This window comes from Equus quagga, unplaced genomic scaffold (genome assembly GCF_021613505.1).
Source record: "Equus quagga isolate Etosha38 unplaced genomic scaffold, UCLA_HA_Equagga_1.0 73442_RagTag, whole genome shotgun sequence".
NCBI classification, from domain to species: Eukaryota; Metazoa; Chordata; class Mammalia; order Perissodactyla; family Equidae; genus Equus; species Equus quagga.
In genome coordinates, this window is record NW_025802777.1 from 4,056,250 (window position 1) to 4,128,338 (window position 72,089).

The 72,089-nt window shown below is 45.5% G+C and overlaps 1 protein-coding gene across 1 annotated transcript; it reads right to left on the reverse strand.

Moving 5' to 3' along the window:
- Positions 1 to 6,047: 6,047 nt before the first annotated feature.
- On the reverse strand, positions 6,048 to 47,417 carry LOC124234241 (immunoglobulin superfamily member 5-like). The gene is made up of 9 exons (XM_046651482.1): positions 47,193 to 47,417; positions 43,636 to 43,714; positions 36,156 to 36,473; positions 31,053 to 31,352; positions 22,776 to 22,916; positions 18,026 to 18,050; positions 14,698 to 14,798; positions 13,369 to 13,442; positions 6,048 to 6,844 (listed from the first exon to the last, which is right to left on the reverse strand). The coding sequence occupies exons 2-9, from the start codon at positions 43,691 to 43,693 to the stop codon at positions 6,749 to 6,751; spliced, it is 1,113 nt and encodes a 370-aa protein (XP_046507438.1). The 5' UTR covers positions 43,694 to 43,714; positions 47,193 to 47,417; the 3' UTR covers positions 6,048 to 6,748.
- Positions 47,418 to 72,089: the final 24,672 nt, after the last annotated feature.

A 72,089-nucleotide genomic window follows, 5' to 3' on the forward strand; every position in this document is an offset into this window, starting at 1 on the left:
GGAAAGTGGCGCTAATGTGCATTAATCAATGGCCCTTGACAGCCTGGAGATTCTGAAAACAATGTGAATGAATGCCTAAAAGCAACATCAATTTTCACGTCCCCTGGCTGCTTTTGGAATAAATCATTCACCCTACGAGTATTTATTGACCACACGGGACGTGCCTGCCCTGGTCAAAGTAGAATGAGGGCCACAGGGCAAACAAGGTGAACACAGAGCCCACCCACCTTCACAGAATTTAATGAGAAAGTAGGCATTCAGTAATTAATCATACAAGCAATTGAGTCATTGGTTTTAAGCACATTGAAGGGCAAGCATAAGATAGCATATTAATATAGTCAAGGCACTAACCCAACAGGGAGGATGTCAGAGTCCCATCCAGGAAGAAGCATGTTCCAAGCAATACAGAAAAAGGGACTCATTGTAGGAATTCACCTCACACAGTCATAGGAGATGCTGGGAAGAAAAGGCCCGGAAGGGGAGCAGGAGAGGATCAGAAGAGTCACCAACCAGGGCCAGTAAAGGGAAGCTGACGAGAAGTCCACGGCGAGCTGCTGCCTCTGCATCTGGGATTGGCCTGCAGCCCCTGCCGTCAGCCAGAAGGGTTAGACATGACGTGCGAGTCAGCAGAGACACAAACCTGACATGGGAGGAAAAACTGAGCACCCTGCCTTTCTCTCAGCTCACCTAACCCAATGACTCAGGCAGCCTGCAGAAGCTGGCACCCTTCCCCAAGAGCTGCTCACGCCGCCGCTCAGGAGCCACGGAAGCAGAGGGAGAAGGTCCTGGGCGAGCTGGAGGAGCTGCAGCCCCCACGGCTGCCCAGGATAGTGAGGTGAGCAGGCAGATCAGCCTCAGCATGTGCGAGCTTCAAGGGCATCTGGTCCACCACACCCATCCTTCTGAGCCTAAAGTCACCGGCCTTCACATCTACCTTCCAAATCTTGGACATATTTCTCTGTGGCCAGCTCCCACCCAGAACCACAGAAGGAAGAGAACTTAATTGACATAGTACAAAACCATCCAGATGGCTTCATCAAGGAGGATCTGAAGGATCAGCTGTAGCTGGACAAAGTGAAGAGGGAGGAGGTGAGTGTTCCAAGCAGAAAGACCAGCATGTGCAAAGGGCCTGAGGTGGACAGGACCACTGATCCCAGCAGAACTTCCTGCACTGTGGTGACTGGAGCATGATTTGTGGAGAGCAGTGAATGGCGAGGAAAGGCTAAGGGTAGACCCTGCAGGGCCTCACAGGCCACGATAGGATTTTAGATTTTATCCTAAGAGTGGTAGAGACCCAGGAGAAGATGTCACCCAGCACAGAGAGTAAACAGAGTACCAGCTTCAGAGTCAGAAAGACCTGAGGTCAGAAGACACGCATGTCACTCTGTGACTGTAGGTTTGAACCACTTTGCTCATGGTTCAATGGAGACAAAAGAGCACCACGGGATGAAGTGAGGATTAAGAGAAATAATCCAAGAAAGAGCCTGTGTGCTGGAGACCGGGGTTGGCACACTTTTTCCACAAAAGGCCAGACAGTAAAGATTTTAGGCTTTGTGGGCCATACACTCTCTGTCCCAACTGCCCGACTCTGCCATTGTGGTGCGGAAGCAGCCACAGACAATCCGTAAATGTAAATAAGTACTGGCTTGGTTCCAACCAACCTTTACCTGTGGACACTGAAATTTGAATTTCATATGATTTCACATGTCATGAAATAGCATTCCATTTTTATTTTCAGCCATTTAAAAAAGTAAAAACCTTCTTAGTTCATGGGCCACGTAAAAATAAGCAGCAGGCTGGATGTGGCTCATGGGCTGTGTTTACTGACCCCTGTGATAGACACGAAACAATTGTCTCTCCCCTTCGCTTGTTCTTTATACACACACACACACACACACACACAGAAGCACACACACAAATATGCACACATATGTACATCCCATCCACGCACACACAAACACACACAAACACAAACACACACACACACATCCCACACACACACACACACACACACATATGTGCCACACAGTTGTGAGGGCAGAAGGCACAACTGCGTTTTTCAGTCACCTGCTTCTGCCATATGACAAGCCTTCGGGCTGACTGCAACTCACCTAATCCAGTCCAATTTGCACTTTCTGAGGAAAAAAAAAAAAAAAGAAAACAAGATCAACTGTAATTTTTAAAATTAGTTTTTTATTTAGACAATAATTTCCTATTATTTGAACTACCTCAGACTTTATTAGCCATGATATTGAAACATAATATTACCAATTGCTTCCAAATTAAGTTATGCTATGAAATATCATCCATTCTTAAGCTTTCTGAAGAGCAATATAATCAATACATTCTGTGCTACATTTTCCCCATAGACTTTACTGGAATCTTATAAATTTTCTGCTTTGTCAACCCAATATGATCATAAGGCCAGGCGTGAATCTCTCAGTCCGAAGCCGTTGACTGGGCAATAAATCTCACAAGTCTTTTCAACAGTCCCCAGGTTCAGCATCTCATTGTATTTTTAGAAAGAACGTGGCTCACTCAGCAGAAAAGGGAAGACAACTATGGGGTCGCTTGCAGCTCAGCACCCAGCCTGCGGCCTCAGACCCAGCGTTTCATCCAGATCCAGGCTGTCAGGCTGGAGCGCCAGCTTCATAAATGCTGGAGACGAGTCTCAGCAGAGGCCGTAGCCCATGGCATGATTTACAGGCTGTGCTAGGTGAGAATTAAATATTTACCATCTGCAGAGAGGCGAACGCAGCTCCCTCCCAGGGCTGTGGGGATGAGACGCCTGCACGCATTCGGATGGAGCAGCCTCGGTTCTAACAGCTGGGCCGTGTCGGATGAGGATGGGACAGGTGCGTGCGTGTGCGTGAACATCTCTACATAGCTAGGCACCAGAAGGGACTTAGGGGTCCACCATCCAATCCCTTTGTTCTACTGATGTGGCACCGAAGATGCGACCTATTCAAGTTCAATACAGCCAAATGCCTTTCTTTCCACTGGCATCCTCTTTGGGTAAATGGATTCATCCTTAAAGAAAGGAAAAGCAGAACACAACGAGGCAAAGCATCTTTCCCCATGACTTTATAAACACACTCCCATTCCTTGAGTTCTGTTTCCTAAATGTTGCCTGGTCCTCCTGGCTGGTAGCTTCTGCCTGCCCCTCCACATCCATGACTTCAGTGGGCTCCCTGGACCTCTGGCTCCGGTCGGGCTTGGTCAACAGGAGACATGAGCAGGAGAGTGAGAGGATGGAGGGTTTCTCACCTGACTCTCTCCCCGTGGGGTTTCCATGGCTTGGCTGTGTCCCTCTACCTAAGGCCCAGCACTGTTGGGGGCCCTCTGCCTACAGATCTAGCCACTCTCCCTTCCCCATCATCCCTATGGATGGTAACAGCTCCTCAGGCCCACTAGTCCTGCCCCAGGCCTGCTAGGCCACCCATCTATTCCATTCTCCTTCCCCCTGAACCCTTCCTTACTGTCTTGCCTCTCGCCTACTTCTCTCCTCTCTGAAGTCCAAGTTCTCAGCTGTTCCTCAGAGAGGAACATCCGCCCTCTTTACACAGGATGGAGTGTTCTTCCCCAGTGACACCAAAAGCCCTTAAACGGCGGGTCCAGATGTTGACACAGCGCCTCCTGTATGCTCGGCAGCACTCATTCACCTCTTAGGTCATCAAACTCCTAGGAACTGGCAGCCCAAATGTAAGCCTTCTCACTGTTTTCCAAGGTCAAGACAGCACAGCGCAGAGGAAGTGCTTCTGTCGGAGCTCTCCAACTATCTTCAGTGTATTGACATTACCACTTCAGTGCTGCTCTAAGTGAACCATGGAAGATCGTTGACTTCATGGGCTTGGAACCTGACAGAGTAACCAAGGTGAAAGCTCCCTGCGACGATGGGCAGATGTGGTTTCCCTGGCTAGGATTTTATGACACAAAGCTTTGAGAGAGATTTGTTTAGAGAAATCTGTGGCCTCATAGCCGTTCATTAGCAGAGAGCCGCATCTATCGTTCTGAGAAACACCCTTGGCCATGATGTTTTGCTGTGATGGACTCCTCTCCCTTCATCCCCCCGAGCCTGCTTCAGCTCTCTGCATTGCAGAAGAGAGAGGTGAATTTACCACATCAGCAAAACGCCATTTTCAGTTGAAAGCTGCCTTGGGGTTTGCAGGATTCCTAAATAGAAATTGGCGAGTGCACAGACCTAACGCTGAGAGAAAACACGGGTTGCGCGATTGTGTAAAAGAGACCTCGTGGACACGTCAAGGTCATTTCCGATTAGCTAACTCCAGGTCAGCACTGTCCAAGAGAACTTTCTGCAACAGTGAAAGCTGTCATCTGCACTGTCCAACACAGCAGCCACTAGCCACACGTGGCTGGTGAGTACTTGACAAGAGGCTAGTGGGAGTGAGGAAATGAGTCTTACATTTTATTGAATTTCCAATAGTATACATGGAAATAGCCACATGTGGCCGTGGTATTGGACAGTGCAGCTCCAGACAGTTCTCTTCAAATAACTTAACTACTTCTTGTGAAATAAAACCTGGCCACGGATCCCTTGGAGAAAAGTTACTCCTAGAATAAGCTACTGTAAGAACCTGTTCCTTAATGACACAGGGAAATTCGCCAGAGTCTGATAAATAAAAAATATTTTAAGGGTGATTCAACAAGCACATAGTAAGTTGGCGAAATTTCTATGACGATCATTTCGCATTGTTCTCCAGAGTTCAAAACTTAAAGTTCAAGTATATTCTTCATGAGACCCCCCCCCCGGCTCCTAAAATAATCACATAAATATGATTCTTACAGCAGGCAGATGGCAAATATGATACTTCAACATACAGTCTTTCTCAATATTGACCTGTCTGGTATCAAAATTTACCAAACGCCTACAGAATGCTAGGTTCTGTAAAGTTTGCATCAATGACATGACATTTGCCTTGTTTCTAGATCTGGGGTCTGCGGTAGTTTAAGGAGAGCAAACTATTAAGTGAGGAGAATGGAGTTTACTCATTGAACAGCTCTGCCCAAAGGGTCTCACGTACCTTCTTGCTTTTCTCCTTGACTTGTACTCATGCAAGGACGGTGGCAGGAGAGAGAATCACACTGGCAGGGAGTAAAGAAGTTATTGTACTAAACAAGAGTCTCATTTTTAAATAGTCAAATTGGCAATTTTTTACATATAAAGGACTCTTTGGAAAGCAATATTCACGGGTTTTTGAAATTCTGCATTTTTAGTCCTTCTCCAAAGGAAAGAGGCAGCCAACTCCCTCATAATAGGAACACAGCCCTAGAAGACATGACTTTTTTTTTTTCAGAGTCCTCTAAGCAGTGGTGATATTCAAAGAATATGACAAGCTGTAAGGCACGAACACCACCCAATCAGAGTAGACATTGGATGGCATCGACCAATCAGAATAGAAATGCTATATGGGCGTCAGCCAATCAGAACAGAAACCTGCCCCGGCCCCATGCTCTGCCAGCAAATACCCCTTGTTAGTTGCTGATTCATAGGAGGGGGTTCAGGGTAAGAACTGAACGTGATTTAAGATCATAAAAATATTTTATAAATCATGGTAGTCTATAGACTTATCTCCCATTTATTGGATTAGCAAGCAGGAGTGCTGAGTGATGAGAAACATCGTCACAATGAATTTGCATCTTCTACCTAGCAACTTTAAGGAATTCACTAAATTCTTAACATTTTGAAAGTCAAATTCTACTTTGGCAATAGCATGGTTGGGCATGGGGAGCTCAGAGCAGTTGCTAATTACTAACCATCGTATAAATCTATTCTAACCAGCTCAGAGCTCAGCCAAAGAATAGTCATGCCTCTAGGTTAATATGGAGCGATGGGGTGGGCAGTGAAACACACTGAGAATATCTCCATGAGAAAAAACTTTTTTTTTTTGCGGAAGTCTCCTGTTTTGCTTCTTGGACAATGTTTGATTTCTAAACACTGTGATTCTTTAAACTACCGTCTGAACAGTAAAGAGTTAAAAAAAAAAGGCAATACAAGTGTCTTGGTGTTTTCTCTTTTATTTATTAAAGAACACATTACCCATCTCCAGGTTTTTCATGGCGTTTGTGGCGTGTGAGGGCGGTCCCCTCCAAAGCGTGATCCACATCTAACTCATTTGAGGACATGAGAGCAAGACGGACAAGGGAACAGAAAAAAAGGAATAACTTCATGTGAATATCCAATAATGAGATATTTTGCAAGGTATACATCAACTTTGGGATTTAATCGTATTTTTAACCTATGAGTTCTGATTTTCCAGGCAATTTTAGACGTCTGATTGATCCTAATTTTTATCCTCTTTTTCCACTGACAATACGCAATAATGCCCACATATTAAACATACATAAATATCATCTTCATATGATTTAAGATAATAAAGACATTTTAAAAGTCCTGGTTGGTTACAGACTTATCTACCATTTATTGGATTAGAAGCCGGAGTGTTGAATGATGAGGAACATTATCATGACGAATGGGCAGCTTTTACTGAGCCGCTTTGGGGAATTCACTGAAATCTTGAAACATTTTAAAAGTCAAATTCTCCTCTGGAAGCTGGGAAAATAGATTCCTTCTCTCACTATAAAAAATCCGTTCTGAGGATTCCAATATCACTTCTTCCAGGTGGTGCTGGTGAAGCTGGAGCACGGCATCGGGACAGAGAAGAAGGATGACTTGGTCGTGATGGAGGTTGTCAGCCAAGGGCGACATGGAGCCCAAGGGGCATCTGTCCTATACCAAAGTCACATTCCTGACCTTCCGAGGGCTGGCCATGATAAAGGAAACCTGTGGACGACTTGTTGGGCCCTGTTGACGGTCATCAGGTCCCTGGTAACAAAGGGAAAGAGATCGATTTAGTGGGTTGAGATCCATATAAAAGACTCACTTGAGAAGGAAGCTCCACTCCTCAGATAAGATAAAGGGAGGGTGCAGAAAAGAATAAAAGTGTTAATGCAGGCCCTGCCTTTATTTCACTATTTTCACTAACACACACTCTGGAAGTTTGCAAGTTCTGGGCCTAAAGAACCATCTACTTCAAAGAATCCAATGGTTGTTTGCATGAAGGCAAATTACTGCAAGGATTCACTGGTTTGTTTTTCAATTATCTTACGGAATTCTAGCTTTTGTATGAAAGTAGAAAATATTTCTAACCCTCTTTAAATAACACACATTCCTGCTAAAAGAAAGGGGCAAAATTTAGAACTGACTCCATGTAGATCGCCTTTTGGTATCCTCGGACCATGCATGTTGCTGGCTCCCATCAGGGAGGCAAGGAGTCTTTGCCACTCTCGTTCTGAAATGTCCTCCCAAGCAAACCGCTTACTCCTCCAGACAGGCCAATGCCTGTGTCAGAGTATTGCCCTACTTAAATATATACAACATGCTTTCCTGCCAGTCCTGAGAATGCCAGCTCAGGTTCCAGGGCATGGTAGCTGCATTTAACATCTTAAATAATGCAACCAGGCACCATAAATTATTTACATTGCAATGGAATGGCAGTGAGTCTTAAGGATAGAAACTCTCTGGCTCGTGGTCTCGGCTTGTTGACTCCCCATCACACCAGGAGAACTGGAGAGCTGATGGGGCTACCTCAGCAACGTGCTTTACGAATTGTGCTTCCGCTGGGGCTATACCTGACATTTTGGGTCTTGTTTTTGCTTTTTGTTGTCATTGTTGGGTTGCACAAAGGCATTGCTATTTTCTAAATTTATCAGGAGTTTATTTCTGTTGATCTCAATAGGGGAGCAATTAGTGGGGAGGTCTTGATCCAGGTTTTGAGTTGTTCATCTGCTCACCCCCCAAAACTGACAGACTCAGGAGGAAAGAGAGAGTTGCCTAAAATAACCAGAAAAATTGACTGACAGTGAGTCCAGGCCCGGAAAGAGGAGAGGAAAAGGAGGGATCTTTGTTTTAAATATTCATCAAGATGCAAAATATTTGTAAACCCTGCGGCTTTGTGTAAAAATAAAAGACACTTGCCTGTCTCATTAACTGATTGCAATTTTTACTAAAAATCTCCAATTTTACTTATTGGTTTTGTCCTAATGTGTTTCACAGACAGTTACACCCGAGTTAACCGTACTTCATCAACAGAAACCCTTGTCTGGAAAATAACGTCAGCATGATATATCCTAACTGTTGATTCATCCAGAATAGAAATAACGAGAGAAGAAAAGTGTCATGTTTTGGTATATGTCAGACTTGAAAATCAGTCTCTATTTCCTCCTTCTGATCCTTCCTACAATTCAATACATGATCTGGGGTCTCCACAGCCTGACATACCATTTCTTTCCTTCATATCGAATGCGGTGTGCCTTAAGACCCATCTAAAACTCCAGAGGTGTAAAAAAGTCTTCCTCAACTATGGTGCCACTTGCATTGTGGCGCATCTCAGTCTCAAGACTCTTCCATTTGACATTCATCACTGCCCCCCACAAGAATCTCAAAGTCTTCTCAGTGTTGTGGGGCCACGCAATACAAGCCATTCTAAATGCACGGTTTTAAGAAAGCCCCTAAACTTTCTGTCAGAGATGATTTTCCCTTGGAAACAACACTATTCACATCTGTGATGTTTTCACACTGGGCCACAAAAACGTTTTCTTCAAAGCAGATCATCTGCGGAACATAGCAAAAATATCCATTCTTTGGCCCTATCTCCCAGAGATTATGATCCAGAAAGTCTAGAAGAGGCTCAAGAGTTTGCATTTTAACAAGCACCTGGAGAGCTTCTGGTCTACCGCTATAACGAGAAGGACTGCTAAACCAGCAGGGTCCCAAGATATTCACATTTGTAGGTGATAGATGCATCTCCACGTGCATCAGGCTTTCTTTGGGAGCCAGGATACAGGAAACACATCCCCATTTCTGCCAGCTGGTGGCGGGAACAAGGATTGCCCCATCTCTCAGCCTCTAGTGAAGAGTTCCAAGTTCAGGTAAGACCCCAGCAGAGAGTGGGCTGAGAGGTGGGGATGAGCAAGGGAGCGGGCTCCAGGCAGCCACTAGGCGCCTCTTCTCATGGTATCTAACCTAGCATCACCCAACGGACCTGACCTGCATCAGCCATCGGCCCCCTTGTAGCTTCTGCCCACGGTGGCTGGCCTTCTGTGGGGCAAACCTCCAGCACACAGCCTGTCCCTGATGACACCATCCCTGAGACGAGCCCTCACGCCTTCTGAAGTTTTCTAAGAACTGTCAGCACTGAAAGCATCAGGAGATAATTAGAGATTTGAAAAAAGAGCTTCCCCATGACATCTCATCTTGATCTTCCCCATGGCAGTGGGGGCCTCTGGCATTCTGGACCTTAACTGAAAGGATGTGGAAGGAGCAAGAGTTATGGGGGGCTGCTGCAGAGGCAAAGGCCATTTTCTATTCCTTCCTAAAAGTATCAAAATTCCAGCTTCCTGTGTTAGTAACTATTGAGTGTGGGATGTAATTAAATTCATGCTTGGTGATGCACGATGAAGACATGGCGTATAGAGCTCACTACAGCCTGGAGGTGTAGACACAGATGTGTAGAACCCTGAGTGGGACTGGAAGTCGTGGCATTGAAGGTGAGGGTGAGAGGAACCCAGAAACGCTGCCTGCTCCTCAGAGCCTGTGCTCAGCCCTGAGCTGGCTGTGGTCACATGCTCCAAGGCTCGGTGTCTGCAGCACTCTCCTCTACTTGTAGGGGAGGCCACATAATTCCAGCAAGAGCCCAGGCACCATCACCCCCTGGGAGGAGCTCCCTCTCCTCCCCAGTGTAGTTAGCACAGGTATCATGAATGGCTTTGGACTCTGAGCAAATCATAATTATTGGGTGGTGTGAAATTTCAAAGTAGGCAAGGTGATCTTTGGCAATGTCCCACTCGCCCTTCCAGCAACCCCCTTTTCTGTCTTGCTATGAGACAGCCAATAACCCTTGAACCCAGTTGTGTGTCAGAACCACCTCCAGTTGTCTAAAACACCGAGGTGCTCAGGCTGCCTCCTGAGCCAGGAGGTCAATAGGTGGAGACCAGGAATCTTGGCATCGCAAGGCCACCTCGATGATTCCCGTGTGCAGCCTCTGGCCCTTCAGACCTCCCCTGTCTTGGATCAAGGAGACCCTTGAAGGAAACCAAAGTGCCCAAGACCATAAAGGAGGGAAACGGCAACTTGACATGGAATTATTTACCTTTTTTCAAGAACCCAAAAGAAACTGTTATTTTTATGTTGCAGACTCACGTATACCAGTTTGATAATATTTCTTGTCATGATTGGATTGTGATTATCAGCAAAGGAACTGTGTCTACATGCATACAGGCTCCTTGTATCGCCTTGCTGTGACAACGTAACACTGAGCGTTTAATGAGCGCCTAGGAATGCTGTGCTAGACTGTGCATAGTCAATGGTCATCCATTGGATCTTCTGAAAATGCTGAGGGCAAATAAGGCCACCAGGTTGAGCGGATGAGAAGGTCAGCATGGGGAAAGTACAAACACAGGGACTCGACAGTTGCTGCCCTGTTGACAAAACCAAGATGGCCCTGCTCTGAGACCTATTAACACAGAGCAGAAGCTTCCATTGCTGCCATACAGGCTGTGTCTCCACAGACAGGACATGCTTCTGACCCACCCGGTCCCACAGCGATGGGGATTGGGAAGTGCTGTTGCTGGAGGCTGCCTCACAGCTTGAGCTCTCTCAGCTTAATCTACAGGCTTTTCAGGACCGAAGCCCAGTGCAGATTCTCTGCAAAATAGTGTAATCTGTAGTCAACAACCCTGAACTCTAACAAGCCAGCTTTCCGGGAGGAGTCCCACTGGGCCAGTGGTGGAAACACCTCACAGCAGCACAGGTGGCTCTGTGACAAATTGGAGTCACAGTGAGGCACGTGGAGAGGAGGCCAGGATGAAAGGACAAATGAAGGGGTTCTGAATAGCTCTCAGCTGCCTCTCCTGGGCCCTTTAGGGAGCAAGGCTCAACGCAGAATGGAGAAAGTTTATGAAAAAAGAAAGCACAGATTGCGTTGCCCTTGCACCGTGGCCTAATGAGTTCTGAGGAAGGTCCTCACGGCCTGCACAGCAGGAACACGGCCACATAGGCCAGGCAAGGCTGCAGGCCTGGCCTTGGGGAGTTCTAAAAGGAAGCTGTGTGCTAAGAGTTGCCTTGACCTGATTCCACAAGCTCTGGCTCAGCCACCTGGCAGCTCTCAAGTGGCCAGTTGACCACATGCAGGACTGCATCCTCTTTGGGCCAAGGACACAGAAGGGAGCCATCATGCTCCTAGGCCTGGCCCTTTCCGCTCCAGCCCATCTTGCTCCCTCCTTCCTTTGCCTCATGGGAAGCACAGCTTGTGTCCAGGTTCTCCAAAAGGGCATCCTGGAAACAGTGCCTTGGCTGGTACCTGCAAAGGCACCCTTCGGTTAATGATCAAAGATGGACCTCTTCAGAACTGTGCTTGTTCTAAGTTCCTCCACTCTAAGTAGAAAAATCCTGCTATTGAATAAACCCTCACCAGTTTTTAGCCCAGGCAAAAGCATCTTTCCTGGCATCCTGATTTGTTTCTTAAGGACCCTGATGCACTGCTCTCCTGGGAGCCTTACAAACACTTTAGGAAACACAGGTGTGTGTGACCAGCCCCAGGACTCAGCACCGCGATGGCCAATTTCCACCAATAGATTATTTAGCTGGTTGCATGTTTAAGTAGCAGACAGTTCTTAAATTTCTCTCCCTATGTACTTTCAAAACAACACTTGAAGCTTTCAGAAGCATCCACTCCCAGCTCTGAAATGTCATTCTCCATTCCTGTGTCCAAACGCACTGAGAGTTCCCCTTTTCCCTCGTTGATTCTTCCAGGGCAATCATCTGACATGACCCTCTTCTGAATCTCGTCCCCACCTGCTCCATCACCCCACCCCAGACCTGATCATTGTGGCTTGTCTAATGGAAAGACACGCGACAGAAAAAGGTAACCACAGAAAGGCCACAGAAATAATGGTTGGCTTGAATGTGTTCTTGGGGTGACCATGTTTGGCGCTGAGTGGGCAAGGACCCTTCATTAGCCTGTGGCCCCCACTCAGGTCTAGTCATGGGGGTTCCAGACAAGAAACATCCTTCCCAGCCCAGCAATTACTCCCTTTCACCCCCACCTCTTAGTTAAGAGGCCAGACTTTCAAAAGGGAACCTATTGCATCTCTACAGCCATCCCTCCCAGTGCCAAATTAAATGCATTAAAAGATACGCATAGCAAAAGAGCAGCGTTGATGGGTAGACGTTTACCTCTCCATTTTCCTGACATCCAGCCTGAGGAAAGCAGCTTGAACTGGTAGCAGGAGCTCACCATTTGTCACTCAGGCCCATCTTCTTTTGTGCCGCAGACCCTTATCTGTCTGCCTGCCTGGCTACCTGGGTTGCACTAACAGCATCACTTAGGTCCTCTCAATGATACACGGTTGAGCATCCATCAAAGCTCCCCATTCCCCAAAGACCTGGGAGGCACACATCACCAGGAAGAGGTATGTGTTGAGCTGAATCCCAACTGCATGGGGGAATATTACAGCCTGGAGCTGCCTGGAAACTCAAGTGAATATCTATGCCAACAAGAGTGATGGGGCTGCGAAGGCACGCTCTCCAGAGCAGCACGTCCATCATGCTAATAGCGACTCCCAGGCAGAACAAAGCCAAGACCGTCTGACCCAGCGTGGTGTCAGAAATGCAATCTGTGAGCTTGGCGTTTCCAAAGGCTACCAGTGGAGACCATCCGTACTTATCGCAGACACTATTGCAGAATCGCATCGAAGTACTTCTCCTTTGAAATTGCAATTATACAGGTCAGAAAACGGTGCCCGTTATATATTTTTTGCATAATATGACTTTGCATCTAAAGAATCGTGTTTTCTGCATGTAAACTCTAATTCATTTATGTATGAAAACCAACGCTGATTCTGTATCAGAAAATTAACATACTGTGTCCTCATGGCTCCTAATCGGCTCTTTTCTTTGAGTTAATGCCCCTTGGAAGGACAGTGCCCATCAAAATTTGGCCAAGAACTGACAACATCTACAACTCATGCCTCTCCTTGGACTCCAGACTTGTACATCCAGCTGCACACTCAACATCTCTATGTAGACGTCTAACCGATGAATCAAGATCTACAAGGCCCCAGGTAAACGTCTCATCTTTCCCCCCAAAACTAGCTACAAAGGGCAAGAGATACCACATGTCCCTGCCCCGTTCCCCCCAAGCTGAGCGGTTGACGTGGAGGTGAGCAAAGGTCACGTGCTTCCATCATGAACATTAAAAAAAAAAGCACTGTTTTATAAGCACTGATGACAATGCAAGAGTTTCTAAATGGCAGAAAAAGTCCAAAAAGAGGAAAAATGGTCTAAATCACCTGATAAGGTTGCCTACTGCTGCGGTGTTCTGGAACACTGGGTTCAGAGGACCTCGGAGGGACAGAAGCACTCTCTGCAACAGAAGAATGATTTTAGAGCAAGAAGTGTCAAAACCCAAACTTGAACAATTCTGTTTATAAAGAAATCCATTTGCTTTTGTGTGGTACCCCTGGTATGAAATAATCCTTAACCATAAACAGACATTTTTTAAAGTTCCCTTGAAGTTGCATATCTTTAGAACTTTCTGATGAAATAAAAATATGCAAACAAACTCAAAATCAATTCCTTGCCTGACACAATAGTCTCATCCAGAGACAAGGATGAATTCCTAGCTTTCATGGCTGATCTGGGAAAACAAACACAGGGCCAGTGGGGGAAAAACAAGGCAGCAAGGTTTGGCTTGGGCCATGATTTTGGTCAAGGTATGGGATTAATTGCTCAAAATCCTAATGAATAAAATATTCACTCACAGGAAATTTTGCAAGAAGCTGTGATCAGATCATCCAAGGAAACAACCAATGCTTTGTGGAATTTTTTTAAATCTGAAGCACACAGATTGGACGTACATTGAAGACATCCATAATAAAATGGGAAGAATGGGGCAGGGGAGAATACAATCAGAATCTTAGTGAAAATCAGTTGTCCAGGCCTCTCAGGAGGAGTTGATTAATCAAAAATCTTTTGTGGGATTTATTTTGCCGGGTAGCCAGGTCTCCCTCCCCCACTGCTAAGGAGTAATTTGCACAGCCTTCCTCTCTGATCTGCCCTACAAAGGATCTCGGTTCAAATCCTGCTCCTGCCTCTTCCTAGTGTGAGTGCCTTCAGAGACGCTCGCCCGTGATGACTGCATCCTCTAAAAGCAAGACATTTAGGGGCTACAAAAGGCTGTTCAAAATTGAGCTTAGTCTTTCAACATTCTCCAACACCCTTTAAAGTGGAATAAGAACAGATTTCCTGCTGAGCGTCAGTTTTAATTGAAGTTTGGGGTAAGCTACCCTCAACATACTAAAATGCCTCTTCACACACTTTAAGGTAGAAGCTTTGAAAGAATGAGAAAGCCTGAAAAAAAAAAAACTCAGAACTTTATTTTTTAAAACTCTTAGATGTCCACCTCACTGTATTTTAAACTTTAGACAATTATGTGGATTTTTACTGTTAATCTACTGCTAGAATATTTCTGGAGTTTCTCCTTCTTCTAAAAATTACCCGAAAAATAATGACCACTCATGGCTAAGTCATCTGCCTTGTGACGCTGCTGTTGGATTGGCCAGCCCCTCTCTGGACACTCTCCTTTCCAGGTCTTTCCACTGCCCCACCTGTCCACTCACTCGTAGTCCTTGGTTCATCAGAACTGTATCCATGGTTTTCATTTCCACTTTTTAACTTTGTCTGAAGAGTTTCTTTGTTTGTCTTTACAGTTGCAGATTTCCTAGAATTAGACAATTTTAAAAGCCAAACGTTAATTGGCCATGGATGCTGGGTTCACATGTTGAACTTACCACAAGGCCAAAGCTCAGTCGCTGGCCTGTGGGGAGTGGAGAGCATCAGGATGGACACTCACAGCTCTGAGCACAGCTGCGTAGACAGCCTGCATGCTCACACACTCCCATTATGGGGAGACAGGCAACTTCATCACGATAGGCCCATGGAACTCAACTCTCAGAAACAAGTGACCAAATAAAGCAGGGTTGGCAAACGATGACCCATAGGCCAAATCCGGCCCACCACTTGTTTTTGTAAATAAAGTTTTATTGGAGCACAGCCACATCTGTCTGCTTCCATATTGTCTATGGCTGCTTTCATGGTACAGCAGCAAAGTTGAGTAGTTGTAACAGACAGCGTTTGGTCCACAAAACCGAAAATATCTACTATCTGGGCTTTTATGGAAAAAGTATGCCCAACCTCTGAAATAAAGCAAAAATTGGTGTAGGGTAAGGAAGTTTGGCATTGAATATCAAAAGATTTAAAAATATTTATTCTTGACCACTAAGATTTTATTATAGGGAAATAATCAAGGATATGTGCAAAGATTTACTTGAAAGAATGTTCATTCATGAGGTATTTATAACAGCAAAAACTGCAAACAATCCAGGCGCCGAACCATAGAGGACTAGTAAAATAAATGATGATACATCTCACCTATAAAAATTATTATAGATGAGAACTCTCATGCACTGCTCGTGGAAGCATACACCTGCTGGTACACCTACTTTGGGAAACTGTGTGGCAGTATCATCTAAAGCTGAACACATACCTCTCCTCTGACCCAGCTTTCACAGTAGATATATACGAAATGGAATACAAGACAGGAAGGAGTGCATGGGTATATGTCACCAAAAGACACCCACAAGAATGCTTAGTGCAGTAATATTCATAATGGCCCCAACCTGAAAACTATCCAAATGCCCACTGAAAGAAAAATGGAAAAATAAATTGCATACATGCCCAGAACATAGTCTTATATAATAATAAACAATCTACATTGACATTCAGCAACGTGGATCAGTCTCACAGCGTGAAGCTCAAGAAGGCAGATGTGAGTGAGTGCACACAATATGACTCCATTTATGTCAAGTTTACATGAATCTGTTCTCTGGGGCTCTGCAGACAGACGTCAGAAAACATGACCTTTGAGGCAGGGGAAGGCAATGATTTGACGGAGGCCTGAGGAGGGTTTGGGGTGCTGGGGGTGTTCCAACTCTGCACATCGGCCGTCGAGGTCCAGATACATATGTTTTGTGAAAACTGTTCAAACTCACCTTCATATCGTGTACTTTTCTGTATTTATGTCACACTTCAATAAGATACTTTATGAAGCAAATGAAATAAAAGTGTTGTGGGCAAGTATTTGTTAACAGAAACAACCTTCGGAATAGCGTCAAGAGAGAAGAACAAGCTATAGAACAATGTTTATTATGTTGCAAATTTCACAAAACGCATGTGAGTGTGTATCTATGTGCATCTATGTGAACACATGTGGGTAAGTATACACATACTCAGATGACAATGATTACTTCTGGACAATAGAATTATGGGTGATTTTAAAACCATTTGGTTTACCTATCTTTATTTTTAATCTTTTCTATAATAAACATGCACTGATTCTACAGGGAAAAGTATATATGTTCTTCCAATGCAGAATTCTGTGGGCAGCTGGAGTCAGCACGGTCGGCTCAGTGGGAGGAGAAGCAAGTGGGATACGGGAGTCCCAGTGAGTCACTCCGTCTTTCCTCCCCGGGCCTAAGTGTGAGAGCTGCATGTGGACAAGAGCACAGGCCCTGAGCAGGACTGCCTGGGTCACCTTCTGGCCTGCCCACTCTCTAGACGGACAAGCTGAGCTCCTGATCTAACATCTCTGTGCCCTGCAGTTTCCTCTTCTACAAACCCAAGACATCACGGTGAGGATGAAGTGAGAGAACAACCCTCCCAGGTGCACGACAGCCCCTGGCACACATATTAAGCACTCAGCATATGCCAGCTGTCATTGTTGCTACCATTGTCATGATTATTATTGCTGCCCTTGTTATTATTATTCTCCCCCGTTGCCCTGAGTAGCTGTTGATCACTGTGCTGTGTTTTGAAATCACCTAAGATCCCAGAGAAGGGAAATGCAAGCTGTTACACTGTCGTCAATGCTGAACAGAAGAATGCAGAATGCCATCCTGCCAGTGACAGCAATCAAGAGAGATGCTGGAGTCGTGACCAGGCTCAGCTCTCCTTCCTCTCCTCTCGCCTCCCGTCAGGCCCCCGAGGAGATGCATTTTCAGATTCCTGCTCTGTGGTGTCCTCAGGGAGAGCACGGCCACCACTCTCAAAACCAAGTTATCACCAGGGAGTGCCTGACCAGGTCGGAGGAAGAAAGGACCGTATCCGTCATGCGATGATTACACACGTCTTCATTCACCACATGTAGCCGAAAGATATTTTAAAAGCCCAGCATTTCAAAAATTAAAAGTATCAAATAAAATACTGAAAACCCCATGTGGTTTTGTTATAACACCCCCAACAAAACCACTGCTGTCTAAAAACCCCTGCTCTTAGAGCACTCATGATTATGGAAACATTGCAGACGTTTAAACTGGTTATGGTATTATTGTAAGTCCCTGACAGAGTTACCTTAAAAGTGCTTGCAGCTACTTCTGGACAGCTGTGGGGATGGCAGGAATTTTTCTGTCCCCTCCCCCATCAGTGGTACAAGCAGTGAAAACTACTAATTTGTCCGCCTGGTCATTTCATGTGCCTCAAGCCATCCAGCTCTCCTCACTGTCCACCGCCACCCCAGAAATTCCAGCAGGACCTCTGCCTGGTTCTTTCACGTCCTTGAAAATGTGCTCAAGTCCCTAGCCTTGACTCAAAGCAGGAGGGCCAACAGTCATGGCGCAGAGTGTCCTCTTGTGGAAAGAGATGCAAATGCCAGACACCAAGTAGAAAATCCATTTTCTTAAGTGAGTGGTTGGCAGTAATAGCCCACCTACTCCGTTCCACAATTAATGCTGTCCTGTGAGTCTGTGACTGGCATACGTGTTTTTCACAGTGATCCACTTGCAGTACCTAATTCTGAGTAACGTAATCCTAAAGTCCCACAGGTTGGGAGCGGGGAGGGAGTTTGTTTATTTATTTTTGTTTTCAGAAAAATTGATGTGATTTCAAGCTTACCTTACTTCACTGTGATAACTAGATCCTGCAAAAAAAAAAAAAACACATTAGCAAAATCAAGATAGTTATTCTGAAAGCAAAAATCTCATAGATTATTATAGACCCCCTGATTTTAATACTGACATTACTGAATATTTGTGATCCACTGAGTATTATGAAGTTCCCCAACATGCAGTTATCAAATGACTTTCAAACATAAGGAAAGTAGGATCCACTATCAACTATCATAGATATAAATAAGCCCTAGGTACCTGAAATATGGTAGGCCCCTAATAAGCACTTACTAGCATTGCATTTGATTAGCTAAATTATAAATACTCCATTCACCACCAAGAGGTGCTCTGCATCCCCAGTCTTCGCTGACATTCACTCACTACTTACCCTGCGACAGCACCCAGCCAGCACTGTGCAGTATTATTTCATTTAATCATTACAACAACCCAAGAGGTAAGCATTACACTAGTGTTGCTATATTTTTAACAGACTAGACATTGTTACACAAGCAGAACCATATTTTTAACAGATAAAGAATTCTACTGCTGACGCACTATGGTTCTTTAATTCTAAGATACATTTTCAATCACTATGTATCAATGGTACCAATCTATACAGTTGCGTCCACCCCCAAAAGCTGTCATTAAATTGCTAACGTTTTTACTCAATGGATTCTTGGACTAGAGGAAATGTGGAATTTGAAAATAGGGACTAACAGAGCCACACACCAGTCCCCCACCATGCGTCTCAGAAGTCAGTGTTCTTTGTAACTTTGCCTTCCTGTTGGGTCGTCTATTCATAAAGCTTTATTGGAATCCAAAAAATATCCATTTTCCTTATTTTTTAGATGATGTTATCACTTATTTTCAGTTGTAATAACATCTGCTGACTCACACTCCAGAGGGAACCTTGGGCAATCTTATTTGAATTGAAGGAGAGATATTGTCTGGTCCCCTTCTGATGAGAGGGAGATGTCGCTAGTATTCCCATAAGGGCCAGGCTGCAGGAGACGGCCTCTGGGTCCCTCTGCTGCAGAAGCTGTGATCGCAACTCCTCCAGGCCCCGCTGAGTGGGGTCCTCAGACGCCCTTAGTCAATCCCCAGTTAACCAGTTGGAGCACCGAGAATTCTCCAGGCACCAGCAAAGCAGAATGCCAGAAAATGCTTTTAAAAAAACTTAACGTTTAATATTTTTAAGCATGGAAATAATTATCATGGGGAAATCAAAGATTTCACTGCATCCCTTTTTTTTTCATTGATTTTTTTTATTGTCACATTGGTTTATGACATTATACAAATTTTAGGTGTGCAGCATTATATTTCAACTTCTGTATAGAAGCATCGTGTTCACCACCAAAAGGCTAGTCACCACCCATCGCCTTACCCATGTGCCCCTTTATCCCTTTCACCCTCCCCCACACTTTCCCCTCTGGTACCCACCAATCTGTTCTCCGTCTCTATGTGTTTGTTTGCTGTTGTTGTTGTTTTTATCATATACTTATGAATGAAATCATACAGTATTTGACTTTCTCCATCTGACTTATTTCCCTTAGCATAATACCTTCAAGGTCCAACCATGTAGCTGCAAATGGCAAGATTTCATCTTTTTTTATAGCTCAGTAGTATTACATTGTGTATATATACCACATCTTCTTTATCCATTCATGCATTGATGGGCACTTAGGTTGTTTCCAAGTCTTAGCTATTGTGAATAAAGCTGCATTTATCTTTATGCATCTTTATGCATTCATATTTTCATGTTCTTTGGATAAATCACCAGAAGTAGAATAGCTGGATCATATGGTATTTCCCATCTTTAACTTTTTTGAAGACTCTCCCTGCTGTTTTCCGTAGTGGCTGCACCAGTTTGCACTCCCACCAGCAGTGGATGAGAGTTTCCTTTTCTGCGCATCCTCTCCAACATTCGTTATTTCTTGTCTCATTAGTTATAGCCATTCTGATGGGTGTGAGGTGATATCTCCTTGTAGTTTTGATTTGCATTTCCCTGATAATTAGTGATGTTGAACATCTTTTCATGTGCCTGTTGGCCATCTGTATATGTTCTTTGGAAAAATGTCTGTCCAGATCCTTTGCCCATTTTTTAATTGGGTTGCTTGTTTCTTTATTGTTGAGTTGTATAGAGTCCTTTACATCTTTTGAATATTAAGCCCTTACCTGATATGTGGTTTGCAAATACCTTCTGCCTATTGTTAGGTTGTCCTTTCATTCAGTTGGTGGTTTCCTTTGCTGTACAGACCTTTTAGTTTGATGTAGTCTCATTTGTTTATTTTTCCCTTTGTTTCCCTTGCCTGTGAGACATGATATTGAAAAAGATGCTGCTAAGACCGATGTCAAAGAGTGTACTGCCTCTGTTCTCTTGTAGAAGTTTTACGATTTCAGGTCTTACATTCAAGTCTGTAATCCATTTTGAGTTAATTTTCGCATGTGGTGTAAGACAATGGCCCACTTTCATTCTTTTGCATGTGGCTGTCCAGTATTCCCAACACCATTTTTTGAAAGAGACTTTTCATTTTCCATCGTGTGTTCTGGCTCCCTTGTCGAATATTAGCTGTCCATAGATGTGTGGGTTCATTTCTGGGCTCTCGATTCTGTTCCATTGATCTGTGTGTCTGTTTTTGTGCCAGTACCATGCTGTTTTGGTTACTATAGCTTTGTTGTATATCTTGAAATCAGGGAGTGTGATACCTCCAGCTTTGTTCTTTTTTCTCAGGAATCCTTTGGCTATTTGGAGTCTTTTGTTGTTCCATATAAATTTTAGGATTCTTTGTTCTATTTCCATGAAAAATATCATTAGGACTCGGATCCTTTACATTTATGGCAAGGTGAAGTGCCCATTGTGAATTACACCTGGTGGAGACTGGTGTCAGTGGGTTGTCACAGGCCCTGTTCAAAGCACTTACCTGGACCTGTTACAAACCAGGAGAACAAAAATAACTTGCTCTCATGTGAGATTTTCATCTCAAAGTTAAATAAAGGATAAAACCTAGAATGGATCACAGAACTATTTCATACATTAATTTATTTAATTCTCACAACCAATCTACAGGGTAGGACTTATTCCCATTTTGTAAATGAGGAAGCTAAGAATCAGAGAATCACCCTTCTGCACATCCTACATGGGCCACCAATGTCACAAACCTCACTAGGCTGTTGTGGAACAGAGAAAACCCTAAGAGAAGCAGAAATCCGAATAACCAGAATGTTCTCCAGCTATGCCACAATAGCTAACGTTGAAAATAATCATCTGAAGACACTGAACAATCCTGGTCACTTCTGAATTAAAATTTAAGTTATCCAATAATTTTCACTTAAAATTTGGTGTATTTTATTTGAGTAATCCATCTGTGCCATATAGAGTAACTCCCAGGCAAAAACAAATTCCCATCAAATCTGAGTCAATAGGCGTTTGCTACTTTTCATTTTATGTTTCCCAGGGAATAAAGTTATATCACAGAATTAATTCCCCAATCACAAAACAAATCTATGCAGGAGTTAAGGCTAGACCATTAGCCTGGTTAAGGTTAGACCATACACTTTACATGGGATATCTCGCTAAGACAGACATATTCCATGTAAAAGAGTTAGTTAACACAGCGCTTGGCACACACACAAAAAGTTCTCATCCAATGGCAGTTAGTGTAATAAAATTAAAAATGTAGGCAGGCCCCGTGGCCAAGTGGTTAAGTTCGCACACTACACTTCAGTGGCCCAGAGTTCGGATCCCGGGCTCGGACATGGCACCGCTCATTAGGCCATGTTGAGGTGGCATCCCACATGCCACAACCAGAAGGACCCACAACTAAATGAAAATATACAACTATGTACTGGGGGGATTTGGGGAGAAAAAAGCAGGAAAAAAAAAAGAAGAAGATTGGCAACAGTTGTTAGCTCAGGTGCCAATCTTTTAAAAAAATAATTAAAAATATAATTAAACTGGCATGCCTCCTAACATCAAACCTCTCATTTTAAGAAAAATGATTTAACTGTAGAAGATATTCAAATTGGAGTCGGTGAAGCTTTTATGAGAGAAGGAAAGATAATGTTGGACACACATACCCCACACTTGGAAAGCAGTGAGCTGTCCCCATGACAAAGATCCTTTTATTTCTGAAGTCACACACTGCCGAACTCTACAAGAAGCCCACCCGCATGTGGATGAGCCCACCCCCACGTTGAGCCCGACCACAAACAAAGCCACTGCGTTCATATATCTTGGAGGACCTCAGAAGACCTCGTTCAGAAGAAATGCGTAATTATTTTTATTTGTACTATTTTGATTAATAAAAGACTATATATTTCTCTCTACCACATCAACATTCACCCACCAAAGGTGATTTGGAATTATACAAAACAGCAAATGATCTTTTAATGTGCTCAGATAGGTAGGTATGATTCTAGAAAAAACACAGCATCTAAATAACAGATTACAGTAACCTTATTATCTTTGCAAATAAGCGCAAAAATCAAATAGTCAGTGTCTTTTGTAAGAGAGGTGCTGCCTCAAAACTTTCTCAAAAGTGTGAAGATCTGTCTTCCTGGAGGGGTTGCACCAGGCCCCGAACGAGTGACTTCCTTCCTTGAGAAAATCCCTCCCCTCTCTATGAACTTCACACATTTCCTTTCGAGGATGCTGAAAGTCAATGTATCTTTCCAAAGAGCTAATGAGCTAATGAATTTCAACCGCTTGTACCAAAAGTTCGAAAATACATACAAATCTATACAAACAAAAAAATTACCTTTTTTCTCTCTCCCGGGGACACGACAGCAGCAGAATATTATAATCAGAACAATTATCAGGATCAAAAGCAATGAAAATGAGACTGCGAGTAGAGCTATGGCCCAGGTAGGCAAGGATGCACCTGGTTTATCAAGACTGCCTATAAGGTTGAAAGGAGAAAAAAAAGATATTTTAGTGATGTTTGCCGCTGTCTAGGGGACGTAATCACTGATTCTCCCACACAAGAATTAGATCAGGTCTTCCAGACAACAACAAATGATCACATAGAGATAGAGATTGGATTGGTGGTTACCAGAGGGGAAGCGGGAAGGGAGGAGGGTGAGAAGGGTGATGAGGCTCATGTGTGTGGTGATGGATTATAATTAGTCTTTGGGTGGTGAACATGATGTAATCTACACAGGAACTGAAATAGAATGATGTACACCTGAAATTTATACAATGTTATAAACCAACGTGACTGCTATTTAAAAAAAAAAATTTTAATTCTTATGTTTTCTATTATTATTATAACTATTCAGCCTGCTATAGCCAGGTGTCCTAGGCCAATTTCTCTTTGTGCTTAAATACTCAACACTCTACAGTATCATCCACAATATTTATTGCTGTCAATAAATACCTGCTTAGTAACACAATCCAAGATCTAGTTGGTTAATGTCGCTAACATTCCTGAGAGGCGGATAAGGCTGGGGTTGGCAACGACTCCCTGAGATTGGGGTATTGATCACCATGTTCCACACCCTTTATTTAGTCAAGAAATGCTTATTGAGCAGCTACTGCTGGACAAGACCGGAAGAATGCCATCTGGCTCTCACTTCCGTATCCCCATCCATTGAGAGTCCAGAGCCCAAAGGAAACGAGGACAAATTGAGGAAGAGCCACTCCCAAAGGAACTTAGCGAAAGGCCTCACTCCAGTGCCATCCATGCCCCACCCACAGAATTCCTTTCTCATCTAGTAATTGCTCTCTCCGTGGCCCTTCGGAGGCCGCCTTCACTAGTTTCTACTTTGCCCTCTTGTTTGATCCAGTAGTCACGGAGTCAGGAGACAGAAAGATTAAGGTGAGGCAGGGCCAGCAGGAAATGAAGGCGAGGTAGAAAGAGAAGGAGACAGAGAAAAAGCCATTTTGATTTTTTTTACAGCCACGCCTTAGCCAGAGCTGTCGGATAGACTTCATGTGGTTATCTAAATTCAAATTTAAATTAATTAACATTATAGACACTTAAATACTCAGCACCTCAGTCACACTGGCCACATTTCAAGGGTGTAGTTGCCGCAGACTAGAACGGTGCCTTCACCACGGAAAGTCCTGTCGGACAGCACGGCCTGGCCGTGGGTTTGTGGGAACTGCATGGATGTTCCGAAGAGCCCTTATGGGCATTTCACTCCCCGCTACTGAACCACGTCAAAGTCAAACCACGTTTAAGTTGATCTGTCTGAGTGTGAATTGCTAGTCAATAAAGTCCGTCACTCCTCCCTGAGTGCTCGGTACTATCTCAGTGTAAACGCATGCTATTTTGTTAAATTCTAGTCGTTCGAAAATAAAACAACAGACTTCCTATGAAGAAGATAAGATTTGCTTTGAAATCAATGGCCTTCCAGCACTTCAGAACCACAGGTTTGTAGCGGAAAAACAGCTCTTAGGGGTTCTTCCTTAAGAGTTTTCCTTGAAATCATAGTTTGCTATTCCTGCGTCAAAGTCAAGTGCTGGGAATAAGCTGTAGTCAGAGATGGTTAGAGATGGTCACTAATGCTCTGTGTCTACAGTCGTCAACCACCGGGGTGCTGACTCATGGAAAAGCAAGGATCTGATTGCAGAGCAATCCACAGACATCTCAAGAAGTTTGCTTTGAAGAATTACATAATATAAAAAGATATTTGTCTTCTGCCCTTTGTGCAAAGCTTCTCCGCATTACCTGTGATGGTTTTTAAAGTTTCCTTCTTTTTTTAACGTCTCACATTCATTGCCATCTTTTTCTTTTTTTTTTAAGATTGGCACCTGAGCTAACATCTGTTGTCAATCTTCTTTTTTCTTTTTCTTCTTCTTCTCCTCAAAGCTCCACAGTACATAGTTGCATATTCTAGGTGTGAGTGCCTCTGGTTGCGCTATGTGGGACGCTACCTCAGCGTGGCCTGATGAGTGGTGCCAGGTCCACACCCAGGATTGGAACCAGCAAAACCCTGGGCTGCCAAAGCGGAGTGCATGAATTTAACCACTCGGCCACGGGGCCGGCCCTCATTGCCATCTTAAATGTCCATGAAATTGACTATTGTGGCTTCCATTTCTTCTTACATATCTGCTACTATCTAAACTAGACTTTGTCCCCTCAAGGTCAAGGACTGTGTCTTATTCTACCTATGCCACAAGCACCTGGCACATACTGGGCACCTTGAATGAATGGACGGATGGATGAATAGGTCGATGGATGGATGGATGGATGGATGGATGGATGGATGGATGGATGGATCTCCGGATTACCCACCATTTTTCTGAGATGAGCTGGGACAGATAGAGAGAAGAAAAGAGTTCCCCAAAAAATGTAGGGGGGACAGGCTTATACCCTTCCTATGCCACCTTTCCCCAGCCCCAGAATTGGGCCTTTAAAACAGTCCCTTCACATCCAGAGAGTAATACGGCTTATCCCTTTGTTCCACAGACAGCAGGATCCCAAGCGCCACCTGGAAAGCTTTCTGCACACGCAGATCCAGAGCCCACCTCCAGTGGAGCTGAGTCGGGCATCTGGAATGGCACCCAGGTAATTGTGATGCAGGTGGGTGGTGACCCACACTTTGAGAATCCCTGGTGTGCAGGCAAAATGCTAACACTGCCCAAGCAAACTGCCACCTTACAGGATGCTCCCATACTCTCCCTCTCACAGATGTGATAATAAGATTATGAAGTCCAGACTGCATTTATGATACTCACAATCTGGAGTTCAAAATCAGACCACCGTACAGAAGCTTCGTGACTGACAAAAAGCTTTGGGCTTCGCATCAATGGAACCAGTGAAATCTCACGGCCACCACTGACTTGGGCTCCCTTTGGCCTCTGGCTCGCTCATCCATAACAATTCTTGCCCCACCAGGCTGTTCAGAGACTCGAGAGATGCACGTGAACGAGCTGAGAACACCGTAAGGTACAAAGCACACATTCGATATTGCCGCAGCCATCCTAAATTCAGTCTGACGAGGTCTTTTACAAACCGAAGTTTGCAAATATTAGAGGTTTTCATAATAAAAGAGCCAGCTGGGGTGAAACACTAAAGTCTGGCTCAGGACTCAAGAGATAGGCCTGGAATTCTTACTGGCATAAGTCAACATACTTGTTGACTTCCCAAACACTCGCTCTCAGGGCGTTTTCCTGCCCGCTGGAGGAAATCATAAGCATGCCAAGTTCTGTCAACCGAGTCCTGACATACAACCCTTTCCTCTGACCCAGCACAGAGACACCTGCTTATCCTCAGGGCAGACCTGTTTAAAGGAAGGGAGGGGCCACCTTGCTGGGGTTGCAGCCGAATCAAGGACGACCTCACTCACTCTCATGTCCATAATTCAACCACCAAGGCAAACAAAGTGATGCCAGCACTCACCTCAAAGCCCCAAACTCTCACCGAACGGCAACTGACATCAGGAACCACACAGCTCATTCTTTCACTTCCTCTTTGCTGGGACCGCACCCCACTGGGGGTCAAATCTCCCACAGAGTTTCACATCTAGGAGAGGCTTGCTCTCCCTCTCCTCTGGTGGAGCCAAGAGAAAAGTGTGGGCTAGGTGCCATAAGGAGGTACGATTGGTACTGGAGCCACACGGAAGAAACTGTCTTATTTTCATAAAAATTTTTGATTTGTCATCTATTACATATATACATATACATATATGCAGATACATCTTGGGTATTTTGTTTAGTATGAGGCTAATTTTTTAAACGAGTCCATTTATAGTGGAGTGAAAGAAAAATAAATGATACTCATAGATTGATAAATCAAAAGTCAATAGTGGACAGAAAACACAGAACCTTGGAATTAGCTCACCCATAATCCGACCCCTTCCTCGTACAGAAAAGACACTCGAGACGAAGAGACTCAGTAAATTGGACAAGGACACTCAGAAAAGAAAAACCTCGGCACTCTGACTTGTGTCTTTCCATCCTGCCATGTTGCATCTTCCATTTGGAATAATCCTTCCAGGGAAGATACAGCCCAGGCCGTAGAGGAACGGGGAGTCTAGGCGGATGCTGGTCCCTGACTCGTGCCGTGGTGGAGGGTGTGGCATGATGGTTCGAGGCGAATGGCAGATGCTGGAGGGGACGTGTACACCATACCTGAGCAACCCACAGCCAGTGACTAAGGAAGATTACCTCCAAGCTCAAGTCTGCTTGCCCTCCTCCCTACGTTCCTGCACACAACTGCGTGCACGTTAGGGCTGCGTTACCGAATTTACTGTATAACTGTAATCTCAGCTTCAAGAATGTCCTTTTCCCATCTGTGAAGAAAACGAAAATAGTGTTCCCCAGATGCTCTCACAGAAATGCTCAGAGTTTTTAACAGGCAACTAGAATTTCTAAAAACCAACTGGATTAATACAAAATGTCACCACCGGCACGTGCAAGCAGGCCCCGGTGCTGATGAGAAGGGAAACAGGAGATCTCTGAATCAATGTGATAAATGATAACAATCACTCACTCTCCTGTCCTGTGGGCTCTGGGGCAGGGACTGTCCTAAGTGATTCTATGTTTTAACCTGCTTCTTTCTCACACCAACAACAACCCTAGAAGGTAGGTATTATTATTATCTCAGTTTTACAGATGAGAAAACTGAGGCACAGAGAGGTTAAGTAACTTGCCCACAGTCACACAGTGAGTAAGTGGGCAAGCTGAGCCCAGGCTGTCTGATACCCAATTCTGTGTGGATAGTAGCACCTGATGCGGCTGGGCCAAAAGGCACGGCCTTTGAGATTTTCCAGATCAGCAACCTCCAATCCTGGCTGCCCAGTAGAGTAATTTGGAAGTTTTTTTAAAGTGTCAGTTCCCAGGCTCCAGTTAAACCAGAACCTCTGGGGTGGGGCTCGAGCATCAGCAGATGCACTAACGTCTCCGAGAGGCAGCCAGGAAAGAAAACTTCTGTCCTGCTCTTCTCCCCTCTTTTTACAGGTGAGAAAATGGAGCCTCAAAGGGTAGTGACTTGCCCAAGTCGCACAGCTGGTGCCAGAGCTACGACCCAGGACCGTCCCTCCCGCCACTCTTGTCTGCCCTCGAAAATGCCACTTCTCACCAAACTGGATTCTAACCAGGAATCGCTCCCTTCTACAAGGTGCTCCGATTTCCTAAAAGTCCTGCTTCGTTTGAACATTCCACAGCCCGTACACTTAAGCAAGTACACGGAGAACAATCCAGATGGGCAGACGGAAGGTGGAGGGTGGTTGTCTCAAAGTGGGCATGAGAGGGGCTTTCCTGCTGGTGGTATGCATGTCTGCAATGCCTGAACTTTGTATGACTTCTGGAATCAAGAAAACCGATCTTTCAGAAAACTAGCATTAGCCCTTTCAATATGCTTTTCCTTCAAGAATCCATAAGTGCATCCATACAACTTCTTGGCTTAAACCAATTAGGCTTCCTAAATGCCATTGCTCTTCCTCTTTCATTGATTTACAGGGGTTATTCCAGAAATGAAGACAGATTCCTTGCACATCTAGAAAATGGGTGTGGGGGTTGGTGTTTATTGCTTCCTGAAGACGCCCGAACAGGCACCGCCTCGTTCACCCCGGGCTCTCCGTCACCTGGCGGTGCGCCTTGAAGGCTCGCCGTCGCCAGCTGCGCCAGCCGAGGCTGGAACGAGGTCCTCAGCTACTCAAACTTGCATAGAACACACAACATGCAGCCAGCCGCCAGCTGCTCTGGATCTTGATGAATAATTTAGAAACAAATTACCCTTTTCCAAATGAGTCCAATACAGCAAGACTCATGGCAACACACCCACTGTGCTTTCCTCTGAGGCTGCTGGGACTCCAGCTGCCATAATTAAGGCCGCTCACTTCACTGGTCCTCGACTAAGAAGAACTCAGCTGAATTAAATCTGATCAAGGGCAATTAAGGGCCCCTTGCCCTTCCCCTACAAAAGAAAAACTTTGCAGGCAAGCTAATCTCTAAACTCCATTTCTGTGGGGCGTCATCGATCAGACGAGAGCTCTTTGCTGCATGATTACCTTGTTAAGATGTGTGGTTTAAACAAGCAGTCTCATTCCATTTGGTGCTAATGGAACTTTTTTTTTAATCTTCCCTTTCAAAGCCTGGACCATGTTTTATCATATTTAAACAGCTTAAAAGCAAGCGAGGCTGGCTCCTTGGCGAAACGGCTGAATCCAGCCTGGGACAGAGGAAGTGTAAAGTGAGTCTGGGACATCTTACTGGACCAAGTGCCCAAAAACTAATAGGGACACGTCAAAAGGACACCAGAGCCAGCTGGAAGGGATTCCCACTGGCCACACATCTGGAGAAATATGAGCATAAAAATGAGTAATGACAGGAGAAAATTATAATGTATTGAATAAAACGAGTCCATGCTAAAACTATTAAAAAAAGAAAGAACGAAAAGGAAGGAGAGGGAAGTCTCTTTTTTACAGAAGAATGCCAACTAATAAATACAGAAAAATCAGGGAACCAGAAAGTCACTCTTTCACAACCACTGTAGAAATGATCGATTCAGGCAATGACTAATGACAGAATACAAAAGTTATTAAGTAAAAGACTGTCAAGAAACAAGATATTCAGACAGTCTGTGTAGATTCTGTGTTAATTATAGTTATGATGAGGTCATACTGGATCTGGTGAGCCCCTGACCCAACATGACTAGTGTCCTTTTAAAAAAGGGAAATTTGGACACACACACACACAGGGAGAGCACCACATGAAGACAGAGGCAAAGATCGGGGTGAAGCATCTACAAGCCAAAGATTGCCAGCAATCACCAAAAGCCAGGAGAGGGGCCCCCAGGAGACTCTCCCTCAGGACCCTCAGAAGGAATTTCTCCTGCTGACACCTTGACCTCAGACTTCCAGCCTCCAGAACAGAGAGAGGATACCTTTCCGTGGGTTAAGTCCCTCAGTCTGGGGTGCTTTGTTACAGCAGCCCCAAGGTACTCATACACCACCCAAGTGACTGCTCACAGCGGAGGGCGGAGTTGATGGGTGAGCAGATTCCGGAGACACACTGCCAGGGCCACCTCCCACCATCTACTAGCTCTACAGACATGGGCAAATTCCAAGCCACACTGTGTCCCTGTCACCTTGCCTTTACAACAGGAACAATAGCAGCATCCACTCACAGGGCTGTAGTGCAGGGTAACTTAGTGAACAGTTGAGAAGCACTTCAAACAGTGTCTTTACATGGTAACTGCTCTCTAGCACTGTTCTCTTATTATTATTATTATTGTCATCTTGCTTTGGATGTAGCTTTGTTCCAAACTTGGAACAATCTCATGTAATGGTGTTTTCATAGTGGGAAAAGCTTTAGATGTCCCCTCTGCCCCTTCCAGCCGTATGACCTGGAATACAGCCCAGCACTTCTCCAGGCCTCTCTTTCTTTCCTCTTTTGTAGAATGAAGGACTCAAAGTCAAGCTCCAGCCCCTTTTCCCGCCACCGTTTTCTAGTTGGCCCAGGCTGACTCGAGTTCAAGCAGGCTCTCGGGCCTTGGGAAGGTGTGTGGTTAGAGTTGCTGGCATACCGATGACTCTATAGCAGACGTATCTCTTGGGGAATCTAAACTTTAAACTTATGTCATTTAGTTGAGTTAAAAATAGACATCTAGACTTGGTACTTTCACACACTGTGGGTTTGCTGGGTAAAAAATGAAACATCGTAATTCCACTGAGATTGGAAGGAACCGGAGAGGACCTACACGCCCTCCTCAAATATTAGAAGAGTTCGCCTCGTATTGGCCTAGCGGACGGGGTCAAACGAGAACAATGGGTAAAGCTAGAGAAAAATGTGGAATTCGAGTATTTATCTCTGAACTTCTTGCTGTTCCTGATAATCATCAATATTCTTAACAGTTTTCATCTGAAGTAGAAAAGAGAGAAGCTCTTGAAGATGGAATTTTAAAAGCAAGTGAAATTACAAGGTCATTAAGCCAACCCTAGGAGTAATTTGTCTCCATTACCATCCCTCCCCGAAATCAAGGTCATCGTACGATTTTCCTAGGTGTTGTTGATTAAGTAGCATGACATATAAAATAGAAGTGCGAAATAATAATTCACATTCTATAAAGCAAGAGGTCTTCACTTACCCACGGGAGGCTGAACCACGGTAAGATTTACAGTTACAGACTTGTGGACCTGCAGTGCCTCCACGGTAGCCACACAAGTCAGAGTGCCGTTGCCCTGTGGCGTGAGAGCCAGGATGCTCACTGTGCTCTGAGGCTCATCAGGCTCCCGAACAGAATAGTAGCTTGAATGGTTCACCGGAACACCAATCTCCCAGGAAATATCTGGGAGTGGGGTCCACCCCGATGCACGGCAGGTCACATTACAAGGTTCATCCTCAATGACTGTGAGAACACCACTGGAGATGAAGAGTTCCCCCATAACTAGAGAAGAGAAGAGAAATGTTCGAAGGAATGACCATGCCTCTCAGTTCCAGGTTTTCATTAGTTTTTCTTTCAAATTGCTTTTCATGGGAGCTGTCTTCCCAAGCCCAAATTGGCTGTGTCTGTATCGAAAACCTTAACTCAAGGTTTATCTGTGTCTCTCCTTACACCTGCCAGGTTCACAGGAGAAGGTGAGGTCGCTCACCAGAAAACATATAACCCCAGAGAAAATGAATAAATAAAAATCAGGATCCAGGGAAAGAGAGGGCAGATGCCTTCCATAGTGGGCTATGCAATCATTGAAGAGGTGTTGCAAAGTTGTACTGGGCTGTCCTGGGAGCCAAAGCAAAAAGGGAAACACCTTTACATTTTTTTCACTGGAAGGAGAACACATCTCATAGTCTCATGGGAAGTAAGTCTATCCTGGCCTTTGGTCTTTCAGATTCATTTAATTTATTTTTGGGGTCACATATTTTTAAACATAACGTCCTATGATATTGCCTTAAAATATTTTTCTAGGTACAAATTAAATCTAATCTAATAGAATTATAGAAATAATGACCCTAAATCATGTATCAGAATATTTTACTCAGATAAAGTATTTTAAAGTTTTTATGAAGGACCCACTTGCGTATGCCACTGTTCACACTGTAAAGAGTCCATCTGAAAACAGCACTTGTGTTGCTGATATTACTAAAAAACCTGAGGGTTGGCCCTGGTAAAGACACAGCCTTAGTGAAATCTATACACCTTGAAACGTTCAAAGGAAAATATCCTAAACCCCCTGCTGCATGATATAATGGAAAGAACACCGGAATAAGAATCAAAAATCCATTCTCAATCCGGGCTTTCCCAAAACGCTAGGGTCACCTCGGGCAAGTCACTGAAATTGTCAGGATCTCTATTTTCTGCCTGTCAAATGAGAGGATTTGACCAGGTCAGTGGTTTTCAAACATTTTGGTTTTGGTAATTTTTGTATTCTTAAAAATCATTGAGGACTCCAAAGACCTTTTGTTTTTGGGGAGTCCATCTACCAATATTTACCATCTTTGAAATTTGAATTAAATATCTGTTTATTTTTAAATAATAATTGATCATTAATTATTTAATAATAATAAAATTCATAATAATTAAATAAATAAATAGTTATTTTTAAAATAACAGTATTAACCAATTACATGTTAATATGGATTAATGTATTTTTATTAAAAATACTTTTTTTTTTTTGCAAGGAAATATTGGCCCTGAACTAACATCTGTTACTAATCGTCCTCTTTGCTTTTTTTCCCCCAAAGCCCCACTGCATGGTTGTATATCCTAGCTGTAAGTCGTTCTAGTTCTTCCAACTGAGCCACTGCCACAGCATAGCAACTGACAGACAGGTGGTGCAGTTCCAAGACCTGGAAACGAACTTGGGCTGCTGAAGCTGTGAGCGCCAAACTTTAACCACTAGGCCATCTGGGCTGGCTCAAAATACCTATATTTTTAAACCAACATAAATTCATAAGAAGAACAACATAGTTTTATATTTATGCAAATCTCTTTAATGTCTAGCTGGATTCTCATATGTGCTCCTGCATTGGACCTCTTGCAATATATTGCTTTGTCTGGAGTTTATAAAGAAAATCTGACTTCGCTGAAAATATATTTGGAGCAGTGAGGAGGCTTTTCAGATAATCACGGATACTCTTTGATACCACACTAAAACTGGACAAGCGGTGGTTTCTTAAATGTTAGTTGCACTGTGGAATCTGAAACTAGATAAGGAACTTTCATTCTCTGTTACATTAAAATCCTTTACCCTTGGTGATTTTGTATCACTATACATCAGTCAGTTGGAAAATGCTGATCCACTGAGTTATGCAGACCTTTCCAATGGATAGTGGGAAACTCCCTGTACACGTGAGAGAAGGAGAGTGGGAAAGGCAAGTGACACCTTGGTATTATTTTGAAAATCATCATGACCTCACAGACCACCCTCAAAGAGTCTGGGGAACACCTGGAAGTTCCCAAACTAGATGGAACTGGATCGGCTCTGAAAGCTCTTCCAACTCTGAAATGTTAAATTTTCAACTATTCCTTTCCCGAATAGTCTCTTAGGGTAAGTAAAGCACCTTTGCTAATTCAAAGACTTCTGTAAACGCACTAGTAACAGAGGAATGGATTTGTCCCTTAAGACAAAAGAGTTCTGTGCTTGCTCTTTTTTGTTCACTCATTGTTTCATTGATGGAGAGGTTTAAGATGACAGAAATGGGAGGATGGTATTGCCTCAGTTAACAACAGGAGATCTTGAACTCAAGTCTTAGTGGCCCTCAAAACACAAGAGATCAAGAGTTTAGTGTGTGATTGTTTGGTGGATTGGTCAATAAACAGACAAATGCAGCAATCTGAAGCATTTCCTTTTTCTGTGTGTATTTGCAATTCAACTTTTCCTGTTGGCTTTCACAAAAGTTATCTGGTAGCATGACAGACTTTATACAAGGGTGATGGCTAGGACGTTCACATGGATTTTGGAGGACTCAGTATGGAGTTATGTAAGCTCTCTTTATTTTTCTTGTTAACACATGAAAAGGAAAAAAAAAACAATCTTTGGATAATTCACTTTCAAAATAAATTGGATGCTTCTTCCTTTTTCAGGATTGTTTTCCCTTGAAAGAGACTCTGTGGCTCAGAGGACATTTGTTCCTCTAAGAACAAAGTGCCATTGAGACCGATGGAACCAGGGTAAATGTTCGGGTTCCATCCCTGCTCTGTGGGTTCCTTCCGCGTGAACTTGGAGAAGACTTTAACTTTCCTAGATGCCTCTTCTTCCATCTGCATTAAAACCAAAGCTACAGTAATTATCAACATATCAAAATGCGTCTTAGGGATATTCAGATAACTTTGTAGGTTTATAGCTTTGGGGAAAGATGCTATAAAACCAAATGGATTTATGAGTTTGATACGCCATCAGCATACCAGTAATAAGTCACGCCTTTGACAGATGTTTCCTTCATCCAGGGGTGCCATCCTCCTCTCTCGCTTCCCCATTTTCCTATCATCTACAGACCTTCGAGGCACATCTTAAATGGTGCCTTCTCCACAGAGTCTCCTTGAAGGCTCTGCTGATTCTCTCACCTCCCTTCCCACTTCGAACCTGAGTTTGTCTCCCTCCCACTGCCTTTGCCAGCATCTACATTGCTCCAGTGTTATTCACGCACTTGCATTATCCACTCTTTCTGTAAGGTTCTTGAGGGCAGGACTGTGTCCTATTCTATTTATCTTTGAGTCCCTCTTAAATGCCTAACATGACAGTGGGCTGCTATTGGGAAGGCAGTAAATGACTCTGTGGGAATTGCTATGAGCCAGGTGCTGTTCTAAAGGCTTTGCATAATCTCACAACAGCTTTATGACAAGGAAACTAGGGCACAAGGTCATTAAGTAACATGTCCAAGGTCACACAGTTAGTCAATGACAAAGCTGGAACTCGAACCTGGCAGTTGGGCTCCCAAGTCCGCACTATTAACAGTAGACCACTCTAGCCCCTCAAGTCCGTGTGCAGTAAATTGACTCAGACAGGGATTTAGAGTCTTCAAATCATCCTCAGGCATGTTTTTATCTGATCCTCACAGTAAACCTGAGCCTTAGCCCCATTTTGAAGATGAAGAAATTGAGGCATCCCGGGGCCACCAAGGCAGATAATGGATGAAATCAAAACCAGAACTCCTATCTTTGATTCATTTTCCTGTGTTCTTTCCTTTATGCCACAAATTATTATAATAAGAATATAACCATGCAAACTAGGCTTCACCAAATGTTATCAAATTTGATTTGATAGCAATATGAATACACACCAAATTTCTGGGAACTTCTCCTAGACATGCAAATAAGTAGACATAAGAAAAAATTTGAAAGACACGATGTGGTCTATCATAAAAAATGCCACCATAGAAATCAGGGGCTCGACACGCTCTGATGCATCTAAATTGGAGTAAATACATAAATAATTGGAGTAATTACATAAATAATATGTAATTACATTTTTAAGGAATGCAAAATGATTAAACTTTGATAAAGATGTTCTGAATCCTTGTAAAGCATTCTTTTATTGTTTTCACTATATAGCATAATCTGAATTCAGCACCTTAAAATTAGCTTTGAAAGTGAAAAACGTTATCCACTATTATGAATTTTTTTCACTTTTTTCTAAAAGTCTTGGTAAGTTTGGTAAACACACACCTTTGACTACTTCTTAAGAGCCAATGGGGCAGGAAAGAGTAATACAGATTGAGGGGACTCAGCTGGAAAGAGGAAAAAGTCAAAGCATGATTTGAAGCTGACAAATTATGTAAGGATGTAAGGCAAAGAAATAAGAGTCACATATATGAAAGACTAGAGAAAGGGCAATGATTGTCAACTGTCTCTAAATCAAAGACAAATCATTGCAACTGGCCCCAGAAGAATTCCAGGATGTATTTCCAGAAAAGCTATTAGGTCCTGAAATGGATTAGATGGGAAAGTGATAAAACCTGTCTTTAGGAGTCTCAATAAGGGAAAAAGGAAAAGAAAGAGGGAAAGAGAGAGGGAGAGAAAGAAGAGGAAACAAAGTAGAAAGAGAGTCAGTGAGGAAGGGAGGAGAGAAATAAACACATAATAAAACATAAATATTAGCCAGCTCAGAATAATTCTAAGCATAACACGAAGTGAAAGTAGACCCCATATGTCACCTTATGTGACATGAGCTTCAGAAGGTTCCTTCCATTCCTGTGACATTTAACCCAATGGACTCCAAATGCTCCTTTTTGGAGCCACCTGCATACACACCTATGACTGAAAGGAAAGCGGACGCATCCCGGTCACTGTTCTGGAGACTGCATCTGACATGCCCCGCATCACTGAGTTGCACATCATGGATGATCATCTCAGAGATGAAGTTACCGCCCTCTTCATAACTTGCAGTGGTAAAGCGGTCACTGGTGATGATGGGCTCTGTGGGCGTGATGCTCAGAACCACGGTGCCATTCAGAGACCACATGATGAGCCTCCAGCCAGGCGAGATGGTGCAGTTGAAGCGAGCCTCTGAGCCCTCCAGCACCGTAGCATTCTTGGGACCTTCTATGATCTCATAGCTGGATCCAGAAGCTGGAAGACAACCAATGTTTCAAGACTGTGGATGAATCTACATAAGTCATCTGTACAATTTAACCCTTCTGTACACCAGTTGTGACCCCTGGGTGACCATCCAATGGCTGTATTAGATCAGGAGCTTCCAGTGGACAGGAAGCCACCCCATCCCTCCTTTCCACCCACCTCTGCTCACTCCACAGTCCACGGCGCTCCCAGCAGGATTGGGAGTGAAGGAAGCAATGCTCTGGAGGGATGTTACCTCAAATATCTTCCCCCAGCCTGGTCCAGAGAGCCACCACCAGCCCAACTCTCTTACTTTAGGCAAGTTTTTCAGCCTCACTGTGAAATGAGAATTTTCCTCCCAGTGAAACGGGAAGGACCTTTGCTTTCCACCTCCAAGAAGATCCCAAGGCTCAGAGGGGAAAGAAGGAAGTAGCTACTCTTCACAAAGAGGGTGGGGACCCCAGCATGCTGTGATCACGGCCCACCGCATGCCCTTGCATCCTTAGAGCCCCCAAATGGGTGCTTAGGACAGTGTCTGGGGCTGGAGGATGAACAAGGCTGAGAGAGAAGGAATACAGCTGAAGAGACACAACAGTTGGGTCCTGAGTTTACTGTCATGGAATGAAAGGAAAGTCAGTGGCCAAGGCTCAAGAGGATGGTGCTGTCATTGAGGCCACGCCCCTCCTCCTAAGCACTAGAAGAGACACAGGTAAGGGAGACAGAGAGAACGAAACAGGTAGAAGGACACAGGAGAATGAGATCCCCTGCTGAGAACATTCAAGGGATGCATTTGGCAGCCTGGATGTGACCACATCCTAGTGTCGAATCTAAAACTTCAACAGGTGAGCAAGTGGTTCTACAGTGTAAGACCACAGACTCCAGAGTGAGGGTTTCAGCTCATTGGGCAAGTTTTCTCAATTTCTCCATATTCCACTCCCCTCAGCTGCAAAACAGAGACACTAGTACCACAGCAAATTGTTTTAGGAACCAATGAGACGATTCACGTAAAGCCCTTAAGATGACCCTCAAGCACTCAGTAAACAGTCACTATGACATGCCCTGCAAGAGGGGATCGTGTTGACCTGCAAGAAGTGATTGTGTTGACCTGCAAGAAGCAATTGTGTTGACCTGCAAGAGTGGATTGAGTTGACCTGAAAGAGTGGATTGAGTTGACCTGCAAGAACGGATTGAGCTGACCTGCAAGAATGGATTGAGTTGACCTGCAAGAACGGATTGTGCTGACCTGCAGGAAGGAATTGTGCTGACCTGCAGGAAGGAATTGTGCTGACCTGCAAGGACGGATTATGTTGACCTGCAAGAAGGGATTGTGTTGACTGACAAGATGAGCCAAGAAAACCATAGATTAAAATAAAATTGTTTCTTTCACACCTTTATCAATCTTCAGCCTTTGCTCACCAGATGCACTCTGACACTGGTTTTAACTGGAATGACAACTTCTGCCTGGTCTTCCACATCGAGTGCATCAAGGGCTTTCCAGCCCACATGAACTCAGTCACAATTACTTGAGATGGAGGGTGTTCTGCGACTGAAGAACTCAAGAAATCTTTTGACCATTTAGGACTGATATTCTTACCACCCTAGAAGAGCAAATTGGCAGCCAGAGTTTTCCGAGACTTTCCCACGTTTATAATAACAATCAAAGCAGAACTTGCAGAGCACTGGGTAGTCTTCAAGATCTCTTATTCTCATCTTTTTCCCACCTATGTTTTAACAATGAGGAAATGAAGACCAGCAATATCTCAGGACTTACAATCACAGTGGTGAGCAGGGACCCAAACTCACAACTTCCCACTCTGAATTTTCCCTCTTTCCCACTCTTTTCCCTCTAATCTCACTCAGAGTTTATAACAAAAAGACCCCCTGGCAGACCACACACCTTGGTTTCTTCTCAGCCATGCCTGCCACATCAGCAAGACTGTGATGGGTTCCTATTACCTTCTGGAGCTGCATGATCCCTGTGGGTCGACCAGGCGGCCTGTCATACACATTGGGAGCTCCCCATAGACTGCAGGCCCCCTTTCCTCCCAACCTTAAAAGGTCAAGTTGTGCGGGCTGGCCCAGTGGCACAGTGGTTAAGTTTGCACATTCTGCTTTGGTGGCCCAGGGTTCACCAGTTCAGATCCCGAGTGTGGACCTATGCACCACTTGCCAAACCATTCTGTGGCAGGCGTCCCACATATAAAGTAGAGGAAGATGGGCACAAATGTTAGCTCAGGGCCAGTCTTCCTCAGCAAAAAGAGGAGGAGTGGCGGCAGATGTTAGCTCAGGGCAAATCTTCCTCAAAAAAAAAAGTCAAGTTGTAAGGCAGGTTCTAAAAGAATCTCGTTACACCCTTAAAGGTTTCTGGGGAGGAACCACACCACTGTACACATATTAACACATTAACACTGCACCTGAGTACCCACAATGCACTGCCCACTGCAGGAACAGGTCAACAGGGGAAATGAACCGCTGCACAGACAGGACCCAGGAAGCCAGCAGGACCAGGCCGTGAGGCAGCCGGGGAAGGAGAGAGGACACAGGCTCCAAAGAGGCAGGACTGAGGGGAAGTCAGAATTAACTATGACTAATCCCAAGTTTGGGTAAACATGCTCACTATCCTTTGATTTGTCCCTGGACGAGATAGAAAGAGAGAGAAAATGTGACTCTAAATAACAACACAAATTGGGTCTTCTCCCTTACCCCCGGGCACGTCTCTCCCATCCAACCATCCCTCTGATCTGGGATTTTAAGCAATGAAAAAAGCCTAAGGAAAGGAAGCCAGAAGTGATTCCCCAGGAAAGCCATGGCTGCCATGCCACCTTGGCTCTTTCTGAGCCCTGAATGGCATCTTAAGAAGAAGGACAAAAGACAAGAAATAGCCCAATCTACACCCCAAGGAAAGAAAGACGGGACGAGGGGTGTGCTCATACTCCGTGCTGTGATAGGGACCGTCCTCCTTGCCCCTGACTCAGGTGGATGGGAGTTCACGGGACAGAGGCCGGCAGGACAGGATGCGGGAGTGCGCGGACAGGTGAGACCCAGACTCGCCATGCGAGGAGCTCCGTCTATGCAACTCCAACAGAATAAGCAAACCCATCTGAAATCATGGTTCCTTCACTGCCTTGTGAGATTATTTCACTCCTGCACGCTGTTCACTCCAAGCCAGTCTTTAAATATCCTGTGGAATGCACGCGTGACCCAGAAAACATTCAGGCTCCACACCTTACCTTGTGGCTGGGGAGGTGAGAGGGAAGGAGGGACTTGTGCTAAATGGAAACCCTTCCAGTTTGAACTTGACCTTTAAATTAAACAGGAGGGCCCAAATCCTCAGCACCAAATCCCCTGATGACATTCCCTGCGATCTTTGTTACCATGATAAGTAAACTCCCGTCCAGCTCCACCTCGTGACTCAGAAGCTGTGCTTCTGGTAAGGTGACGTCCCGGAGTCCATTGCTCTCTCACTTGTCCTGTCAGCTGGTGGTGGGTGTAACCCTGCCCCACACCCAACAAATACTAGAAAATTGTAAATAAGACCTTTAAGCAGACAGGCAGCTCCTCAGCACAAAACCGCCCTCCCGCTTTGTTCTCCCTTTCACTTTGTAGAGCAAAGAGGCAAAGCCGGGCAGAGCCACGGGAGACATCAGCATCCTACCCCCCAGGAACCTCCCTGGGCCACCAGCTACAGTGGTCCCCCAACACCAGGTCCTCCCTTGTAGGAGTTTATCCACTTGCAAGATGCTCATTCACGCCGACACTCTCCATCCGATTCCCAAATCTACATCTCCAGCCCCGTCCGCTGGCTTTCTCTCCTGCCCCACGGGCGCTGCTCCACCAGGCTTCTCCACGGAGATGACTGGCCGCCACCCAGGACTGAAGAGCTTGTCTTCTTCTACTCGCCGCCTCCTAACATCTGCAAAACTGAAATCCTTCGTACAGCAGAACGTCGGCCAGCTTCGCGGCTCCCACCTGTCCTCCTTCAACCGATCCTAAGCAGAAGTACCCTTCTTCTGCCACGGCTTTTTCTCAGCTTCCTGGAGTAGCAGTTGGTTGTCTCCCTGGTGTGGGGGGCATGACGGGTCCATGTCAACCAACCATTCTGTTCTTGCGCTCTGCTCTTCCCCAGCTTTCCTCACTGCACCGTAGACCCGGCACCTTCTCCCATCTCTTACTTAGCGTTGGAAATGAGTAGAAAAGTAGAAAATTGAAAGTCAGAAGGGACAAAGGAAAATAAAGTGGAGAGCAGTGGGTGAGAACAGCTCTGGTGAGGCAGCTCCAATGGAGAAAATGGAACTCAAAACCTATCAGGGAAACAACCCAGATGCCCATCAAGGGACAAAGGGATAAAGATGTAGTATATATACATAATGGAATACTACTCAGCTACAAAAAAAGGTGAAATCTGGCCATTTGTGACATCATGGATGGACCTTGAGGGTATTATGCTGAGTGAAATAAGTCAGAGGGAGAAAGTCAAATACCACATGATCTCACTCATAAATAGAAGATAAAAACAACTACAAACAAACACATAGAGACAGAGATTGGATTGGTGGTTACCAGAGGGGAATGGGGTGGGGGGAGGGCGAAAGGGGTGATTAGAAACAAGTTCGTGGTGGTGGATGGCAATTAGTCTTTGGGTGGTGAACATGTTGTAATCTACACAGAAATCAAAATAGAATGATGTATGTTAAAATTTATATAATGTTATAAAAGTAAATAGATTTTAAAAACCATATCAGGGGTTGGAAGTATCGGAAGGAAACTGGGAGGGGAAGGAGGAGGTCCCCAGGCAGGTGGGAGCCGGCTGCTGAGTCCTCTGACCGTGGCAGGGCTGCCAGCGTCTCTTCCAGGCTACCACCACCACCCAGAGCTGCTCCCCACGTGGCAGCCAGAGGCATCTTCCCAACACATCAAAAAAAGTGGGATCAGGCACCCTCCCCTACTGCCCACCTCCACACCCCAGACTTTGTTTAAAACATTTCCATCATTTGGGATAAAGACCAGATAATCCTTAAGAGCGTCTCAAGATCCTGCTTACTGTCACATCGACTTCCTCTCCAGATTCATTTGCCCCAAACTCCACCCTCTGACCACCGGACTTTAATTTATCAAACTCTTCTTTAATTTATCAAACTCACCAACTCTTTCTGGCACCAGGGCCTTTGCATAGGCAGTAGACCAACGTGGTGGGCAGTGTCGCTTACTCCTTAGCTCCTGGCCAAGACATCTCCTCCTCAGGGAGCCTTCCCAGATCACCCTATTTAGGTTAAATCATCCTGCAACAGGCTTTTGAATCGGTGAAGCAGTTGTCACAGCAGTGTTTTTATATTGATTTTTTTCTGTCAGTTAACGCTTGTTTCCTCTGCTAGGCTCTAAGCTCTGTTAGCAAGGACGATGCCTGTTTTTGCTCATCACTGCACCCCAGCGCCTGCAACTAAATGGCACACAACAGGCCCTCAGTGACTGTTCACCGAGTGAGTAAATAAGATGGTCCAGTTCTACATAATCCGTTACACTGGGGGCAAGGCAGAGAGGAGAGGGCCAGCCGGAGCCCTCTGGGTGCACGTGGAGGTTGCCCTCAGCTTTTCAAAGTCAAGTGTTTACATGAAGGTGTCTGCACCCCAAGACTTTCCAAGAGGATGCAGCCGCGGGGCTCAGTCTTCTGCAATGGACCCCATTCCCCGGGGGCTCTAGAATTAGCCCACAGTACTCCCCGCTGCCGGAACAGCCATCTCCAGGCCTCAACCAAAGCATCCTTGCCTTCAAAACGGTACTTTAGGAAAAACGTCTCAGAAAAACTATAGACCCAGAGTTCGTCAGTTTCCCACCAAGCCCCTGAAGAGATTTTTGCAACCGTCGCTGAAACAGGCCTGTCTGGAGCCATCTCCTTAAAACATTTGCTGAGCGTGGTCTGCTTGCCCCACAATGAGTCCCCGAGCTCCACCTGAGAAGGGACCTGTGCTCCCGTCCACTCTGCAAACTAATGTCTATTAAGCACCTACTAATGGCTTAGCCCCGCCTACCATAAGGAGGGGCTTCCAAACGTCCCTGCCCCCAAATATATTTTATCACCACAGCCCAGGGCCCACAGCCCGAACGAGCAAATACACCCCAAACCAATGGAAGTTTATGAAAGGGTCCTTACTGCCTGTAAGCCCTCTCATACTCCCTATTCTATTCTATTCCGTTTTAATTTTTCCATGCTGCCATGGCCAGACTTTTTTTTCACAAAAACATTACCCGGCCGTCTGAAATAGAGTTCGTACATATATGAAGGGCAAATTAAGCAAAATTTGTCTACACAGTTAGAAGTCAGAACCACGGCCGCACTGGGGGAAGGAGAGAGGGAGTGGTGAGAGGGCGCATTCTGGAATGTTCTGATCTCACAGTCGACATGCAGAGCGTTCAGCTTGTGATGGTTCGTTAATCACTGTGTGTCTCTATTCTTCTTCAATCCAACGCCTTAACACCTCTGCAATGAGGAATACGGTGGGGGACACCCTGAGGAGGCTAAAATCCAGCTGGGAAAACAAGACAAACGCACCCGAAGCGATGACTCTAGACGAGACATAGTGAAAGCAAAGCTGGGGGTACAGACTCCAGTGACCCAAGGATGCCGCGCATGCCTGCTCTGCCTCCTGATCTGGAGAGCCTGGCTGGGACACTCTGGGGTCCACTCTGACTGACACCCTGGGAGGGTCCCAGGACGAGAAGGAGCCAGGGTGGGGGCCGGATCACACGCAATGCGCCCCTCACCCTGGCAATAACAGGACCTGGGATTATCACCCCGAAAACTGCAAGGCAAGGAAGGGTTCAAGGAGGAGGTGAGGCCTGAGTCGAGCCTTCCTTGAAGACCAGATGGAAATGGAAGAGGAGAAAAACCAGACAGGGGAGGGGCATTTTGACAAGAGCGAGGACTTGTGGGGAGGTACTGAAGGCGGGCTCCCAGGACGGCGAGGACCCAATGAAGAGGACTGGTGGGGTCAGATGTACCTGGAGGACCACTCCTGGAGTCGAGAGGATGCAGCAGAAAACGGACCTTGCTGGAGAGGGCACTCAGGGAAGGTGAGGAGTGCCCAAGGAAGAACCTTCTGGCGGCCATGTGCCCCGGCGGCCTCCTCTAAGTTCCCATCTGCCCAGGACCGTCACCCGGAGCCCCCGGGATCCCTACCTGCCAGCCCAGCCAGGACGACCAGCGTGGCCAGGATGCCTGTCCGGCTGCTCCCCATCTCTGTGTGTTCTTCCTCACCCTGGAAGACAAAGCAGCAGGGAACGGTCTGTCACAGATGGGCATTCACCGTCAGAGCACAGGAGCCCCTCGCAGCTCTCCGAGTCCGTGCATGCATCAGTCAGGGCTTCTCAGCGGCACCTGCCTCCCCTGGGAACTTGTTAAAAAAGTAGATTCTAGGACCCGCTCCAGACCTGCTGGATCAGACACGCCATGGGGAGCCCAGCAATCTGTCTAAACAATTAAACAGTGTTCCACTTCTGGTCCACGCTCAAGGTTGAGGATCACTGTGTTACATGATCTTACCCCCCAGCCCACGGATATGTAAAGGGATGCAGACGGTATGCCATTCCCACTGAATCACGGACCCGGAGGTAGGAGCGAGGGCTTCCTGCTCTTCGTTTTGGTCACGATACTTTAATCATTGAGGAAAAAATCCTGCCCACAATGAGTTTACATTCTAAAGGGAAAACAGGCCACAAAATGAAGGAATTGATCATGAACCTATGAGAAGGTAGCCAGAGGTATGGCGAAAAATAGAACAGGGAGGAGCATGTGCGAGGAGGTGGGTGCATGAGATGGGCTGGCTAATGTTTCAAATAGGGGGGTCAGAGAAAGGATCCCCAAGAAGGTGCTCCATGAACAGTGAAGGAGGGAGGGCAACAGTCCACGTCAATATCTGCAGAGGAGCTTTCTGGGCAGAGTCACAACAGGTGCAAAGGCCCTGGGGTGGGACTGTGCCTGGTATGTTTGAGGACCTGCAGGGAGGACTCCGGGGCCAGGGAAGAGTAGGGGGAGTGGAAGAGGGAGAGGGCAGAGGTCAGGGTAGGTGAGGAAGGCCTTACTGGCCCCTTGGCAGCACACCGGGATCCCATCATGCATGCCTCCTGGCCCTCCTTCCAATCCCCTCGTTCTTTGACAACCCTCCTGTTCATCCTCCATCCTTGCATTTCCTCTTTTTACTTTTTCTTTCTGCCCTGGGACAGGCTTATCCAAGGCGGTCCCAGCACTGCCAGTCCTGCTAGAGGACTTGGAGTTCAGTCATCCACTGAATGTATCAGGAACTGCCTGCAAAAACAGCAGCTCCTGAGCCCCGGAGAAGGGTCTCTTTATTTCAAACATTTCTCAGCCCCAGCGACCTGTGGAGCACAGTGTGTGGGGGAGGACAGTCACTTTGGCCTTGGCATCCACACAGATTTCACAGCCCTGCTGGGGGATTCCAACCTCTCCCTCCAAAATACAGGGTGCCAGTTTCCATCAGGGACCCCGGGCAGGACTTTGTAATGAGTGGATGCCCCGTCCAGGATCACAAAGGCGCTCAGGCCTGTGACCCACATTGGACATGTCGGCCAGTTACTGGGTGCTCACAGCTCAAGAGAAGGAATGTGGGGTTTCCATCGTTTGTTTCTCGCTGTCTTTGGAAAGTAGGATCCAGCCTGTGTGCTAAACGGTAACGACTTGTGTGTAAGGTACGAAGCGTCTCTGCTACCGTCCATTCTGCGTGAACCCAGCCCCGTGCAATGATCTAAAACAGACCCAGCAAACCCCTAGAACGACGCCTCCATAGCGAGCTGTGCAGCAGCCGTACACAGACCGAAGTGAAATCACGGCCTTCCCAGATTGATTCAAGATCCCGAATTTTGATGCCCCAAAGAAATCATTTACTAATCTTCAAGGTTCAGCGAACACAACTCGACAAGTCAGTTGCTCTACTAGTCGTCGAGAATGCTAGAGCCGAGCAGAGGATGACTGAGAAATGGAGCTGTTGAGTTACAAAAGGTTACGCCTTTTACCAAAAGCAGTAAGTGCAAAGCATGGGGGCCAGCACGGTGGCGCAGCAGTTAAGTGCACACGTTCCGATTCGGCGGCCCAGGGTTTGCTGGTTCGGATCCAGGGTGCGGACATGGCACCGCTTGGCAAGCCATGCTGTTCCAGGCATCCCACATATAAAGTAGAGGAAGATGGGCATGGATGTTAGCTCAGGGCCAGCTTTCCTCAGCAAAAAAGAGGAGGATTGGCAGCAGATGTTAGCTCAGGGCTAATCTTCCACAAAAAAAAAAATGTTTTTAATATAAATAAATAAATGCAAAGCGTGGACTTGGCACTTTTGAAATGGCGGCAATAGCTTAAGGTCCACTAGGAGATGCTTCCAGTTGCTGAGAGCCAAGGCAGCAGGCTGCAGATGAAGAACAGCTCAGCTAACTCTCAAATGCTCCATCCTGCCAATGTCCTGACACGCCATCCTCCCTTATTTTCTCCGTATGAGAGAATGAATGACTCCACTTCCAGTGAGCCCAGCAGAACTCAGCAGGTGGGCTGTGTCGGACCCCACTCGGAGCCACAGGAACCCAGCTGTAAGGTTGCCGCAGACGTGGGTTTGTGCAGAGATGGTCCGGCGTGTGCAGGAAGGACTGTGGGAAAGCTGATTTCAAGTGTCCACTGAAATCAGCCAAGTCGCTTTAATTAAGTGGGGACTATGCCGAGTAATTGGCAAGTCACCTTTCTGTGGAGTGGTTTGACGGCCCCGAGATTTGACTTCTCATGCATTTCATTATGGAAGACTCGAATTACCTACTTTTAGTTGCAAAACTGCGAAGTCTTCTTAAAATCTTAAAATCTTATTTAAAAAGACAGGATTTTAACCCCCAACCAATTCCTTACTGCCCCAACAAGATGAAAACACCCAGAAGATCGTTTGGACCCAGCAAGCTATTCATCACAGGACGAAAACTGCTGAACTTGGTCATCTCACTTAATTAGCCACACACACAAACCCTTCTTGGGGGCTTCCAGGAAATAGCTGGATGTCATAACATCCAAAAGTGCCTGCCAGCGTCCTGTTTTAGGCAATAGCATGAAGCCCAAACCCTAAAAGAAAGGAGGCAAGTGCTTCTCAGGGGTGGCGAGAATTACAGGAACAACATCCATGCCAGGGGCCCGCTGCAGACCACCGCGCCTCACAGGACGGCCCAGCGCTCTCCTCCGCTCCCCCGACCCCAGCTCCCTGCACCCCTCCATCAGGAGGGGCCTCAGCGCAGCCTGCCAGACCCAGGGCCGTCCCAGCACTTCCAGAGACGTGGGAGCAAGGCTCCTGTCCACAAGGCTTCTCCTGAGCTGGGAGAATAATGGCATTTCAAAGTCTGTGCGCTGAGCGTGAGTCACAGCAATTTCCCCGCATTTGAACCCTGACCTCCTAAACTCCAGCGAGCCTTGGCTTTCAGCGCATCCCTGAGAACAGCTCACCGCGACAGGGCCTTAGCTTGATGGGAACCCCGCTCGAACTCCTACACCCTCGGAGCAGCCAGCTCTTGTAATCTTTAACTTTGTGGAAGTTGGGAAACAAAGAATGTGTGTTGGATCGTCCAACACTTTCCCCCGGAGACGGCTCCCCGCGGTGGCCTCCCGAGGGCTCGGCGCCCTGCTCCTGGGGAGGAGACGGGTCCCCTGGAGAAACCCACCAGACACCCCCACCGGGGAGCCACACCCAGGGGCTGTCTCACCTGAGGCAGGTAAACCTCTGCAGGACATCAGAGAAGGTTCTAGTTCCCAAAAGTCTTCCCGGCCTCTCTCCATGCAAATACAGGAACAAATCTGTCTGGCGACCAGAGAATCTCGGCCCACCCCACCCGGCTAACAGGAAGTTCCTCACGAAACGTTCTGTCACGTCACAGGCCAGGTCCTAAACCCAGAGGTGGCCTCCGCCTGCCACAGGCCCCTCGCTTCCGGAAGGTGCGGGTGCCCCAGAGCGGCATATCTCCTGTTAATCATTAGCCAGCCCCAACCAGCGGCCCAGGAAGTCCAGGCCGGGCTGAGAATGCCAAGGCCACAGGGCCAAGGCTGTGCTCCCAGCCAGCCTCGGTTCGGTGTTCCTCCTCTGAGCCTTGCTCAAGCCCTGCAGAGCCAAGACGCAGCTGGGCTCCACGCCGGCCTGGTGGTCCTCGTCCACAGCTGAGCTCCTTCCTGCTTGTGGATGGCAGACTGGCCAACCCTGCTCCCTTCTGGCCTCTGACACAGGCCCAGGGGCTGGTGAAGCCGGTTCCTTCTCCCAGCCAGGCGCCTCCATGTCCACAAGAATAGGTTCTTTTATGAAAGAAAAAAAGGCCGAAGGGTGAGTCTCGGCTCCCAGTGCATCACGTGCCCCCGTGAGGAGGAAAGCGCACGCAGTTCCCTGTGGCATATTTGCACCGGGACTGTTAGGAGGTTTAAGGCACGCCTCCCAAACCCCTGCCCCAGCTCCTCAGAGCAAAGGAGCTTGGTTTTTCAGAGCCCTGGGACAATTTCTGGAAAACACCGTCTCCCAAAACCCTGATGCACAGCACCGTTACTAAACTGTCTACCCCCATAAGGTTCATTTTGAATATCTGGCTTGTCCCCCTCGTTACATTCTAATCTTGTCAGGAGACTCAGGGTCAAGGGCGTCTGCACAACCCAGACACGATGTGGATCACATGTGTAGAATAAGACCCTGAAATAAATAAATAGGGGGAAGTACTGTCCCTTCCAGCTGAAGGGGGTCAGAATAGGCCACCCCAAAATGTGTCACTTTGGCATAAAGATTATTTTAAACTGAAGACATTTGAAATTCAACAGAGGCAAGAAAAAGCCTTTTCAGTGCTTCCTTTTTCTGACTAAAAGCAGCAACTTCAGGGAAAGAAGGCCGCCATAGATTCCCCTTTAGAGTGGAGCCACCCCCAGAAGGGAGAACGTAAGTAAAATGTACTCAAGATCCCTTCTTCAGGAGTGTTTATGGCCCGGAATAAGATGGAAAGACCACTCATACCTGTATAGACAAACATTATCACAAACTTTCTTATCTTTTGTTTGTTCTTCCAAAAATCTATTTGTCTTTCCTAAATAAACCTATTTGTTCTCCTCCCTTCCCTTTCTCCTACTAAATTATGTATGTAAGCTTTTAACTCTTACCATTTAATGAGGCTGCTACTTCCTTTGTTGGTTCCCATATGCATGCAGAGTAAACTTTTTCTCCTGTTAAACTGTCTTGTCAGTTTAATACACAGGCCCCAGGCACTAAACCTAAGAGGGTAGAGGAAAACATTTTTTCCTCCTCTCCTACAAGACTCCGTGCTGGGAGCTGGTCAGAAAAACGGTCAGTAAAACGTAGACTCAGGGAGTCAATATATTAGTGAAATAATCTAACAAATATACACAGGGTTGTAGCATCTTATTCATAAGCTGTGTCCCTGAAGACCTAGCACAATTCAAAACGCAAATAATTGCAGAACAATGAGCCACAGAAATAAAAGTCTAAGACCGGTGTAGCTCATTTCTGCCCTGATGTGCTTTTTTATTTTCTCAGCTTCAGTCCTAATATTGAGACTATCAATCAGTGCAGGGAGTCGTGAGAAGGGGCCTTCAGGGCACAGTATAGCATCTGACTTTCCAGACCAAGCTCTCCAGCCCCAGCCTTAGCCTCAGCACTACTACTGGAGAATATTGTTAGAGAGTCTAGAAAATTCTAAGTTATAAGAACAATGAGTGAGTTGGGAAGGAAGAAAATTTTTTCCTCTACCCTCTTCAGTTCTGTGCCTGAGCCCTTGGAAATTAAAGTGACGAAAGATAGGTTAACAAGAGAAAAACAAGAGATTAACGAGTTTATGAACACATGCAGCGCACATACACCCAGGAGAAACGCTGTGATGAGCAACTCCAAGATGTGGTTAGAATTCAGCCTTTGATGGAATCTTAACAAGACAATAAGTTCGTAGAGAAGGGACAAGATAAAGGAAAAGGAGTTTAGACTTTTAGGGGTGGCAAACTGTGGCCAGGTGAATATATAGGGGAAACTAATGGAAGATAAGGATTGTTTTTGGTAAAGTTTTTTATGTAGATTCTGGCAAGAGTCTGCAGTGACCAAGACCATTTTGCCCCTCCTGGTACAAGAGACGGGAGGGCAGAGAGTTTGCTTGGTGTCTGTTGTTTCTCAATTATCTTCAGTTTAAAATAATCCTTATGATGGGACCAGCCCACCGGTGTAGTGGTTAAATTCGTATGCTCTGCTTTGGCAGCCCAGCTTTCACAGGTTTGGATCCCAGGTGCAGACCTACACACCACTCATCAAGCCATGCTGTGGAAGCGTCCCACATACGAAGTGGAGGAAGATTGGCACAGATGTTAGCTCAGGGACAATCCTCCTCAAGCAAAAAGAGGAAAATTGGCAACAGGTGTTAGCTCAGGGCCAATCTTCTTCACCAAAAAAATTTTAAAAATAGTCCTTATGCCAAAGAGGCGCATTCTGGGGTGGCAGATTGTGACCTCCTACAAGGGCCATAACAAAGTGCATATATATAACAACAATAACCACTCTTAGAAGTTCTGTAGCAAGTGGAGGGTCCCCCACTGCCAACCCTGGGCCCTGGGTACTCCTGTCCACCAGCTCCTGAGCAGCCGCCCCAAGACCAGAGTGAAAACACGATTTGCAAAACATTGGAAAGGCAGCTCTGAAAGTGTGTAGTACTGAGGGACTTTTTTTTTTGGAATTTGGGAGGTTTGCATTATTTCAAAGTTTGAGCATAAAGAGAGATTTTACTAATGTTTTTAGCCTGTGCTATTTTAAAATCACAAAGTTCAGGTTTACATAAAACATATTCACACTGTAATTCAAACTGTGGTAAAGGCTCTGAAGTAAGTTTTGATGGGGGGGTGGGGGGGAGTGGGAGTTCTCCAAGGAGATTGGGTTTGAGCTCAGATGGGGGTGGGGGGCAGGTTAGGAGTTAATCGGGTACAAGGTGGAGTCCCCAGAGGACCACCTCCTACGGCAGAGGGAACCGTGTGCGTCCAGGCAGCGGGGTGGGCGGCAGGAAGCCTGGCTCAGCTGAGAAGTTAAAGAGGCTCCTGGAAACTGATGCAAAGAGCTGGGAGGCAGCAGGGCCTTAGAGGAGCCCAGAGAGGGGCAGGGGCCAGAATAAATGTAAAAAGGAATATCAGGAAAGTAGTGAAAAATTTTCAAATAAACTAAGAAGATTACTGGATTATCTGATAATAGGGCCTGAGCTGTCTTTGAACTAGTTGAAACTCTAAGTTCATGATGGTTAATTTTATGTGTCAACTTGGCTGGGACACGGGATGTCCAGATATCCGGTTAAAGATTATCTCCGGGCGTGTCTGTGAGGATGTCTCTAGAAGATGTTAGAGGATACAAGAAGACGTTAGGTTTGAATCAGTCAGTAGACTGAGTAAAGCAACTGGCTCTCCCTAATGTAGGTGGGCCTCATCTAATCTGTCGAGGGCTTGAATAGAACAGAAAAGTGGAGGAAAGGTGAATTCATCCTCTCTGCCTGACTGTTTATCTGAAACATTGGTCTTCAGCCCTCAGACGTTGGCAGTCCTGGTTCTCAGGCCTTCGGACTCAAACTGGAATGACACTGCCAGCTCTCCTGGGTGTCCACCTTGCAGACAGCAGACCGTGGGACTTCTCAGCCTCCGTAATCGCATGAGCCAATTTCTCGTGATAAACACATCCATGTAGATAGGTTCTCTTTCTCTGGAGAACCTTGACTAATACAAAATTGTAAGAAACTGAGAGTAACACAAATGATTCCAGTACATAGAGATGCAAATGACCTTAGGTGAAGATGCAGTTGATTTCTGCCCTGCAGATATTGAGCAGTTTTGCCCCTATGTGTACAGCCACACATCTTTTAACGATGAGGATATGTTCTCAGAAATGCGTCCTTGGGCAATTCGGTCATTGTGCGAACATCCTAGAGTGCACTTACACAAACCCAGATGGTATGGCCCACTGCCCACCTAGGCTACATGGTACAAATCTCATGGGACCACCATCATATATGGGGTGGTCTCTCATTGACCAAAACATCGTTCCACAGCACACGACTGTGAATGTTTCAGCACTCAATTATGGGATATATATGTGTGTTCTTTGAATTCTCCCCCGAATCAGTTGTTATATCTTGCTGGTTCCCTCAACCAATTAATGAGTTAAATAAAATCTTGGACGTGTGTTCCTTTCAGATTTGCATGAGAGCCACGATTTTAAATCCTTTCACAGGAGCCCTTTGAGGAATTTAAGTGTACACGTGGCACGATCTCTGTAGAACATTTAGCAAATATTAAAATATAAAGTAGGTCAAGTCACATAAAAATGCCCACATTTAACTGTTTTTCACCTACAGAAATGGCAATTTCATATTAGGCTCAACCTAATACAAAGAAGAAAATAAAAATCATCTATATTCTCTGTATCACCCAGAGATAAGCATTATGAATTTTTAATGAATACCTTCTATTATTTTCCTTATTACAAAAGTGATCCATAGTCACTACATAAAAATTAGAAAATGCAGGTAAGCAAAAAGGAGGAAAACTTTAAAACGGATTGCTCTTAAGACTGCCACACAGAGACAAGTACTGCTAGCACCATGGCAAGTGTCTGCTAAAGTGTTCGTACGGTACCTACTGCTTAGTAACCAGGTTTCATCTGCTTAATACATTGCAAACCTCTGCCCCCTGTTAGGAAATACATTCTTTTCAATGACTAGGCATAGTTCCACCGACTGAAGATTGCATCACTTACCTTTGCAGGTTCCTCCTGTTGGGGTTCACATCGCTCAAGGCGGTGAACACCATCACAGCTAGATCAGAGAGTGTATGCATAATGATTTCCTTAGGATCACTTCTGAACAATGCGGTCTCATCAACTAAGGACCTCGGGGCATGATGGTTTAGTGGAGACAGTAAACAGATCCGCGATCGCTGGAGGGGAGGGATAAATGAGAGGAGAGGATTCTTAGGGATAAATGTATGATACTGTAACAGTGGATCCATGTCATTATACATATGTTCAAACCCATAGAATGTACACCAGGAGGGAACCCTAGGGTCAACTATGGAGGTTGGGTGATTATGATGTATCAGCGTAGGTTCATCAATTGTAACAAATGTACCAGTCCGCTGGGGATGTTGACAAAGGGGAAGTCTATGCATGTGGGGGACAGGGCACATATGGGAAATCTCTGTACCTTCTGCTCAATTTTGCTGTGAACCCAAAACTGCTCCAAGAAATAAAGCCTATTTTTTTTTAAAAAAAAATGCAATTGCTGGGTCAGAAGACATGCACATTGTAAGAAGCCTGAAATATCCTGGATTAGCAAAAAGCTCTCCAAGATAGATACATTGCCCCTAGCACCTAATGTCCAAGGTGATCAACACACTCAGCTATTTTAATTTTTGATAATTTGAATGACAAAAAATTGTTTTAAATCATTATTGTTTCAATTATAAAAAGAATGTGTTGTCAATGTGGAAAATTCAGAAAAATTCCAGAGGTCGTCAAGCAGAACCCAGAACCTTACCCCCCAGGGAGACCCACTATGATGTGTTTGTTATAAAGCCTCCCAATGCTTTAAGTGTGTGAATGTGCATCTATGCATCTAGGAGTGTGTATGTGTGTGTGTCATGTATAATTATTAACTTTTTATTGAAGTATTATATATAATTTTAAATACAAGATCTGCATTTTTCACGTAACCCACTATACTTGGTTGAACAGTGTCCCCAAAAATTCTTGTCTATCAAAACCTGAGAATGTGACCTTCTTTGGAAGTAGGGTCATTGCAGATGTAATTAGTTAAATAAAGGTGAAGTCACACTGGATTACGGATGGCCCTAACCCAATAATGTCCTTCTAGGAAGAGAGAATTTGGACACAGAGAGAAGATTCTGTGAAGACACACAGGGAGAAGGCCATGTGACCACAGAGGCGGAGACTGGAAGGAAGCTGCTGTGAGCCAAGAAACATCACGAACTGCTGGCAACCCCCAGATGCTGAAGAGGCGAGGAAGGACCCTGCCCTAGAAGCTTCAGAGGGAGCGCGCCCCTGCCCAGACCTCCAGTTCAGACTCCTACCCTCCAGAACCGAGAGAGAAAAAGGGGAATTGTCTTAAGGCATCTAATTTGTAGTACTTTGTAACAACAGCCCTGGGAAACGAATGCACCCACTTAAGCAAACGGCCTAGATGTCTTTCCATCAATTTCTAATATAGAAATTTCTAATATGAAATGCTTTTAAATGGCTAAAAAGCATTATGTTTCATGAATGTACCATCAGTTATTTAAAGAATTCTTTATGATTAAACATGAAGTTGCGTCTATGCTTCAGCTACTAGAAATCTTTTTCTTAAACAACCATATATATTTTCACGTATTATATAGTAAAATAGAGTGTTGTCTCTGCAATTTTATATCCTTTTTAATTTAACACTATTTTATAAGCATTGTTCCCTATCATTAAAAACCATTCATGAACATTGTTTCGATGGCTTCATAGTACTATGCTGCATTAGGATACATAACATCATGTCATTATGAGTGTATCATAATGGCTGTAAGAACACCCAGGTGGATAAACATTGTGTTGTTTCCAGCTTTTCAATATTGCGAATAATACTGAGATGAATGTATTTATGTATATAGAGGGCTAGGGTGCTTTTTCTTTTCTTTTGTATTTGGTACTATATCTTACAGTAGGCTCTTTTAATTACAATCATATATCAAAACATTAATCAGTTTAAAACTATAAACAGTTAAAATAGTTTCCAGAACTATGCCGACTTGAGATCCTGCATTCAGTGCTTGAGACGACTTATGTCACCACGCCCTCAACAGCATTGAATATTATCATTTTTGTGAGTGTGGTTAACGAGGGTACAAAATTAATAAATCCCTCTTTAGGTAGGAATTTGCAAAATGCTCTCTGTCCGTCACATGCCTGGATTCACAAAATCCTAGGAGAAAAGTCAACTAGGAGAACATGCCAATAAAGTTGCAAGGGCCATTTCTGCCCCTCGTGTAGGAATGCCTTTAATGGCTTTATTTAAGTTACTTTAACATCAACCCTATCAGTAGAGACATGATTAGCAATTTTGGCCCAGGGCAACAGCAGAAAATTCACCCTCTGTTTAAACCACCCCAAACCTTAGTGGCTTAAAATAAGAACAATTACGTATTTTGCAATCTGGGCAGGGCTCAGCAGAGATGGCCTGTCCTGCTCCACAATGTCAGCTGGAACAGATCAGATCAGCTGGAGGACCCACCTCCAAGATGGCTCATTCACAAGGCTGCAAAGTTGGTCCTGAGCAGTGTCTGCGCTGAGGGTCTGCATTTCTCTCCATATGGAACTTTCTATGGGACTGCTTGGGCTTCCTCACAGCATGGCAATCAGGTTCCAGGAGTAATTGCTCCATTAGACAGAAGATGGAAGCTGCTAGCCCTTTAAAGCCTGGACCTAGAAATTGGCACAGCATCACTGCATTAGTTTTCTGTTACTGAGTAACAAACTGCCGTAAATGTAGTGGCTTGAAACAGTACCCACTTACCATCTCACCATTCTGTAGGTCAGAAGCCCAGGCAGAGTCGGCTGGGTTCTCTGGCAAAATCAAGGTGTCAGTCACGCCGGGGTCCTTACCCAGAGGCTTTGGGAACAAATCCACTTTCAAGTTTATTCAGTTTGTGAGCTGAATTCATTTGCTTCTGGTTGTGGGGCTGAGGTCCCCATTTCCTTGCCGGCTGTCAGCCGAGGGCCACTCTCAGCTCCTACAACGTCACCCTCTCCATCTCCTAAGCCAGCAGCGAATCCCCCTTCTGCTTCAAATCTCTGACTCCCTCTTGTGCTGTCAGCTGGAGAAAACTCTCTGCTTCCAAAAGGCTCATTTGCTTAGATGTGGCCCACCTGGATATTCTCCCTTTTGCCCCATAACATAACAGACATGAGAGTGATGGCACACCATATTCACAGGTCCGACTCACACTCAAGGAGGAGGGGGTTACACAAAGAAAGAGGTGATTGGGAGTCATTTTAGAATCCTTCCTACCACAGTCACTCCTGCTGTGTTCTATTGCCCAAGTCACCGAGTCCAGACTCAGGGAGAAGGGGCTTAGACCCCTCCACGGAGGGATGTCGAAGAATTTGGTGGTCATGTTTTAAAACCACCACATCCTCAAATCAGTTTGGCTGTGAGAAGAGGACATGAAGGAATGGGAGGATGTGACCTGTGTTTACAAAGCCTTCCTAGACAAGCAGGCTCCCAGCCCTGGACCTCAGGTCTCAGGGGTCACCTGTCCTCCGGGGGACAAGATGCCTTGTGAGAACGATTTGGTTTTGTCAATGGGCAAAGAGTGGTGTTTGCTGAGAGATGAAAGGGCTTTAAAATGTGAAAAATCTTTTAAAAGAAGTCATTAAATTTGGGGGCCTTCTGCTGGTATCCTGGCCCTAAGCCAGGAGTTCCCCGCACCCTAGTAACTGTCTTGTGTATCGTACAGTTCACACACTAATGGTTGGACAAAAAGCAAAATAAAAGTGGCTCTTGAAAAAGGAACTTAGATCTTCAAAGACAAACAGGACATGTTTTTGAAAATGAATTCCAAAGCACAGAAAAGTATAAATTGCCTTTGAAACATCATCATCTAATTTATTCTATTCTATTTTTACTAGAGAATTCTCATTTTAGGCATGTCAAATGGCTTGACACATCACAGGTGCGTGTGGCTAAGAAATGAGCACATTGCCCTTTTTTGGCAATTAGTATTTGCTTGGTAGATTAAACACTCTGGATGCTACTGTTGGCTCTCGCGGTGGCATTTTTCTCGCTTCTGTGGATGAGAGTTAAGTTTACTTTGACTTCAGATAGGAACATCCATCAAGCAAGCTGTTGTGGGTTGAATTGTGTCTTCCAAAAAAGATATGTTGAGGGGCTGGCCCCGTGGCCGAGTGGTTAAATTCGCGCACTCTGTAGCAGGCGGCCCAGTGTTTCGTTAGTTCGAATCCTGGGCGCGGACATGGCACTGCTCATCAGACCACGCTGAGGCAGCGTCCCACATGCCACAACTAGAAGAACCCCCAACGAAGAATACACAACTATGTACTGGGGGGCTTTGGGGAGAAAAAGGAAAAAATAAAATCTTTAAAAAAAAAAAGATATGTTGAAGTCCACACCAGCAGGACCTCCAAACGTGACCGTGTTTGGAGATAGGGTCTTTACAGAGAAGTCAAGTTGAAATGAGGTCATTAGAGTGGGCCCTAATCCATTATGGATAAAAAGGAGAAGTTTGGACACGCAGACAGACATATATAGAGGAAAGACAAGGTGAAGAGTCACAGAAAGAGGCTGTGTGAAGACAGAGAAAGAGACCGGAACGAGGCTGCCATAAGCCAAGAAACGTCCAGGCCTAGCAGAAGCTGGAAGAGGGCAGGAAGGAGTCTCCCCCACAGATTTTGGAGGGCGCATGATTCTGCACATACTTTGATTTCTTACTTCTGGACTCCAGAACCTTGAGACGACAAACTGACTTTCTTCTAAGCCACCCAGTTTATGGCTCTTTGATCCGGCAGCCCGGACTCTAAGAGACCAGTGTTTCCTGAATTTACTGCTCTCTCTAGTCCCTTTAGATGGCCGGTGAAAATGCTGCTGTCTGATGATCTTTTGCTGGTTCCGTGCTTCTCATGGTCCCACTCTGTTTGATTCACCTTGTGTATCTCCTTCAAAAATTGAAGTCAGCATCAGTGGGTTGTTGGGGATTTTTTGGAATGTCCTAAGACTCCAAAGGGCTGTTCTTTAGGACATCTGTATTTCAAGTCTTGAACTGACTTAATGTTGCTTTCTCTTCCCCTCTTTGTTTCTTCATTTGTTTATTTTCTGTATTCTCCTGGCCAGGACCTGCTGACTGATCATACTCAGATGTCTACACTCCCCGTTTATTGTATTCTTGCCATTCTGTGGACCACACTGGCTATCTCTACTTGCTAATGAAACTTGACCGTGTTGTCTGCCTCTTCTGAACTCAGGGATTCCGATGTGGTCATCTTTCTATTCTCCAGAAGACTTGACACAGGGCCAAGCAGAAAGGGTGCCCCAAGAATAGCTGCTGGCTTGCTCCAACATCCATTTTTCCCCATTCTCTGGCAGTAGAACCCTACTCTTTAGCTGGGCGCAAATACAGACCCATCTCCCAGCCCTCTCTGCTCGCAGCCACGCATGGCCGTGGCTCCAAATTCTGATCAATGGGATCGAGTTGATCCTGCCCTTAAGAGAAATCTGTTCTCCTCTCTCTTCTTTTCCACCTTCCTACAGGGTGGAAAGTGGAAGTGGCCATGAGCCACCACAACTGCACCCGAGAGGTGGCAGAGCGAGAGGATGGAAGGAACCTGAGCCTTCAAAGGCTCCAAAGAGCAGGGCTGCCCCATGTGGGCTTTTGCAGAGAGAAATAAATTTCCACTTTAACTTACTGTTGTTTTGGTCTCTTTAGCAGCCAAACCTATATACTAACTGACTATATAAGTGGATATATAGACAAAAGCTAGAGACCACTAGGGAAATTCAAGGTTTACTGGGCAAAGTTTTAGTCCTAGGTAGTTAGAAAGAACGTGGATTTGGAGTTATAAATGGTACAAGTTACTTAGCCTCTACCAGACTCAGTTTCTCTTTTGTAAAGTGGTGATACTAACATCTACCACATGGGGCTGCATTGGATTAAATTTGATATGTTTGTAAAGCGTCAAGCACATAATAGCCGCCAAATGATAAGTATCATTATCATTAAATGTTTCACAAAACAAGAGTTCATTCAGAAATGTTAAGTCTCATTTAGACACAAGTGTATCCCTCTTTACAGTTTCTTGGCCTGGGTTTCTAAAAAAGAAGATGCTAAATGAAAAAAAAAAAGGGGGAGATTGGTGAGCAGGTGGTTTATTTGGGAGATGACCCAAGGAACAGGAGAGGGGAAGAAAAAGAAGAGTGCACTAGCTTCCTAGGACTGCCATGACCACAAACTGGGGCTTAAACAATACAGATTTCCTCTCTCCCAGTTCTGGAGACCAGAAGTCTGATATCAAGATGTCAGCAAGGGCGTGTTCCCTCTGCAACCTGCAGGAGAGAATCCTTCCACACTTCCTCCTAGTCTCTAGGGCGCTTGCCGTCGATCCTTGGTGTTCCTTGGCTTGTGGCTGCATCACTCCAGTCTCTGCCTCTTTGTCACACAACCATCTCCCCACATGTCTTCACATCATCTTCCTATAAAGACACCAGTCGTGATGGATTATGGCCCACCCCACTCCAGCATGACCTCATCTTAATTTAACTGCATCTTGCAAAGACGCTATTTCCAAATAAGGTCACACTCACAGGTACCAGAGGTTGAGACTTGAACACCTCCTTTTGGGGGACACAACTCAACCCACAACAGTGAGATGGTGAAGGAAGAAGAGACGATCTTGTCAAGGAAACTGCTGTGGACAGTGTTGCTCCGTCCTGTCTGGACCTCCTGAGAAGTGTAGAGACTGCCTCTACAACTGTTCGCCTAAAGGACGGGAAGTGTGAACACTTACTCACCAGCTTCTGCTCCCACAGGTATTTCCTCCAAGGATATTACTCCCCACATTGGGCTTCCCCATTCACAGCATCAGAGGAACCCTGGAGCAGAGGGTAAAAACCTGCAGCATACGCTTGCAGTAAGCTGTTATCAGCATGAAGTGGCTTGAACATAGAGCAGAAATGTAGTTCTAGCCCCTGCTGAAATCAGAGGTCAGGCAAAGAGGACACAAGTCCAAGCATGACATGCTTCCTGAAGGACACCCCTCTCACCTCTCAGATTGCTCTTCTCTGCGTTAGTTCCACTTTGTCATCAAGTCTGTAAGCTGGTGGCCAGCCACAATCCCTACAGACGACTCCATGGCGAAGGTGTGGGTGAACCAGCAACCTGCAACCAACCAGGAACCATGATGGAAATGTATCCCCTCCCTCCTCCACCGCTCATTCTAGACTTTCCTCATGCCCTCTCAGTGCTTCCACTGGTCCAGCTGGCTTGTCTAAGAGCTGCCCAACCATCATGCCTTCTCAGCTGGCACACTCTGATGAAGCAAGCAGTCATGTTGGAGAGGTCCATGTGACAAGGGAATGAGACTCCTGAGGGCAGACTCCAGTCAACAGCCTGCAAGGAGCTGAATCCTGCCAGCAACCACATGAGCTTGAAAGTGAATCTTTCCCCAGCCAAGCCTTCAGATGAGACCTCAGTCCTAACCACACCTTAGTCTTGTGGGGACCTGAGCAGATGACCCAGTAAGTTGTGTCTGGATTCCTGATCCACAGCAACCAGGAAATAATAAATGTGTGTTGTTTTAAGCTGCTTTTGTGGTAGCTTGTTACACAGCACTAGCTAATGAATACATTTCTCATAGGTAAACTGAGAATAATTCACCTATAAAGAAAAATAAGGACAACAATACTATCTATCTCATACAGCTTTGTGAGGACTAAATGAGATACCGCATATAAGCTTCTTGTGGAATACCCCATGCTTACTAAGTGTTTATTAACATTCTGGATGCCTTCAGTGATGTTGACTGATTTGCTTATTGAATACGTACTGAGCTTCAGTAGCAATGAGCACACAGAAGAAGTCTCTGCTTTGGGGAAGCCCATATTCTAAGGGGAAAACGGACAATCAATAAATGAACAGATAAATGTATGTTGGGTGGTGGTAAGTGTTATGAAGACAAATAAGGTAGGGTACAAAAGATAGACTGTAACAGAGGATGCTGTTTTAGTCAAGGGTTGTTGTTGTTAAGTGTATCAGTCAGGATACGCTAGGCTTTGCCATGGTAACAAACAAGCCCAAAATCTTAGCAGCTTATCACAGCCCAAATGTATATCTCACTCACATAACGTGGGTTGGCAAGGGAATTCTGCTCACCTTTCTTACTCAGACACCCAGGTTGAGGGAAGCTTCATCTTAAAACTGCTGCATTGGGATAGAAATGTGACAAATCATGTGGTGGCTCTTGAAGTGCCCCCCCCCAATAGTTACACATTATTTCTGCTTATATTTCACTGCCCAAATAAAACCTCATGGCAGCACCTATCATCAAAGGGGGCAGGGAGGGCCATGTGCCTGGAAGGTAGGAAACCCCTCATTTGGCGAACAGCTCTGCTGACATCACATGGACTTCAGTGGTTGTCATGGTTTCCACACGGTTGTCATCTGCTCTCCTGCACTTGCTCTGAGAGCTAATGAGTTGTCCTTCCCTCTGTCTGTCCTCCACACCTGCCCTTGGCAGCTTCTTTTCCCAGCTTCCTTTTCCATTGTCTGTGCTTTCTAAAAACACTCCTTTTACAATTAGTCTCTACTGGGGCAAAGTCCAGCCCATCAACTGCTTTTGTAAATAAAGTTGTATTAGGACACAGCCTTGCTCATTTATTCACATGTCGTCTGCAGCTGCTTTTGCTCTGCAACAGCAGAGTTGAGTAGTTGTGACAGAGACATATGGGCCACAAAATCGAAAATGTTTGCTAGCTGGTCCTTTACAGAGAAAGTTTGCTGACCCCTAATCTATACAATTCAAAATTTTAAAAATGAGCATGATTTGTCATTCAGTAATTCCCCTTTCTAAGGAAACAACCAGAAATGTGCACGTAGTTTATATAAAAGAATGTACAGGAGAACAATGTTCGTGATTATCAATGACAGAAGAGTTCCAGCCTACCCTTCCTGATGGCCTGTCCTCTGGATTTCAGAGTTGCCTGCTGGAGAGATATATCTCTCTCTCCCACGGGTTCTGTTCCTCTGGTGGAATGTTCATTGAGATAGGCAGATAGATAGAGAGGTAGATAGATAGATAGAGTGATGTTGTGATTTACAATAATGTGTATATATATATTTGGTCTTCACCTCCATTCTTAGCACAGAGCTCCTAAAACTCTTGGAATTTCCTAAGCGATAAGAGAAATAAAGGTACCTTTGTTATTCATAAAAATTACCCTTCAACCACACCTGAGTTTCTTTCTATGACTAATACAGTGACTTTTGGAAAGCCCTAAGGAGTGGGGCTGGTTGCCAGGGCAGCCAACCCTGTGATTAGAGGGTTGGAACATTCAACCCCACTTGCTGCCTCAACCCAGGGAGGGGAGAGGGCTGGAGGTTGAACTGTTCACCAATGGCCAATGATTTCATCAATCACGTCTACAGAATGAAGCCTCCATAAAAACCCAGATGAATGGCATTTGGAGAGTGTTCAAGCTGGTGACCCAGAACTCATCCAGGAGCATAGTGCGCCCCAAACTCCACAGACGCAGAAGCTCCTCTGCTCAGGGCCCTTCTGGATGTCTCCCTATATGTTTCCTCATCTGACTGTTCATTCATATCCTTTAATATCCTTTGTAATAAACCAGTAATCTACTAAGTAAGCTGTTTTCCTGAGTTCTGTGAGTCACTCAAGCAAATTAATCAAACCCTAGGAGGACAGCGTGGGAACCTTAATTTATAGCCAGTATGTCAAACGGCAGGTGACAACCTGGACTCGAGATTGATGTCTGAAGTGGGGGGAGGGGCAGTCTGGTGGGACTCAGCCCTTACTCTCTGGGATCTGAGGCTAACTTCAGGTACATAGTGTCAGAATTGAGTTAAATCATAGGACACCCAGCTAGTGTCACAGAATTGCTTGATGCGGGGGGACTCCCCCCACACACACACATCTGGCCACAGAGTATTTGTGTGAATATTGAGAGTAGAGGAGAAACACAGGAGTGCTTTTCCTTTACAGATAGATAGTACAATGGAAGCAACCTAAAGAAGGAGAAATTGGTTCAATACAGTATGGTGATAATTTAACTAAATAAAAAATAAGAAATCCTTGAATGGAACTCCATGAAGTCGTTAAGATCCTAGTTGCAGAAGAATAGTGTCATGTAACAATGTACACTCTGCATTATTAATCATGTAATAATGTACGCTCTACATTATTAAATGATAAAAGCAAGATAAAACAATTTTTGCAACATCATTGTAAAATATGTATGCATATGGGTGTTTATGTGTGTCAGAGAAAGAGAGCGACAGAAACAGAGAGAGAGAGACTGCCTTAGTCTGCCCCGGGCGCTATAATGTATACCATTGATTGGGTGGCTTAAACGGTGGACATTCAGTTCTCACAGCTCTGGAAGCTGCAATTCCACCATCAAGGTGCTGGCAGCCTCGGTGTCTGGTCAGAGCCCTCTTGCCTCTTGCGGGTGGCCACCTTCTGGCTGTGTCCTCATGTGGCAGAGAGAGAGAGGGAGGTCCCTCTTCATGTAGGGACACTGACCCTATCATGGGGGCCCCACCCTCATCACCTCATTAATCCTAGCCCCTCCCAAAGGCCTCACATCCAAATGCCATCACATTGAGGGGTAGGGCTTCACCGTAGGACTTGAGCGGACACAAATATTCAGTCCACAACAGAAACTAAAAACATGTACACCGAAATAGAGACAATGGTTACCTGTGGGTAGTAAAATTAGATTTTTATAAAATTCTTCTCTTTGTTCTTATTGGTATATTCCAAGATCGCTTTTGTAATCTGAGAAGACAAGGCAATTATTCCGAAAACCCTGTCGCTCTCTAGGGCTCTGCCCAGCTCCTTCCAGATCTCGCTGTCTCTCCCCACAGCAGGATCTACTCAACCCCCTAGAGAGATTCTCATCACACATCTGAATATTTAAAGCATCATCATCTGCCAAATCAAAACAGTGGAAGCTGGTTTTCAACCGCTCTGGCCGGCTTGCTCTTTGTTTATCTAACCACATTACTCCCATTCCCTTTTGGTCCTTAGGATGCTTCCAGGGTGTTCTGAAATAAATCTCTCCACTCCCCACTAGTGAGCATGTCATCTGGTTTGGCAGTGGGAGAGAAACACATTATTTATATTTAATGCTGCCTCGTTAGATCCAGGACCTGACGCTATCAGGAGAAGAGTGTGCTTCACACGGGGAAGGACACCACATTTTTTAAGCACCTGGTTATTTTAACCATAAATTAAGACCTCGTGGGTTTAGATTTCTTTAACTTGGAATTTGCGATACTATCAAATTTATAATTATTTGAAGCTATTCTGAATCAAACTAACAATGCAAATAAGATACTGGTGTTTACTTGTGAAGGGTACAATTCTTAAAGGACTTTATCGAATCAGTTTTTGGCAGACAAATCCCGAGTACTGACAACAAACAGCGTAATTTTGAATTGGCGTTCCAACTTCAGATAGCACGTGTACTTGAAAGAAAACGAACTCACTGAATTAAATAGGTTTTACAAACAGGATTTCCACTGTCAAACACACTGCCCTGCGAATCATCCCCGCGGTGCTCATCAGCGGTGGAGAGAGAGTGATCGCTTCCCTGGGCCAGACGCTGTGAAAGGGGCTGCTTCTATCATCTCCTCAAATCAACCCGCCAGTCGTGAGAGGTGGGTACTATTATACCCATTTTGCAGAGACTAAAACCGAGGCTCTAAACATTTCATTACGTTGCCAGGAGTCACGCCATCAGTAAGCCAGGGGTTTTGCCTCTAACTCTTGACTCCGAAGTCTCCCACATTCTTCCCACTGTATTGTGCTGTCTTTTAATTCAGATATTTATGACGCAGTTTATAGGCACTTCACTAATCTAACCTCCCATTTGGAAAACTGGCCTTACGATAAAGATGTGACTTCAGATGTCTGTCCTACAGGCTGATTGTCACCTATAATTCAACCCACCAGCCCCTTTACATTAAGGCTCCTTGCTGTGAGGGTGATTCTTACTCATTTTGTTTCGTTTTGAGGTATCCGGAAGTTTTTTTCATTGAGGTATAATTGACATAAAACAGTATATTAGTTTCAGGTGTACAACATGAGGGTTAATATTTCTATACGTTGGAAAATGATCACCACAATAAGTCCGGTTAACATCTATCATCATACATAGTTAAAAAATTTTTTCTTGTGATGGGAACTGTTAAGATCTGCTCTTTCAGCAACTTTCAAATATGCAACAGTATCATTAACTAACTACAGTCGCCATGCTGTGCATCACATCTCCAGGACTGACTTATTTTCCAACTGGAAGTTTGTATCTTTTGACCTGCCTACCCCACCCCCACCTCTGGCGACCACCAATCTGTTTGCGTCTATGAGCTTGGGTTTTTTGTTTGTTTGTTTTAGATTCCACATGGATTTTTTTGTTAAATAAACTTTTTATCTCAGAGGAGCTTTAGATTTACAGAAAAAATTACAGTATGATGCAGAGTTTCCATGTCCCTCTTCCCTCAGTTTCCCCTATTGTTAACATCTTACATGAGTAAGGTACGCTTGTCACAGTTAATGACTCAGTATTGACACATTATAATTAATTAAAGTCCATACTTTATTCTTACTTCCTGTTTTGCCCTAATGTCCTCTTTCCTTTCCAGAATTCCATCCAGAAAGCCACTTGTGTGACATTTAGTTGTCACATCTCGTTAGGCTCCTCTTGGCTGTGACAGCTTCTCAGACTTTCCTCGTTTTCGATGACCTTGACAGTTTTGAGGAGGACTGGGCAGATATTTTGCAAAATGTCCCTCAGTTGGGATATGTTTGATGTTCTTCACAAACCACACAGATGTGAGATGATAACTACAGGGGAAACTGGACAGGGAGCCTGTACAAACACTCTGTGCTATGCTCATAATGTTACTGTAAATCTAAAACTATTCTAAAATAAAAAGCTTGTTTAAAAAACCCTAAGACAAAAAAAATGTTGAGCTGAGAACTAAACCATCAAGATACCTTTTTCCCGTGTCAAATTGCCAAAGAGTGCTTTGTGATTATCAGTATAATGCTCAGCATCGGATGTTACATGTGGCCCGTGGAAATGATGCTTCAGTCGGCCTCACTCACTCTCCCTGGCCAGCGCACACAGTAGGACTTCCAACATGGCAGAAAATACACACTAATACCAAACCAAATGGATTGTTTTATAGATTCTATATACAATATTTGCTGGAAAATATTTTAGGGGCAAATGACATTTATTGGGAAGCAGTGTATGGAGTAGTGTGAAGTGAACTTTATGGCTATGACATGCACAGGAAATATATGTAACATATGTATTATATTTCCTGTCTGTTTCTTCTGTCTCGCCCCATACCAGTTAATGCTCATCAATTACCAGCCTGATCATGACCTGGAACAGAACTAGCTCAAGTGGTGCTCAGCCAAGCCAATAGGCTGGCAGAGAGAGCCTGGGGTTGATTTTCTGCCTGAACTGAACCAGGTGAAGCCTCAAAGAGGTGACGTCGCCTCCAGAATTTTATCACTCAGAATACAGGAAGTCCCCACACCCATTCATTTACTCAACACACACACAGCATCCACTGCATGTCAGGGACCAGTTTTGACACTGCAGGTACATGAAACAGATGTGGTTTCTGCCCTCATGGAGTTTATAGTGGGGTGGAAGAGAAGGCGGGAATAGAAAGAAATCCCACAAGAAGCACGTAGTCTAAACGTGGTGAGGATGGGAGTTTGTGGTTTGACCTTTCCTGTGAAGTATTCACATTAGGGGACAGCTGGTCATGGCGGAGGAGAGTCAAGACCTGCGCGATGTTTCCCCACTGGTACAATTCCAGGTGCTGGGACACATGTGTGCTAAGGCAAGACATGTAAGCAAGAGAGGGGCAGGTGGCCTTCCCAATGCCCCTCAAGTCATCCCCACAGGCCTCAGCTCCTCCATCCACCCCATGGCCAGGCGGGTTCCCCACAAGCCTGTCCAGGGTCTAGGGGGCTGGAGGTGCCCTTGCTCCTTGAGGACACAGCACTGATGCATCCGATCAGCGTTCATCGCAGGGGTTGATGATTGGCTTTGAATGGTGCATGGGTTCAAATTTAGTCGGTTGCCAGTGTCAGAAATCCAATGTGGATCATTTTAACAAAAATGACCAATTTGTTATGAGGACACCAGGGTGACTCCCAGATGTCATAGACAGAGCCAGGGTTGACTTCTGGAACAGCCAGAGCCTGCCACCTGGACCCCTTCCTGCCTCTCCATCTCTGCCCCTCTGTGTGTGGGGGAGCCCAGCTCCCACAGCTGCTCTCTCAGTGCACATGGCCACCGGTCTATCCACACTTTATACCTCCAGCCCTGGAGAAAGACTGACCACATTCTTCGGGTGTCATGTCCATAACTCTGGGGGACACTCTCACTGACCCCTCTCAGCTGGTTCCCACCTTCAGGCCAATCTGCTATGGCCTCATGGGCCAGGTCATAAGAGGTGATAGCAACTCCACACCAGTCCCCACTGGAGTGATGGGAAGGCAGCTCCCCGAGGAAGGGAGAGGGGCTGGGCCAGGCAAACGTGGGTATCTACCATGTCAGCTTGGCATTTCTCACCGTGGCTTGCTGGTCAGCCTATAGGTGTAAGCCTCCTGTTTTCTGACTTATGTGGCTTCTGATTCTGCTCATCTCTAAGGCTCCCTGATTCTCATGGGGGACCCATGGATGATGCTACTTCATGGGCCCAAAAGGATGTCATCTCCATTCTGGGCACAATTTCTCCTCTGGCCCAGCCTGGCCACTAGGTGGTGACAGACCAAGGAGGGTGAGCATAGTGACCTGGGTACCCCATCCTCTGGAACACCAGACCCCCAAATCCCACAGAAGGGATGCCTGGAAGACTGGGACATGAGGTATGTCACCAAGGCAGGAAGGTAGCAGATACTTCACAGCTGCAGGGAAGGGCTCATGCATGGAGCAGACTCAGAAGGGCCCAAAGTGAGAGCAAGAGCCCCACTGCTCAGGCCGGGAGGGGGTCCTTCTGTGGAGTATTCTGATGCACAGGCATTAGACTTAGCATGGTTTGTAGGCCAGGATCCAGGATTCACTTATGGAGGAGACATCCTGGGGAAATAGTCTACAAAGAAACCTATTTCTGGGTAAATTAATGATAACGTAGTGTTTCTGTGTTTCTAATATGAGAGGGGGACCCACTGGGTGGGGCGGGTGCTGGATGTTATCCAGGATGATGGTGCTGATGGTGTCATGCAGACAAGGAGGCTGAGGGGCTGCTGGGAGCACATGGAGGTTCCAGAACAGGAACATGATGCTCATTTGGGCAGCAGGGTTCCAGAACTGGGAGCTGGGAGGCCACCAGGAAGCCAGCCCTGGGCTCCCCGAGGCTGTTGAGGCCACAAAGTCCCCGCTTCTCTTTGTGGTTCTCCTTCCCTCTCCCACCTCCCCTGCCTCCCCCTCCTCCTGTACCTTCCCTCCAGTCAGGAACCTCCCAGCTCCCAGGTTTCTATCTCCTCCTCAGGGGACCACCAGAGACTAACTAGTGTCTCGGGCCCCAATTCTAAGGTCCCAGGGGATGGACTCTGCTCATCCACCTTGGTCAGTGTCCCCACCACTACCTGCTGTGTGGGCAGAGGGACAAGCCACCAAGTACAAAAATGGCTGCCAGGGCCCCCATCTGTGGGTTAGAGGATGGATTTCATAAAAGGGGTTTGTGGACCAGGACACCCCTTAAAACACACATTCTAGAAGTTGGTGGCTCAGGCTCAGCCCTAGTACTCACAACCACAGACTGGCCTCCGGTCGCGGCTGGGCTGTCACAGACATTGGTCAGAGAAGCCTTCCCTCCCTGGGGGGCTTCAGTATGTGCCCTGCTCGACATCGTGTTGGGAAGTGAGCATGAGAATTCTCCTTAAGAATTCCCAGGCTCCTTCCATGCTCGTGTTGCTGAGCCGTGTGTGTGTGTGTCGCTCCAGCATTCACAGCCACTGCACAGTGCCCAGAGTTCCACGCTAGCATTTCTCTTTTACCATGTGAAAATATTCTCCAGTCTTCCAGCATCTTCCAGTGCCTGCGTCTAGTTCTTCCTATGGCCAACTGTAGTTTCTGCCCTAAAATTTGGTGACGTTCGCTAAATTAAACCCAACTGTGCTGTTAACCATTACAGCTCATGCCTTCACATACTGCACAGTCCAAATCTACAGGCGCAGTCGGAAGACGTTCAACTGAATAGCTCGGACTTCTGCTTCCCCACCCAAACAGGTGCCTGTTGGCCAGGAGTGGACGCAGTTGCCAGAGGTGAGCCACGCAGTTAAGAGCCCGAGCTTCATTCTAGCAAGAGCTGGTTTCAAATACCAGTTCCATCTTTGCCATCTATATGATCTTAAGTAAGTTATTTAACCTTTCCCAGTTAGGGTGGCCAGATTTAGGAAAACAAACAAAATAAACAACAAAAACAGACCATCCAGTTAAATTTGAATTTCAGATAAACAACAAATAATTTTTTTAGTATAAGTATGGCTCAAATATTGCATGGGATATACTGACACTAAAAATTATGCATCACTTATCTGAATATTTGGGACATACGTATACTAAAAAGTTATTTGTTGGTTATCTGAAATTAACTGGACGTCCTATATTGTATCTGGAAAGCCTTTAATTCCCATGTCTTCGTCAGTAAAATGAGGATAATAATTGAGCTTACCCTTCACGGGGCTACTGTGTGGAATTTATGAAGTGAGGCATGGAAAGCATTGGTGCTCAATACGTTCAAATTATTAGTCTTGCATCTGGTGTAGGTTTGCCTTTGACAGTCTTAGTATAGGCCTGTTGCCCCTGGGAAATTATTAATATTTTCCTTTTGTACATTCAAAACTATCCCAGTTTGGGTGATAAATTATGTGTTCATCACAGGGATAGGGACCAAATGTTCTAACTTAAAATTACCTGCGTAGGTTGACGTGTTTTCCTTCTTTCCACCACCAGATGGCACTGCAGGGCGACAAGCTGAACGAGAAGACATGGTACATATTTTACCTTAACATCTGTGGGTTGGTTCCTTCCCCAGCCCCTACACACGCGTGCACACACACGACCATTTTATTCAGTGAGATTGCGTGACTCAGTAATTCTATGAATGCTCCTGCTAAAGTCGGAACACAAAAAAAAGAAAATTGTAAATTATACTAATTATAAAACCCATGAATGATGATCCTCCAGCCATACTCTCTTCTTGAATAAAATGAAATTGTGTTTCTACTTTCATAATTCAGGCTAAAATTAACCAGAACCTTCTCTGTACTCAACAAGAGCAAGGATCTATTTTCTTATTTGCTTACAATGTGTCTTTAGGGTCTAAAACAGCGCCAGGCATGGATGGATAAGTGCTCAGTGGATTCTGAACGAACAAAGGAATGAAGGAATGAAGGAATGCCAGGGCTGATTATTAAGAAGAGAGATATATGCCCCTCAGTGGCTTGGACTGAAACTTCCTGGAAGTTGAAATGGTGTGGCCCAGTTGAAAACAAAAGCACACATTTGTTTACATTTAGAAAGAGGCCTTTTCAGCGTCAGGGATTATCAACTGCATGTCTTAAAAGAGAGAATTAAATGCTCTTCTTGGCAAAGAGAGGTCAACTAAACAAAAAGCTGAAATTTTCACCAGCTCTATTTTTGCGTATTCTACCCTCAATATGAAAATAAAGGGTTTTATTTTCCCTTCTAGTGGAGAGGAAAGCACGTTCAAGGGAGATTTTAAGCCCTGATGTTCAGGAGACAGCAGGCACCAAGCAACAAACTGATCGAAGATAAAAATATCTTTCCAGGCCAGTACACTAAGAAAAACATTAAATAATTTCTTTCTCGGTTCTATTAATAAATAAGACACACACCAATAAAAAGCACCTCAGAAAATGTTCCTCAGCAAAACAGAAGAAGAAAAGAAGCAAGAAGCCTTTTCAAACACTTTGTCCTATTGCCTTTTGAATTTTAAGAAAAAGAAAATTTCATGTGATAAGCAAATCTGTGTATTGTTTAGTACAAAAGAAATTCGTGATCATAAGAAAACACTGCAACATTAGGAATACTCACAATCTCTTCCCAGTGGCAGCCGAGAAACTGAAAGCAGTTGGAAGACGTCCTTTAAACGTCAGCGGTCAGCACCAGTGCTACGTGGTATCTATTCCTAAAGCACAGTTCTTACAGTAAAAGTGAATGTCTGGCTCCATCACCAAAGCAGAAAGTTCTTGATGAGAAAGGATTCTCAGGTGTAATGACGCCTTCTCTCTGTCTGAATCTGTTCCTTTTAAGAAAAATTGCCTCACCCCGTCCTCCCAGATCTCAACAGTAAGTTTTCAACAAAACAGTCTGGAATCGGTAAATGAAAGCTAAACATGCCCCAAGTCAACACGGCAAACCTTCAGAGGAGCCAGGATGCATTTCTTGGCCAACGTGCCGACAGCCGGTGGTTAGGACCGTGTGCCCAGGAGCCCAAGCTGCATCTTGTCGTACCAATTCAGATTCTTTGGTTGCAAACAGCATCTAACTCTGGGTCACAAGCAAAATGTGGGGGAACATCAGGCAGCTCAAAGAATGGACGGACATGAGAACTGGATTTGGAACAGGACCAGATCTTAGTGTCTACACAGCAGGACGACTCCCTCCTCCAGTTCAGGCCCCATCAGTGGAATGAATGTGCTCCCACCACCTTTTTCAATCCTTAGATGATTCCCCCCAAGGTTAAATTCTCAGAGAGTCTGCTTGGGTCATGTGCCTGGCCCTTGGCTAGAGCTGGCGGGACGCCTTGACTGACAGCCCCACTGAGGCCACACACATGAAGGAGAAGTACTTTTCCGAAAGGAGACTCGGTGTTTCTAAGAAGTAGGAATGGATGCTGGAAGATGGACACATCACCAAATGAGCCACGGTGCTGAATTGAGGGAACCACTACCTCTTTCTCGTCAGAAGCCTGCCTGCCCATGGGGTGGACATTCCTAGTCTCTTGGAAGTTTCCATAGACATATCTACTCTTCCTTCTGCCTCTCACACCTTCCTCCCCCCAGGGGTGAGAGATGTAGGGAGAGACAGGGGGAGAGAGAGACCCCACATGGCTCTGCTCCATCAGAACACACTTTCAAGCTGGCCTGATCCCAGGCACCTGTGCGCTCTGCACATTCCTGTCCTGCCTGTGGGAAGCTCACCTGGATCAGGGACCAGGCCTGGGGTCTCTAAACTCCTTTTTGGGGAGTAAGTTCTGGCCTTGTGACTGACAGGATACAAGGTGGAACTGCCCACCTTAGCTGTCTTTGGAGCTGTACACTTAGCTGTCCTTGCTATGCTGGCTGGGTACATGTCACCTTGCACACCTCAGTCTTTCCCAAGGCAGACCCGTAGTGGATGCTGAAGTGACTACCAGATCTGCCCCGCAGCCAGGGGTGTCATCTGCATGGCTCGCAGTGTAGTGTGTCTCCAGGAATGGCCCCCAGCCAAAGGGAGCTGCCTTGCTCAAGGTTTCACTCCCCTCCCAGGGGCAGCCTATCCAATGACCCACAGGTGTGGGGAGAAGGTCCAGCCCTGAGCCTCAAGTCAGGACACCTCAGAAGGGCCATGGGGTGACAACCACATTGCTGCTGCTCAACTCCCCCTTGACCCAGTCCTGCTTCCCTCACTCCCTGCTAGGTGCCCTTCCCGACAGCAGCCCCAGTGAAGCCTGGCACACAAGTCTCCATCTCTGTGTCCAGCTGATGACAGTGGGGACAGTGCTGGGCAAGGAAGCAGAGTCTAAAATGGGAGTAGGAAGGTGGATCATCT

What these genes read in the sequence shown, in the direction of transcription:
- LOC124234241 (XM_046651482.1), bottom strand. Translation starts at nt 43,693, where the DNA reads ATGGGGAGCAGCCGGACAGGCATCCTGGCCACGCTGGTCGTCCTGGCT. An exon ending in CCCCGGGAGAGAGAAAAAAG is followed by an intron (nt 18,051 to 22,775) that starts GTAATTTTTTTG and finishes TTTTTTTTGCAG; the next exon opens with GATCTAGTTATCACAGTGAA. An exon ending in TGATGAACCAAGGACTACGA is followed by an intron (nt 13,443 to 14,697) that starts GTGAGTGGACAG and finishes CTTCTGTTGCAG; the next exon opens with AGAGTGCTTCTGTCCCTCCG.